The sequence below is a fragment of the Pan troglodytes genome, chromosome 14 (genome assembly GCF_028858775.2).
Source record: "Pan troglodytes isolate AG18354 chromosome 14, NHGRI_mPanTro3-v2.0_pri, whole genome shotgun sequence".
In the NCBI taxonomy this organism is placed as follows: Eukaryota; Metazoa; Chordata; class Mammalia; order Primates; family Hominidae; genus Pan; species Pan troglodytes.
The window spans coordinates 41,766,243-41,838,331 of NC_072412.2; the positions used below are offsets into that span (position 1 = coordinate 41,766,243).

At 39.1% G+C, this 72,089-nt stretch overlaps 1 long non-coding RNA gene across 1 annotated transcript; it reads right to left on the bottom strand.

Moving 5' to 3' along the window:
- Positions 1-24,848: 24,848 nt before the first annotated feature.
- LOC134808211 (uncharacterized) lies at positions 24,849-50,009 on the bottom strand. The gene is made up of 3 exons (XR_010150759.1): positions 49,310-50,009; positions 47,500-47,643; positions 24,849-24,993 (listed from the first exon to the last, which is right to left on the bottom strand). It is a non-coding gene; the product is annotated as an uncharacterized LOC134808211 (long non-coding RNA).
- Positions 50,010-72,089: the final 22,080 nt, after the last annotated feature.

Genomic DNA, 72,089 nt, shown 5'->3' on the forward strand with positions numbered 1-72,089 from the left:
TAAAGACAGGAAGGAAGTGGCACTGTCTGAGCCCATTATGATCTGGAACCCTGGGGAAAGGCTCTTCTGATGGGGGCTGTCATTGTGGAGGGATACAGCTACAGCCACAGATGTAACATCAAATCATGGGACACCCTGATCTCTATCCTCCTGCCCCTCAATCTTTAGCCACTGTCTCACTTCATCAGAACCCACCAGCAAGCCTGAGGTTAAGGGAGCATAGGGAATGCCATCTTCAGGGTCCTGGCCCCACCCCCAGCATGAGGAAGGTCGAGAAAGGCAGAGAATAGAGTGCAATCTCTAAATGGAGATTAAGCGGCACACTCTTCTTTACTTCTCTATTTATCACCTCCTCACAAAGGCCTTTCTTGACCATCCTGTCTGTGAAGATCACTTCCAGAACTTTGAACACCGTTCTTTCTCAGCTGTGACGATAGATGAGTCTAATTATTTATTTATTCAAATGCTCTTTCCTCCTAATAGATGCTAAGCAGCGTAAAGAAAGGGGCCTGCTGCTTTGCTCATCACTGGATAATTGGTGGCTGGCACATAGCAAATACTGAACACATCTGTGGAAAAGAAAGGGATGAAAAAAGAAAGAAGGAAAAGAGGAAAGAAGGAGAAAGGAAAGTTCCTTTAAAAAGGAGAAAGATTTGTGTGTGTGCCTGTGTGTGTAATTTCAAACTCTTCACCTATCACATTAAAAACAAAACAGAAATGTTAAAAAATAAAATAAAAACAAAAATGTAGCAATCAAGTTGGGGAAAAGTGATAAAAGAGTATGCATGGATTATTTATTTAGTACTGGTCACTCTTGCATGCTATGTCACTTAATTCCTGCGACAGTCCTGCAAGACAGGGAGCATTATTCCCATTTTATATATAAGTAAACTGAGTTTCAGAGCTGCTAAGTGGTTTGTTAATGTTGCTTAGGTCATAGGTGGTATTCAAGCCAGTTTAAATGAATTGAAAACCGGACCTCCCATGATTAACTCTTGGGTACTCTGGGTATTGTGTGGAAACATTCAGGGCCTTGTGTACCGTTTTTCCTTTTCAAAAAACTCAGCATTGTGTTCCTCAGGCTTTTATCTTAAAACATAATATCTATCTAAAAGTGGCTTTTGTGAAAAGTAATTTAGCAAGACGTTTTGTTTACTGGGGGAGAAGCAAAACCAACCATGCTATAAAGACGTTCCTCCTTGCGAATAAAAGTAGAAGAGTAATAGATTGGATGTTAATTGAGGCAGATGCCTGTGAGGATAATTTGAAGTAATCTGTGAGCAATAAAGCGAAGTGAGTACTCTTTCCCCTCCTCAAGCATCACCCACCCACCTGATACATGTTCTTTCTTATAGTTGCAAGATGAGAAAAAATCCACAATGCAAAGCTCTTTTCTCTGTCCAAAAAGAGATTCTTTCGAACCAACCAACTATTCAAAGTTCTTAAGGTTTACATGCCGTAAACAATGTACAAAATATACCTCACTTTATTGTCATTCAATTTTTTCAGTATGCATCAAATATCCACAGCATTCAGTGTGTTAGGAGCCTGGGGTGAACACATATTTAGTGTGAAACCAAGATTTAAAAATTCAAATTATATGTGTGTGTGTGTGTGTGTGTGTGTGTGTGTTTAGAGAGAGAGAGAGAGAATGACTACAAGTAATAACTTGGCATAAGTAGCATAAGGATATAAATACGGAAGAGAGAAATATGTTGGAGCATTGGAGTTTCTATTATCTTTTCCATTTCATTCTAAATCATTATTCATTATATTACACTAATTATTCATAACATTATTATTCTATTTCCACCATTTCAAAATGTTAGGGTAGTCTAATTTTGACAGAGAATTTTCTCAACATAATTTTTAATTTTGTTTTAAGCATAAGGTAACTTATACTTTTTATTTTTCTTTGTTAAACATTAAAAGTAAATGTTGGCCTATTGCTTTGCACTGAAAACTCACAGAGTGTAATACCAAGACTTGGGAAAGCTATACTGGTTTGATTTACTAACTGATGCTAATGAGATCATTTGAGCTTCCTAAAATTCTGCCTTTATTTACTTAAAAAAAACTCTCGCTGACTTTTTATATTGTCTCAAATTAGAATTCTTAGTGAAAAATTTACTTGCAAAATTTACCTATCAAAAAGTTATTTACCAATTTCTAAATAATAAGTAAATATTTGAAATGATTGACTCAAGTGCAAGGCTTGTGCCATATTGGACAATACATTTCAGCTCTATCGATTGCTATTTACCATTCTACTTGGTTTTTAGTTCTCTCCATAGATAAATAGGAAATCTTAAGAACAGGATTTTCTTCTAGTAAAGCTGTAACAGATTGTGTTTCCCAAAGATAGCTGCACCAATATGCATATGCACTTTTCCTCCCTCCAAGGGCCTGGGACTGTCTCTTTTTGTCACATTTGGTCAGAGCCCCGTGACTTTTCCAATCAACAGACCAATATGCCTGAAGGAATGCTATTTGACTTCTGAGTCTAGGTCATAACAGTGATACAGCCTTTGCATTGCTTCTTCTCTCTGTCCCTCTTTCTCTCTCTTTCTCTCAGTTGCTTGTTCTTGAAACCCAGCCACTTGGCTGTGAAGAAGCCTAAACTAGTTCATGTGGAGGAGCTACATGAAGAGGCCCACATGTAGAGGAACTGAGGTTCCCTGCCAACAGCCAGCATCAATCACCAGCCATGCGAGTGAACAAGCCTCTGGTTGCCCCCACTGCCTTTTCACTGCCCTGACCCATACCAAATGGGGTAGAAATGAACTATTTTCATTGAGCCCGGGCAGGCTGCAGATTCATAAGCAAAATAAACACTAGGATTGTTCTAAGCTAAGTTTTGTTGTGGTTTGTTGCACATAGTAACTGCTACAATAACATTACCCATTAGGGAGCTTATTCAAATTAATTGGCTAAAGGCCTATTCACATTTTTTTCTAAACGCAGGGATAACCAAGTATTTAACACTTGATAACTTTACCACTGCCCATTAGAATTCGTAAGCAAATAGGATTCACAGTTTAGGATCAGTATCCTAAGATGACCCAACTCAGGACTGTTTTCTAATAATGATAAGGAGATAATTTATGAGAGAGTAAGATTTTTTTTCAAAGAACCTCAAACATTTGGTCTAAAACATTGTAGTTCCCCTGCCAACTTCTTATTGATGGATGTATCTTATACTTTTAAAAAATGTATATATACTCTTAGCTGGAACATTTCTTAGATTAATATATTCTAAAAGAATAAATTGAAACTGTAAGTACTGGTTTTTGTGTTTGGGGATTTGGCTAACTAGTTCACATCGACCCTATCCATGTCAGTCTCTTTCTGGTCTCTTTTAGCCGTGTCCACTTGCATTTCCCATTTCTAAAGCCTAATCTGTTATTCCGTCCTTAAACAGTGTTTTATAAATCTCCTCATCTAATTAAACATCATCTCTGAACCCTTATAGCTCTGTCATGTTTTTTTTAAGATCCAATAACTGGAATTTTATAGAGTTTTCAATTCCCATTCAATTCCCTAACAAATACTTACACAATGGCAACCTTGTGTGAAGCACATTGTAGGAACACAGCAATTAACAAAAAAACAGACAACAAACAAGGTGTCTGGTCTCATAAAATTGACCATCTGGTTGGGGAAAAGATGAATTAGATAATAATATAAATATTTAATTTCAAACCTTGGTAAGAGCTATGAAGGAAAAACATAGACAGCTATGAGATGGTGTAACAGGTGGATTTTGTAGTTACTGCCCATTTATTCAACAGGTTGAACTCAGTAAAATGCAAGTAGAGAACAGCTTTTTTCTTTCTCTGCCCTATCCTTTTAAACCTGTGTTACTGAATTGTTCTTCTTTGACCATCAGTAAAATTTTGGGCAGACCCCAGACCTTTCTGAATCACTTTCAGATATTAAGTACTTAGAGTAGTCTAGTATCACAATCTTAATTTCTCCTTCATTTTAAGGCTTTTTCCCTTTTGTAGTTGACTTAACCTCAGAAGAAGCCTGGACCAGGGAAGTGGGCATGGGAATTTCCTTCTTGTTTCCTGTTCCACCTCCTCTCCCTTGGCTAGAGGACATTCTTATGCTCTCTGGGTTTAGATCTTGTTGGGAGAAAGTAGACTTCCTTTTTCTGTTTTCCCTTTTATTGCTGTTTCTGGTGATGTATACCACTTTGCGGGGCAGGGCTGTTGGAACAGGGCAAACAAATGTCCCCAGGAGGCAGTGGACAGGGCTACTAGACTCTTTCCTAATATGCATGGATTACAGTTCACATACTACCTTTGCTTCCATGTCCCTGGTTTTATGAAATCTTCACAACATTTCATTCCAGTTCATCTTTGTTGATGCAATATTTAGCTCTCAGTAAGGTCTAATATTGTTTGTAGTGATGGTAATATCTTGCTACTCCCTCATTTGGATAAGTTATAGATATGTTAAATAAAATGGATACTACTTCCTGTGTCTTGGGAAGCTCTATTCTTACATTATTACATCCAACTTTTTGTACTCTTAGCTTCTTCTCCAAATCAATCCTTCTCCAGAGAAAGCTTTTTTTTTTCTTTCAAATCAGTGATGATGGTTTTTGTTGTTGTTTTTGTTGTTGTTTTTGGTGGTTGTTGTTTTGACAGAGTTTCGCTCTTGTTGTCCAGGCTGGAGTGCAATGGCATGATCTCGGCTCACTGCAAGCTCCACCTCCCAGGTTCAAGCGATTCTCCTGCTCAGTCTCTGCCTCCCAGGTTCAAGCAATTCTCCCACTCAGCCTCCCAAGTAGCTGGGATTACAGGTGTGCACCACCGTGCCCAGTTAATTTTTTGTATTTTTAATAGAGAAGGGGTTTCACCATGTTAGCCAGGCTGGTCTTGAACTCCTGACCTCAGGTGATCCACCCACCTTGGCCTCCCAAAGTGTTGAGATTACAGGCGTGAGCCACGGCACCTGGCCGATGACTCTTTTTTAATTGCATTGGGGGTGAAAGATTCTCAACCTTTCTTTTTAGAATAAATAGTTTACATTCAGCAGTTAACACAATCCCCTTCCTTATTTATTCCTTCAGAAAAACCAAAGAATTAGTCAGACTTGCATTCTCCATCTAAAAACCACATCGTTTTTCTCTAGGTGCGTTCTCAATAATCCTAGTCTTTGCTATCAGTCTACCCATTTGCTAATATTGAAAAAACCCAACACTTAGGTACTCTAAAATCCTAGGGTCCCAACTATACCCTCTTCTATAAGCCAGTCATTGACAAACCACAATCCTGAGGCATTGGGATCATTTGAGGTGAAGGTTGTAAGTTTTGGCCAATGGTTGCATAATTTCACTATTAACTTTGTTCAAAACTTTCTTGGAGTAGTACCTCCTGAGTCCGTGTGGTGAGTGGAGAGGTTTTTGGTGAACAAACCTGGGTTCAGATGCTGGCTCTACCACTTGGACATATTGTATACTGTAGGCACTCAGTAATGGTAGCTGTTACTATTATTATTATTTTCTATACTAAGTTCATAACATAGCTCTAGAATATTCTGGATAATAATAATTGGAATGAGGAATATCAACTTTTCTGATTCAAATGTTAACCTGGGAGTGGACATTATTATGTTAACTTCACCCTTAGCAACTAATTAGCCTATTAGTTGCATTAACATTAATGCTTATTTAATGTTCCCAGGTTAATAAGCCTGGACTTGCTCTTAGGCTTACAAAAGTAAATAATAATAGTAACATCATCTGTAGGGAGACACCACTGTTAGAACCAAATCCTGAAAGGGAGGCTGCCGATCTGGGATCTCTATGCATGAATATGGAATTCTTCTTGTCCAGATATTTGTCTACAATAACATCTGGAAGAATTGAAGCTTTATGAACACCCTATGAAAGATAATCATGAATCTACTCCATAAAATGTATATTTTATGTATTCTAGCATATGATTAATTTAAGAATAATTTATAAAATGAAACAATATGACAGTGTTCTCATAATTTCCGATTTTCCATCCCTGCTGGTTGGAATCTACGCACATTTAAGAGACTTTCTCTTTGGTTTTGTTGGATTTCTCTTCTTCTTCAGTCATCCATGTTCTAGTAACCCTTTTCTGGCTAATGTGTTACACGTTTTTCAAGGCTGATGTAGTCACATAATAAATTTTTCAATGGAATTCTCAAATAAGATTTTTTTTCAATGTTATCTGTAAGGGAGTTTTGCATCTTCCAACATGCTCTGCAAATGGCTCCCACTAGTCACTTATCAGTCAGCCTAGGAATGTCACAGCCTTGCTGTCTACCCTGAGCAGCACTGTGTAATCAGCCTTCTGTCCCTATGTGTCCTGTCTAAACTGTGAAGAAGTGATGAGGCTCTTACCTACTTTCCAGCATGAAAAATATTTTTATGACTGATGCTCCAAACTGAAAATAGATTCCCCTTTGCACAGAAACATGGATGGTGCTATGCTTTCAGGTTAATTCCATTAAGGTTCTGGCCAGGCTGGTCAGTTCATCTTATACCCGCTCTAACATGACTCGCCTTTTAAGGTTCAGTGTGTCCCAGAAAATATCTCCTGAGATGCTTATTGAAAAATAATTCCAAGGTAAGGCACATTGGGCAGTACTGCATTGCATACCATTCCCTTGGAAATCCTTATTGCACATTAGGGACTTACAGGCTCTGGTATGCTCTCCAGTAAAGGCACTTGGCTTAACCTAAGCTTTCCCCAGCTTAATTTGAGCTGGCAATTGAATTCATTTATTTTATTTTTGCAAAATACCTATTAACCTTTTTGGAGACTTATCTCCTTTGGGACACATTGGGAATGCTGGTGTAGGATTTTAAGGTAAAATGCACTGTCACAAAAACACTCACCTAAACATCACAACATTCCTGAGATGTATTCACGGACAAGAATTTAATTTTACAGAAGAAATTGATTCTTGCAGTAGTTAAGTAATAAACCGTCAGCTTTCATGCTGGCAGCATCCGGTTAACTACTCTGCAGGCTGAAAGAAATGCTGATGTGGCATCATGTTTGTAAGAGATATGAATTGGTTTGTTGAAAAAGAAAATATCCCATCTGCTGAGACTCTGTGTGTGTGTGTTAGTGTGTGTATATGCACTTATTTCTGAGTGCATAAGCCTGAGTTGATCCCAACTAAGATTCTGAAAAGATGAGGATTGTTGAACTCAATGCATGGTCTGGCAGCATGGCCAAGTCCAGTCCCCCAGACCTGTGCTTTCAGAGCCTCCAACATCACAGAAGTCATTATGTTTTGTGGCCTAAGAAATAGGAGGTTACTGGTTTGAGCACAAGCCCAGAAACACAGACCCTCTTGGTACTAATCCAGTACTCACAGTACTTAAGAAAATTTAAAGATAGAACTTCTCTCAGTAATTTGGACACCAATCAGAGAAAACAAGCCATTGGTTTCTTTCTATTTTATTTTCCTTTGATGCATGAGAACGATGGTGCCACGTTGAATCTTACGTCTCTTACATAGGCAACCCCAGTTGTCAGATGCAACCAGACATCCATGGCAGAATTTCCCTTTGTTAAGAGTAACCCACCAAAGGGATGTGTGGTTTGAAAAGTTTTCCATGTCAGTCAGCAACCCAAGTGCCTGACTTCCCATTGCAGCTTATTAATAGGCAAAAGTCTTGTTAAGTTGGAAATTTCCTCCATACAGTCTTTCCAGAGCTTCTGCTGACGGAGCTTCAGCAATTCAACTGTTTTTTATGACTTTAAGTGATCCTTTAGCACAGCTTCGTTGCTTTCATAGCTAAAAGCTCTTTAGAATGAGGCTATTTTACCCAAATCTAAGTCTGATGAATATGCTTACATGCTTACTATATAGGAATTTTAGCAGGTAGAGTTCATGTTTTCATTATTTCTAAACTTATTCGAATAATTCAAGGAAATGGAGAACTGAAAACTTCTGGGACACTTATTTTTCTTTATTAGATGATATGTACATTTATAGATCTGGAGAACTGAGTTTAGAATCCAACTGGATCTCATAAAACATCAAGTTAAATCCTGATTTAGTTTGACACTTGTGTCCAGTTATCTAACATGAAGAAATGAAGTGTATTGTTAGGTTAACCTAGGATATTCTGACATCAAAGAGCTTGGCAGATAAAAAGACCTGACAGATATTTTTGAAAGCAAAGAGATTTTGTTTTGATTATGACACTAACAAAGCCTGTATGTTAATGCTGAAGTGGACCTGAGACTCGTAGACAAATAGCTCCTGAGCCCAGCGCCCCGGCCACTCACTGTTGTTCTTATTTAACAAATCCCTCCCTTCTTTTCCTTTACAACTGACCTCTTGAATAATTAGATATAAAATGTTATTTATATCTAAGTATAATTAGATGTAATATGTGCTACAAAGGTCTGGTGCTGTGTGGAGAGTCTTATCAAGGACACTGGCTTGTCAAAAGTCACATAGCTGTTAGATGGCAGAGCTAAAATAAACTCTCTTAATTCTCTTGTTTAGAATATTTCCCACTCTGCCACCCTGCCTTCCTATGCTGATGAAACCCAGAAAGTGAGGGGGTAAAGATGGGGGTGAGGAAAGGTGTATATAGCAGAAAGGAGATGACTGTGTGGCTTGCAAAATAGGTGGAGAATAAAGAATTGGAGGAGCTACCCATAATATCTAGATTAAAAACACAAACACATTAGGATGATTGGAGGATGCTAAGTTGCTTACATTAAGTGGACATTCAAATTAAATAAGTCTCCCCTTATCTGAGGGAGGATACATTCCAAGACCCCAGTGGATGCCTGAAACAGTGAATAGTACCAAACTCTCTATATACTGATTTTTTCTATGGTAAAGTTTAATTCATAAATTTATAAATTAGGCACAGTAAGAGATTAACAATAGTAACTAATACAGTGATGCATTGTTAATGATGGGGATATGTTCAGAGAAACCTGTCATTAGGCGACTTCATCATTTTGCAAACATTGTAGAGTATACTTACACAGATCTCAATGGTATAGCCTGCTACACATCTAGGCTATATGTGTAGCCTATTACTCATAGGCTACGAACCTGTACAGCATGTTACTGCACCGAATACTGTAGACAATTGTAACATAATGGTAAGTATTTTTGTAACTCAACGTAGAAAAGGTACAGCAAAAATAGCATATAAAAGATTAAAAATGATACACTTGTATAGGGCACTTACCATGAATGGAACTTGCAGGACTGGAAGTTGCTCTGGGTGAGTCAGTGAGTGAATGGTGAGTGAATGTAAAGGCCTAGGACATTACTGTACATGACTGTAGACTCTATAAATACTGTACACTTCGGCTACACTCAACTTATTTTTTAAATTTCTTCAATAATAAATTAACCTTTACCTTACTCTAACTTTCACTTTACAAACTTTAAATTTTTTTTAACATTTTGACCCTTGTAATAAATGCTTAAAACACAAGCACATTATATGGCTGTATGAAAATAATTTATTTCTTCATATCCTTATCCTATAAACAGTTTTGTTTTTAATTTTTTTTATTTTAAACTTGTTTGTTAAAAACTAAGGCACTAACACACACATTAGCCTAGATTTACACAGGGTATGGATTGTCAAAGCATCACTAGGTGGTAGAAGTTTTTCAGCTCCATTATAATCTTATGGGACCGCCATGATATATGTGGTCCATGACTTTATATTATTACAGTCATGTAATAATTATCATGACAGACAGTATTATTACAGACTGTAATAAAATAAAGCAATTACAGCAATATACTATAATAAAAGTTATGTAAATGTAATCTCTCTCAAAATATTTTATTGTACTGTATTTTCAGACTATGATTAACTATAAGAAACCAAAGCCAAAGAAAGCAAAACCCTGAAAAATGGGTAACTGGTGCATAATGATCCATATTTCCTTATCCACAAAACTATTAGATATAATCAAAGAGCCCTGAAAGTAAAAAAATTTTTGTTGATTTGCCTAAAAATCATTATCATTTATCAGTTTGATAACACCTGACCTGAACTGACACTAGAAAAGCTAATTATAGTCATATTTTTTTGTATGAATATTCTTATTTTTGCCGTGTGATATTAACATGCTTGATTTGGGGATGCTGGCCCAGACTCTCAAAGGATGTTCCATAAGCACCCTATTATTTTTCTAAAATTTGAAAAATTCTAACTTTGAAGTATATCTCGTCCCAAGGGTTTTGAATAAAGGATTATAGGCATGTCTTTTGTAAATTAATTGTTTTCACATAAAAAATTATATGTACTCATTATGACTAGTCAAGCAATATAGAAAAATTAAAGGAGGAAAGTAAAAAATTATTCCAAACCCTGCCACCCAGAAATAATAATTTCCTACATCTGGTGAATATTATCTGTGTTATTTTTCTATGCATTTATACAGAGATCAAGATAATTAGGTATAATTTTCTAAAATAAGATCCTATCACATAGTAGAAGAAAACATTTCTTCACCATGAGTGCTATGAGTTTCTAAAATATTTCTCCAAGTTTAAAGGAAGATAATGAAAAACAACATGAGTTTCGAATCATGATGTGAATGTGTATTTGGTTATGTGTTTCAATGTTGTAGGGAAAAGAAAGAGAGATCAGACTGTTACTGTGTCTATGTAGAAAGGGAAGACATAGGAGACTCCATTTTGAAAAAGACCTGTACTTTAAATAATTGCTTTGCTGAGATGTTGTTAATTTGTAGCTTTGCCCCAGCCACTTTGACCCAACCTGGAGCTCACAAAAACATGTGTTGTATGAAATCAAGGTTTAAGGGATCTAGGGCTGTGCAGGATATGCCTTGTTAACAAAATGTTTACAAGCAGTATACTTGGTAAAAGTCATCGCCATTCTCTAGTCTCAATAAACCAGGGGCACCATGCACTGCGGAAAGCTGCAGGGACCTCTGCCCTTGAAAGTGGGGTACTGTCCAAGGTTTCTCCCCATGTAATAGTCTGAAATATGGCCTCGTGGGATGAGAAAGACCTGACTGTCCCCCAGCCCAACACCTGTAAAGGGTCTGTGCTGAGGTGGATTAGTAAAAGAGGAAAGCCTCTTGCAGTTGAGATAGAGGAAGGCCACTGTGTCCTGCCTGCCCCTGGGAACTGAATGTCTCGGTATAAAACCCAATTGTACATTTGTTCAATTCTAAGATCAGAGAAAAACTGCCCTATGGTGGGAGGCGAGACATGTTTGCAGCAATGCTGCCTTGTTATTCTTTACTCCACTGAGATGTTTGGGTGGAGAGAAACATAAATCTGGCTTACGTGTACGTCCAGTCATAGTACCTTCCCTTGAACTTAATTATGACGTAGATTCTATTGCTCACATATTTGTTGCTGACCTTCTCCTTATTATCACCCTGCCCTCCTACTACATTCCTTTTTGCTGAAATAATGAAGATAATAATCAATAAAAACTGAGGGAACTCAGAGACCAGTGCCGGTGCAGGTCCTTGGTTTGCTGAGCGCCGGTCCCCTGGGCCCACTGTTGTTTCTCTATACTTTGTCTCTGTGTCTTATTTCCTTTCTCAGTCTCTCGTCCCACCCAACTAGAAATACTCACAGGTGTGGAGGGGCAGGCCACCCCTTCAAATGTTAGGCCATATCAATTGACTTCACACTATTAATATGAGAAAATTAAACCCCTTATACTTATCCTGCCTCCCCTTCTCTTAACTCTCCAGTTTTTACGTATATATTATGTTTTGTCCTCATAATTCCATCCATTTTATAGAATGTAATAAATAGATTATATGTTGACTGTCAGGTCTTTTACCATAGCTTCTTCATTTCTGATTTTTTTTCGATTCTGATTCACTTGTGGTTGAAAAGATACTGTCCTCCAGTCTTGAGTATTTTTCAAGTGAGGCTCATGGAGCATGCCTTCTCTCATGTTTGAGAATGTCTAGGTGATAGTACTTGTATTCCTGACCCAAAGGACAACTTAGCTATGGACAAAATTTCTTGGGTTTGTTACAAAGTTTTGTGCACTCTGGACATTAAATATAATTATGAACAAGTTTAAGAGAACATTATTTTCTAAAATTTTGTAAATACTTTGAGTTTTCCACAGAAATTTTCCATGGGATATATTCTTTATCCTTGAAATGCACTAACTTTTCAAATATTCAGGACTATTTTAAGAACATTTTGTAATAATGTACTAAATCCATGTACACTTTGTTCTATTATTATTTTTGGATATGTCACTGTATTTGTCCGTTTTCATGCTGCTGATAAAGACATACCTGAGACTGGGGAGAAAAAGAGGTTTAATTGGACTTACAGTTCCACAGGACTGGGGAGGCCTCAGAATAATGGCGGGATGTGAAAGGCACTTCTTACATGGCGGCAGCAAGAGAAAATGAAGGAGAAGCAAAAGCGGAAACCCCTGATAAACCCATCAGCTCTCATGAGACTTATTTGCTATCACAAAAATAGCATGAGAAAGAACGGCCCCCATGATCCAATTACCTCCCCCTGGGTCTGTCCCACAACATGTGGGAATTCTGGGAGATACAATTCAAGTTGAGATTTGGGTGGGGACACAGCCAAACCATATCAGTCACTTAGACAATGATGAAACTGCTTTGTCTTTAATATTTATAATCTTATTTTGAATCATTTTTCATATTTTTATATTATTTTATATGATTTTCTCTTGTTTTCCAATGTACTGCTGTTTTCAGCAATAATAATACTTACTTATAATTTAAATGTATATATGTGTCTTACTTATCTTTTTATTACCTATCTGCATTACTGAAATGTAAATTCCCAAGGGACTAATTATTGTCTATTTGTTCTCTGTTGTATTGCTGGTGCCTAAAAGAGCACCTAACACATCGCAGGTGCTCAATGGATATGTCTGAAATGAATGAATGACGGTGCTATGTACATAAATGTCATCAACCATCAGTGTGGCAACAGAGAGTGGTTGGAAAGCATTCTTACATCACACATCATGAAGGGCAAAATAGAAATAGATTTATTTTCAAGGCCTCTTTGAAACTGCCAAGCGGCTGCCATGTTTGCTCATGGATATCCTCCACCCCTCTCTGGAGATGAATCTTCCCTACAGGGCTCAATGGGAATATGGATATGGATCAAGGGATGAGTCCCTTTTTGCCCACAATAGTAAAGGAACTTTTCCTCGAAAAGAAGGGGAGTGAGTATGACAGAGACTTTTTTCTTTTCTCCATGACAGGCAATTACGTTTTCAGAAGGGATTCCCGGAGGAGGAGCCAAGATGGCCAAATAGGAACAGCTCCGGTCTACAGCTCCCAGCGTGAACGACGCAGAAGACCGTGATTTCTGCATTTCCATCTGAGGTACCGGGTTCATCTCACTAGGGAGTGCCAGACAGTGGGCGCAGGCCAGTGGGTGCGCGCACCGTACGCGAGCCGAAGCAGGGCGAGGCATTGCCTCACCTGGGAAGCGCAAGGGGTCAGGGAGTTCCCTTTCCGAGTCAAAGAAAGGGGTGACGGACGCACCTGGAAAACTCGGGTCACTCCCACCCGAATATTGCGCGTTTCAGACCGGCTTAAAAAACGGCGCACCACGAGACTATATCCCACACCTGGCTCGGAGGGTCCTACGCCCTCGGAATCTCGCTGATTGCTAGCACAGCAGTCTCAGATCAAACTGCAAGGCGGCAGCGAGGCTGGGGGAGGGGCGCCCACCATTGCCCAGGCTTGCTTAGGTAAACAAAGCAGCCGGGAAGCTCGAACTGGGTGGAGCCCACCACAGCTCAAGGAGGCCTGCCTGCCTCTGTAGGCTCCACCTCTGGGGGCAGGGCACAGACAAACAAAAAGACAGCAGTAACCTCTGCAGACTTAAATGCCCCTGTCTGACAGCTTTGAAGAGAGCAGTGGTTCTCCCAGCACGCAGCTGGAGATCTGAGAACGGGCAGACTGCCTCCTCAAGTGGGTCCCTGACCCCTGACCCCCGAGCAGCCTAACTGGGAGGCACCCCCCAGCAGGGGCACACTGACACCTCACACGGCAGGGTATTCCAACAGACCTGCAGCTGAGGGTCCTGTCTGTTAGAAGGAAAACTAACAAACAGAAAGGACATCCACACCGAAAACCCATCTGTACATCACCATCATCAAAGACCAAAAGTAGATAAAACCACAAAGATGGGGAAAAAACAGAACAGAAAAACGGGAAACTCTAAAATGCAGAGCGCCTCTCCTCCTCCAAAGGAACGCAGTTCCTCACCAGCAACGGAACAAAGCTGGATGGAGAATGATTTTGACGAGCTGAGAGAAGAAGGCTTCAGACGATCAAATTACTCTGAGCTACGGGAGGACATTCAAACCAAAGGCAAAGAAGTTGAAAACTTTGAAAAAAATTTAGAAGAATGTATAACTAGAATAACCAATACAGAGAAGTGCTTAAAGGAGCTGATGGAGCTGAAAACCAAGGCTCGAGAACTACGTGAAGAATGCAGAAGCCTCAGGAGCCGATGCGATCAACTGGAAGAAAGGGTATCAGCAATGGAAGATGAAATGAATGAAACGAAGCGAGAAGGGAAGTCTAGAGAAAAAAGAATAAAAAGAAATGAGCAAAGCCTCCAAGAAATATGGGACTATGTGAAAAGACCAAATCTACATCTGATTGGTGTACCTGAAAGTGATGCGGAGAATGAAACCAAGTTGGAAAACACTCTGCAGGATATTATCCAGGAGAACTTCCCCAATCTAGCAAGGCAGGCCAACGTTCAGATTCAGGAAATACAGAGAACGCCACAAAGATACTCCTCGAGAAGAGCAACTCCAAGACACATAATTGTCAGATTCACCAAAGTTGAAATGAAGGAAAAAATGTTAAGGGCAGCCAGACAATACTACAAACACCTCTATGCAAATAAACTAGAAAATCTAGAAGAAATGGATACATTCCTCGACACATACACTCTCCCAAGACTAAACCAGGAAGAAGTTGAATCTCTGAATAGACCAATAACAGGAGCTGAAATTGTGGCAATAATCAATAGTTTACCAACCAAAAAGAGTCCAGGACCAGATGGATTCACAGCCGAATTCTACCAGAGGTACAAGGAGGAACTGGTACCATTCCTTCTGAAACTATTCCAATCAATAGAAAAAGAGGGAATCCTCCCTAACTCATTTTATGAGGCCAGCATCATTCTGATACCAAAGCCTGGCAGAGACACAACCAAAAAAGAGAATTTTAGACCAATATCCTTGATGAACATTGATGCAAAAATCCTCAATAAAATACTGGCAAACCGAATCCAGCAGCACATCAAAAAGCTTATCCACCATGATCAAGTGGGCTTCATCCCTGGGATGCAAGGCTGGTTCAACATACGCAGATCAATAAATGTAATCCAGCATATAAACAGAGCCAAAGACAAAAACCACATGATTATCTCAATAGATGCAGAAAAAGCCTTTGACAAAATTCAACAACCCTTCATGCTAAAAACTCTCAATAAATTAGGTATTGATGGGACATATTTCAAAATAATAAGAGCTATCTATGACAAACCCACAGCCAATATCATACTGAATGGGCAAAAACTGGAAGCATTCCCTTTGAAAACTGGCACAAGACAGGGATGCCCTCTCTCACCGCTCCTATTCAACATAGTGTTGGAAGTTCTGGCCAGGGCAATCAGGCAGGAGAAGGAAATAAAGGGTATTCAATTAGGAAAAGAGGAAGTCAAATTGTCCCTGTTTGCAGACGACATGATTGTTTATCTAGAAAACCCCATTGTCTCAGCCCAAAATCTCCTTAAGCTGATAAGCAACTTCAGCAAAGTCTCAGGATACAAAATCAATGTACAAAAATCACAAGCATTCTTATACACCAACAACAGACAAACAGAGAGCCAAATCATGAGTGAACTCCCATTCACAATTGCTTCAAAGAGAATAAAATACCTAGGAATCCAACTTACAAGGGATGTGAAGCACCTCTTCAAGGAGAACTACAAACCACTGCTCAAGGAAATAAAAGAGGATACAAACAAATGGAAGAACATTCCTTGCTCATGGGTAGGAAGAATCAATATCGTGAAAATGGCCATACTGCCCAAGGTAATTTACAGATTCAATGCCATCCCCATCAAGCTACCAATGACTTTCTTCACAGAATTGGAAAAAACTACTTTAAAGTTCATATGGAACCAAAAGAGAGCCCGCATCGCCAAGTCAATCCTAAGCCAAAAGAACAAAGCTGGAGGCATCACACTACCTGACTTCAAACTATACTACAAGGCTACAGTAACCAAAACAGCATGGTACTGGTACCAAAACAGAAATATAGATCAATGGAACAGAACAGAGCCCTCAGAAATAACGCCGCTTACCTACAACTATCTGATCTTTGACAAACCTGAGAAAAACAAGCAATGGGGAAAGGATTCCCTATTTAATAAATGGTGCTGGGAAAACTGGCTAGCCATATGTAGAAAGCTGAAACTGGATCCCTTCCTTACACCTTATACAAAAATCAATTCAAGATGGATTAAAGATTTAAACGTTAGACCTAAAACCATAAAAACCCTAGAAGAAAACCTAGGCATTACCATTCAGGACATAGGCGTGGGCAAGGACTTCATGTCCAAAACACCAAAAGCAATGGCAACAAAAGCCAAAATTGACAAATGGGATCTAATTAAACTAATTAAACAAATGGGATCTAATTAAAGAGCTTCTGCACAGCAAAAGAAACTACCATCAGAGTGAATAGGCAACCTACAACATGGGAGAAAATTTTCACAACCTACTCATCTGACAAAGGGCTAATATCCAGAATCTACAGTGAACTCAAACAAATTTACAAGAAAAAAACAAACAACCCCATCAAAAAGTGGGCGAAGGACATGAACAGGCACTTCTCAAAAGAAGACATTTATGCAGCCAAAAAACACATGAAAAAATGCTCATCATCACTGGCCATCAGAGAAATGCAAATCAAAACCACTATGAGATATCATCTCACACCAGTTAGAATGGCAATCATTCAAAAGTCAGGAAACAACAGGTGCTGGAGAGGATGTGGAGAAATAGGAACACTTTTACACTGTTGGTGGGACTGTAAACTAGTTCAACCATTGTGGAAGTCAGTGTGGCGATTCCTCAGGGATCTAGAACTAGAAATACCATTTGACCCAGCCATCCCATTACTGGGTATATACCCAAATGACTATAAATCATGCTGCTATAAAGACACATGCACACGTATGTTTATTGCGGCATTATTCACAATAGCAAAGACTTGGAACCAACCCAAATGTCCAACAATGATAGACTGGATTAAGAAAATGTGGCACATATACACCATGGAATACTATGCAGCCATAAAAAATGATGAGTTCATATCCTTTGTAGGGACATGGATGAAATTGGAAACCATCATTCTCAGTAAACTATCGCAAGAACAAAAAACCAAACACCGCATATTCTCACTCATAGGTGGGAATTGAACAATGAGATCACATGGACACAGGAAGGGGAATATCATACTCTGGGGACTGTGGTGGGGAGGGGGAATGGGGGAGGGATAGCATTGGGAGATATACCTAATGCTAGATGACGAGTTAGTGGGTGCAGCACACCAGCATGGCACATGTATACATATGTAACTAACCTGCACAATGTGCACATGTACCCTAAAACTTAAAGTATAATAAAAAAAAAAAGAAGGGATTCCCATGCACGAAAACTAGGAGCTGTCTTCCCAAAGGAAGTGTAGTCACCCCCAGAATCCAGTCAATCATCTTCAGATATTGAGAGGACCTGTGATAGCAGTACACAGTTTGGCGTGCCTGGATGAGTAAGGGAAAGAAGCTGTTAGTGGTTATGTGTAATCTACTTTGGGATATCTCAAGGGCAGGATGAAGGAGAAGAAAACAAGATCAATTAGATAAAAAGAGGGTGAATTAGCCGTTTAATCAAGTACCTAAGCCATGAAGCACACAGTTTTTCTAAGAGACACCATTATCCTTAATGGAGTTCTTTAGAACATCTTCAATTTTTCTAATGAAGACAGAAAGCCCCATCTTTAGTAAAGTGCTTCTCTTTGCTCATTTGACCACAGCATTATCTATTTCATTTATTCCCCTAGGGAGCTGATGCTCTCCCATTTTTGTTCCTCATAGAATTATAAAGAGACAGAATCTGTCCAAATTATTTAATCAAATTATTCTTGATGAGGCCATATGAGTGCTTCAATATCCACACTTAGTATGCACCCTTCTAATGATGTTCACTTATCTAAAATTACCCCTTAATTGATAAGATATATGAGCAAAAATGCTATTAGGCAAAATGTTGAATGAACTCAAACCATTTAGAATGTTTTCATGCCAACACTTGAATTTACTTAATCTTCAATGAGCAGTCTAAAAAGGTAGGATTTAATCTTCACTGTAACTACCATGAAACAGCAAAGGGAAATAGGTTGAAGACGAGGTGGCAGACAAGGAGGGGGGAAATGTTTTTGTCTTTTGTGTCTTCACTGCACAAAACTGTATGATTTTTATTTGGTTCCTGCATTTCTCCATTTGAGAGAAGCATTGCAATACATTTGGAAATAGTGGTGCTATATATTTCATACAAGTTGGCTAAAATGGTGTTGAAGTCACTGACTAGTAAGAATCACAACTTATTTAAAGCCAGGTTTACAAGGTATAATTTAAATACAGTACCTATTGTGCTCAGTTTTATGAGTTTTGACAGATGCAAATGTTATGTTACCACCACCATTCCAGTAATGATATAACATATCCATCACCTTCCAAAATTCTCTGTTGTCTCTTTGAAGTCAAACTTTTCCTCCCACTTTCAGGCCCTGGCAACCATTGATCTGTTTCTTCTCTCTGTAGTATCACCTTTTCCAGAATGTTATACAAATGAAACCATATGCTAGGTAGACTTTTAAGTCTGGCTTCTTTCATTTACCATAATACATTTAAAATTCCCCGTGTTGTTGCATGTATCAGTAGTTGATCTTTTTATTACTGAAGAGAATTTTATTTAATGTGTATACCAAAGTTGTTCATTCAGCAATTGATGGACATTTGGTTAGTCAGTTTTTTCATATAGATTTTTCTGTATACATACATTTTCATTCCTCTTACCTCGAAGTGGAATTTCTGCATTGTATGTCATGCACATGTTTAACTTTGTAAGAAACTGCCAAACTGTTTTTCAAAGTGGGTGTACTATTATCCATTCCCACCAGCAACGTGTAAGTGTCCCAGTTACTTTGCATCCTCACTAGTACTTAGTATTGTCATTAAAGAAAAAAAAATTAGGACCGGGTGTGGTGGCTTATGCCTGTAATCCCAGCATTTTGGGAGGCCAAGGCGGTGAGGATTGCTTGAGGCCTGGTGTTTGAGTCCAGCCTGGGGAACAGAACAAGTCCTTGTCTCTATAAAATAATAATAATTGAGGCCGGGTACAGTGGCTCATACCTGTAATCCCAGCACTTCAGGAGGCCGAGGTGGGAGGATCATGAAGTCAAGAGATCATCCTGGCCAACATGGTAAAACCCTGTCTCTACTAAAAATACAAAAATTAGCTGGGCGTGGTGATGCGTGCCTGTAGTCCCAGCTACTAGGGAGGCTGAGGCAGGAGAATGGCTTGAACCCAGGATTTGGAGGTTGCAGTGAGCCGAGATTGCGCCACTGCACTCCAGCCTGGCGACAGAGTGAGACTCCATCTCAATAATAATAATAATAATAATAATAACTGATAATAAAATTAGCTGGTTGTGATGGTACACACTTGTAGTCCCAGCTACTCAAGAGGCTGAGGAGGGAGGATCCTTTGAGCTCAGGAATTCGAGGTTGCAGTGAGCTATGATTACACCACTGCACTCCAGCCTGGGTGACAGAGTGAGACCCTATTTCAAAAAATTTTTTTAGCTATCTACTAGGTGTGTAGTTATATCTTATTATGGTTTTCATTTGCATTTTCTTATTGATGAATTATATTGATCATCTTTTTATGTGATTATGTGCAATCTATGTGTCTTATTTTGTGAGGTGATTATTTAAATCTTTTGCCTATTTTTTATTAGATTTTTTTCTTATTATTGAATGACAAAAGTTCTTTATATATTCCAGATACCAGTTTTTCTGGTAACTTTGCAGAGATTAATGGTTCCTCCACCCAAAATCTGGTTGAGATGTTGAGACTGATGTTGTCATACATGCACTAAGAGGGTAGGAAAAGGTTTTTACTCACATAATGAGGCTTTCTGGGGACAGCAGGGCAGGCTCCCAAGCAGCTCCAAAAATAGCTTAAGAGAGCAAAGAAAGGAGCCTGGCCTGGGGTTCATGGTGTTAGCGAAAGAGCTGAGGTGAGGGTTCCCACACACAGGGATGAGAGCTTGCAGGTTTGACATTCCTGCCAGTGCCAAAGAGGAAGCACAGGGGCCCTCTCATCAGCTTCCACAGAGTGACAGAGAGGAGGGGAGGGCAGTGGAGCTCGGAGCTGTCAGCAGCAGACACCAAAAATGGAGTCAGGCCCTTTATTATACCAGACTTTCCTCAACAGGAGAGTCATATTAATCACATTTTTAAAAATGTATACATAGTTTCGCTTTTGTCACCCAGGTTGAAGTGCAATGGTGTGATCTTGGCTCACTGCAACCTTCGCCTCCTGGGTTCAAGCAATTCTCCTGCCGCAGCCTCCCAAGTGCTGGGATTACAGGAGCCCGCCACCACGCCCAGCTAATTTTTGTATTTTTAGTAGAGATAGGGTTTCACCGTGTTGGCCAGGCTGGTCTCGAACTCCTGACTTCAGGTGATATGCTCATCTCAGCCCCTCCCAATGTGCTGGGATTACTGGCGTGAGCCACTGCACCTGGCCCGACATTTTTAACATCAAAAGGAACACCCAGTAACATTTACTGTAAGTGGTTTATCAAGTATATAGATTATGTCTGTGCCTTAAAAATACTTCAACATCTTTTTAAAAAGATTATCAACAAATAATATTATTTGGATCTTTTCTAAGAGAAATGTCCATTCTAAATGGATTGGATTCAGGTCTTTTGAAAAAAGGGCTGTGAATATTAGCAATAAAACATGGGTAATTAAGAGAACTGTGAAATCTCCTTCCCTTGTGAGAACAAGGCTCAATCCAATTGACTAATGTAATCCCAACACCACTCATGCCCCGATGGGTGGCTTTGTCTATAGTTCTGCTTTTTGTTGAAGGTTTGGGGTCTGATTGGTTATATGGCTGACTATAAAGCCCTGGATCATATGGGAAAAGTCCCCTCAGGATGGTCATAATTCAATTGTAAAAGTATCACCCATACTCCCTTTAATTGACAAAAAATGAATTAATCACCTACTATGTGCCAGGCATATGCTAGAATCTGGAGAATTAAAGTTAAGTAAGATAGAGTCAGGGTTGTCCAGCAATTTGACGTTTATTGAATGTGAGAAACATAAAAAAAATGAGAATCAAATCATCAGTGAAATGCCTTCAGATTTAATTTGAAAGGACTATAAATAAAAGAGTGGGCTGCCTGGCCAATCATTCTTACAACTTCACTCCAAAATGAACAATTTTAATTGGGAAATGCAATGGAATATATTTGGACCTCTTTCTCAGAACTATGCAAGCTGGCATGGCATTTGGGAACCTTGTTTGTAACAGACATCACTAACCAGTATAATGAAGCATGCGCCATACGCTGATGAAATTCAACTTTTGAAACAGATAAAATATGTTTTTATATCTCACTAGGTTACTAAATTACAAAAGTAATATTTTTATCAAATGTTTTCTTATGTTTGTGCCTAAATTCCTTTTTTTCCCTGGGTGATGTGAAGGTAGCCATTTTAGGATCAATGCCATGTAGGGAATGTAGGAGAGAGGAAGAGAGGAAACCAGTGGCTTTATTATTTTATTAGTTGGTAGTCACGGCTGGATCCAGACATGCAGGTACTCTGAAAGAATTAGTAGTTAGGAATATCAAGAATGCTAATAACATGTCATTCATCAAACTGATTCTCTTTAAAAAATACGATGCGTAGGGTGGAGAAGTGGCAGAGTAGGACTGCTGGCATTGGCAGGATCGGCATCTTCTCAATGGTTTTCAAAGTATGTTCTCCACATCGACAACTTCATCCTCATCTGAGAAGCCCCTAGAAATTCAGATTCCTGGGCCTCAACCCAGAGCTACTGGATCAGAAACTCTGGAGGGAGGCCCAGCACTATGTGTTAACAAACCCTCTGGGAGATGCTGATGTGTACAGAAGTTTGAAAAGCATTAGTCTGCAACAATTCAGCTTCAGCCACGAAATCACATTTGCCATTCAGAAAACCCAAAGTCTTACCCTACAAAGCCCATCTACCTACAAATCTTAGAAGATGACATGGCAAGCATTTATTGTTACTCAAGCATGTGCTTTGGAGACCCCACACTTTACCCCTACCTTTGCCTCTGCTACCACTACTACCATTAACTCTCCCTGAAAGGAATCTTGTTAAATACAAAATCTTTTCTATTCTGTTCCATTTCCAGTGATATTTTAATGTCCATGAGGTATTGGTATCCTGACCCTGCTGGCCTTTTCTGGTTCTATGTGACAAAGTGGCAACTCTATTGGGCTGTTTGGAAATCTTCTAGAGTGGTAGTGGGGAGGATAGGGAGGAAGGTTTTTCTGCTTACACATCTGTTGGCTGGTTTGTTCACCACTATTTCCCTAAAAGTAGTTATAATTATAAATTTTGTAGTATAGTTACTGCTGTTTGGGGAAAACTGGAGACTTAGATCATAGAATGTGATATGGTTAAACGGTCAAGTTTTATGTAGATAATGTTTTCATTTTAGTTTATGCCAAAATAAAGATTTTAATAAATAAATAATAAAATAATAATTAAATAAGTAAAATAAATTCTTGACAGATTACATACTATACACTTGGAAGAAGAAGGAGGAGAAAGAAGAGGGCAAAAAAGGGAGAAAGAAGAGGAGATTACACATATAATGCTTTGGTTGGGCCAGGTACTATACTGAATACTTTACATCTATTGTCTCCTGTAATTCTCAAGACAAATTTCTAGGGTAGGGCTTATTATTCTCCCTATTTTACAGAGGAGAAAGTTGAGGTATTGAGAAATTAACAAACATGAGAAGTGTTCCATAGTCACATAATTACATAGCATTGAGGTGTGTGGTAGAGTAATGGGTGAGCTATAAGACCGGAATGATTAGTTGGGATCAGGTTGTAAGGAGAATTGACAGCTATGTAAGGAGTCTCTAGTTCAAATTATGAGAATGGTACACTGGAGAGACACCTTGGAGATACTTTGAAGATAAAATTGATCTGACTTAACAATCAGATGGTAAGAAATGGGGGGAGTCTTTAGCTGAAGCAACTGCGTCTGATGGTGTCACTCAAGGAACAAAGGAGGAACGAGTTTAAGGGCAGAAGGAGCCGATGTGTTTAGTTCAATTATATCAAGTTTTGGGTGCCTGTGGAACATATGCAGGTAGAAACTTCCAGTTGGAAATATAGCTGAGGCTCAGAAGCCAGGTTAAGTCAGGAAGTATAGACTTAACAACCATCAGCAGAGTGATTAAAAAGTCTGGCCCTCTGCAACGATGGAAGTGGTGCTATCACCAAAAGAAAATGTAGAACAGGAAGGGAAATGGATCTTGTGGGAAATGACTAAATGGAAGAGGTAGAGAAAGACAAAGCCATGAAAATCATTATAAAATAGTGGCTAGAAGGTAGTAAGAAAATGAAAAGATGATAAAACTGAACATCGAGTGAGGTGATAATTTCCAGTGCCCCATCAAACCTATGATTGTGCTGGGCTCATGGAACCTTGAGCAATGGAAGTGACACTGAAGTCCAGGCATCCATCTGTGACCAAAAACACCCTGCCTAATTCTGTAAATATTCTGAGGTCCTTTTACTACCTATATTGTTACTCTTCATCAGCAAGGTGCTGACCAAAGTAATATTGTAGAGCTACAAAATAATAATTATTAACATATTCATCCTAAATGAGCTAACAGATAGCTAATCCAAAATAATTCTGTAGTGAGAAACCTGAATTATGCAACCTTTAAATTCTATTCTATTATATCGTGCAGTGACAAAAAATGGTGGTTAATGGAAAATTGTCAAGTGAGACTTGCTGGAGAGGGCTGCTTTGGTGGACAAGAAAGCAAGAAATATCTTTGCTTTTGCAAACAGACACCACTAGAAGATGTAAAGAATTTTTAGGTGCAGATTAAAGAGCCTCTTTGCAATCTCATTTACAGTTTTTCTTTACTTAGGAAATTCTTTTCCAAGGATAATTCAAAGACTTTAGCCTCATTTTAAAAAACCATAATTTTTTGTTGGTTAGCCCAGATTGATGAAGTCATATGAAATTTTCTGCCTCATTGTGCCTGTATGACATTTTTCCTACTCATTCCTTTTTTTTCCCCCTTCCATAGCCTCCTCAATTCCTTCTTGCCACCCCTTCAGATTTAGACAGACCATCTCTTCAATTCTGATGGCAACATTTCACACTAAATAACTATATACCCTAGCGTTGCCTCTCACACGTCCGGGTGATTGGCAGATACTTGTTTAGAGGATTGGAAACAGCTAAAAGTGACATTCAAGGATTCAAAAGCAGCTTGGTTGGGAAATAAATCTTTGGCTGGGAAAAATGACTCTCTTTGCCAGACAATAGCCTTATAATTTATCATTTATTGGAAAAGAAGGATGCATTTTGAGAATTGCATCAGACTAAAACTGATTACAGATATTAAGCAATGTCTCTATGAGCCATTACTCACCGCGTATGTGAGAGCTGAGTGCCTCTGGAAGGCGGGAGCTGATGAGTCACTGAGTGTGCTATTGCACCATCATAATTGTTAGCATCATAAACAATGGTATATGACGGGGTAGAGCAGATTAAAGAGAATGAAGTGTCTTGTGCAGTTCCCTCTAGAAAGAAGAAACGAGACGTTATTTCACTGTGACGTTAACTATTGATTCAGGTTTTTGTTTGTAGCTCCTAATGGTTATGATAACTCAGAAGCAGTATTCATGGCTTATTCATTTCGAAAGCCACCACAAGTGATGGTTTAAGCTGTTCCAACTTTGTGTTGTTGTTTTTGAAATAAAAGAAAGGCTTTTTCTTTTCAGTGTTAGAAAAAGGGAAGACATTCAAGAGAGCTGAACCAAGCGCTAAGTATCCTGAAGATCTAAGATCTAAGGACCCTGAAGACCTTAGATCTGGCTAAAAATTATACCAAGAAGCAAGTGCTGTTATAATCAGAGGGATAGGGCAACGCTGAGCAGTGAACTCACAGAGCACTCATCCATTCCCTTCTGACATTTGTCATTTTTTATCTATGTTGTATTTATTTAAGATCGTGTTTTAGTTACATATTGTAACTAAAATATTTCAAAACAGAGATTGTGTATAGTATTTCTCAAAACAGAGATTGTGTACAGTATAGAAATACTATAAATATCTCAAAACAGAGATTGTGTCTTAAAAAGTTTTGCTCTCTCCTCAGAACCTAGCTCATTTAGTAACTTGTTATTGCTGAATAAAAACCAATTTATTGATAAATGAATGTCATGAGTCACTGTATTTATTACAGCTCATCTCCATTTCCTTAATTCCGTGAAGATACAAAAGCTAGATTAGCCAGTGCTGCATAGGAGTAAACTAGGATGGTTCTCGGAATGGGCACGCGTAATTGTTTATATTTCTTTCTACCAGTCTTTAATTTATATTATTTAAAGAAGTGCTGATACTTAATAGCAAACGTATCTTTTGGAAAGAGTTTTACTTTAGATGAAAAAAGTACACCTTCTGGAGAAAACATTTTAATGTCATGCCTTTCAGGCACCCACACCTTCCTCTTCAGAATATGAGGCAGTAATTATGACTACATAATTCCCTCTGGGGAAGCTAATTAAATGTGGATATTTGCTAAGGAAAAATAGAGAGCCTATGAGTATAAACTCTGCAAATGCAAATATATAAAGGATCACAAATTCACATTAGTGCATTCTGTTAGACAAACATTTCTGCAAACAGCAAGGCTAGCCCTTGAAAAAAACTGTGGAACAGCCAGAGGACAGCTTGAAGATCCCCTAAAATCTTCTTTCTGGACACCTCCTCACTACACCATAATCATCTCTGGTTATACTTATGTTCTTTCTTATCTTTTCCATATTAAAAACCTGCTATATTATTATATAGTATTAACTAGTATGACAGTGACTTTCAGTAACAGTGGTTAAACAATCAGAAATTTATTTCTAGTCCAAAAGCCAAAACTGGAGCTGCAGCTCTGCTCTGTGAAGCTGTCAGGAGCCCAGGCTCCTTCTACCTTGTTGCTGTGATATCCCTAGAGTGTTCTCATTATTGGTCTGTTGGTCTCATCAAAATGGCTCCCTACCCTATCGGCATTCCAGCTAGTGGGAAGGATGGAAAAGAGTTAGCAGAGGGAACTCGGAATTCTCCTTTTCTTTAAGAGCAGGACTTGCAAGCTTCACGCATCACTGACTTTCTTACTCCATTGGCTAGTCACATGATTTTCCTTAATAGAAATATCCTTTTAAATATAGATCTAAGCTCACAAAAATGGAAGGGAAATTCCTCATGGACAAGTTGAAAAATAAACTGTGCAAGCAGAGGGGTAATCAAAAGCAAAACTGTAAGAGCACTGTGGGCATTAGTGGATCTTGCTGTCAAGATACTTAAGAGCGACATGAAGGACAGGAGACAAGACCTAGGCCCATGCAATGTGAGTAGCTAGGAGTGACACTCCACATCCAGCTGGGAACCTGAAAGGGTTATAATCTTGATGAAGGCACGTACTAGAAAATGATCCACCTAGGTTCTAGATGCGGGGGGGTGGTGGGGAAGGCTTCATTGGATATTAGTAATAAAGGCTTTCTCTCAGATAGATCTGGGATTCAAATTCATATTACCTACAAGATCCCAAGCCAAGATACCTAGTTCAAGGGGTGCTGGGTTGATAGGACCTTGTGACCACTTTAACCCTTTCTGGAGAGACCCACCCTCTATGCAGGCTTCACAAAATCTTCATAGATAAATTAAATGATTGTCAACCAAATACTTACCATATTAAATTTTCATTCAGACATGAGTGCAAAATAAAGATATTTTTAAACAAAAAAGTACAAGTTACTTCCCGTAGACTTTTGCTAAATGGACATCTAAAAGACATATTTCAAGGAAAAGAAAACCACTCCCCCCACCCCCAAAGGCAGATGTAAGAGGAAATATTGAGAAAATAAATAGGTAAACATGTAGGTAAGTCAAGAAATGCTGACTATATAAAAATAAATAATACTGTCCAGTTTGTTGTACAAAGGTACAAAAAGTACAAAATTGCAAGGTAGAACAAAAACACTACACAAAAATAACATGCAAGATGTGGAAAAAGATGATTTGATTTAAAGTGTCCCAATTCCATGTATTGTCCTAGAAGAGGGTAGACAAATTGCTTAACTTGAAACTCTTAAAAAGTAAAATATACACATTAAAATTTAAAATTATTCCATTAAGAAAATAGACCTATATTGCGTAACTTGTGACCAGTGTAAAGAAGCGCAACAAAACCCTAATCAATCCAAAGAGGGAACAAAGGAAGAAAAAGTAAAGAAGAAGAAAATGGAGGAGCACAGACAATTCAGAGTACATAGCACAAGATAAAATGGTAGAAATTGGTCAAACAATCAGAAGCATACTAACCTCACCAGTTACACAATAGAGATTATCTGCTCGTAATTTCAAAAATCCATATGTAGCCCATCACTAGACAAACGCCTAAATAAGACACACAATGCTTGGATATAAACCAGGAATTAAGCAGACAAAAAGTTAGTAAAAATATTTTAAAAAAATATTTGACCTAATACATCACAGATTGGAATTTGAAATCCATAAATTGATCTTAAACATTCTTTCCGAATATATGTGGAAAAATTCTAAATATTATCCATATACTAGGTCATAAAGCAATTCTCATCAAATTTCAAAGAATTACAATCCTGATCATGATGATTTTTAATTAGATTTTAAAAATCAAGAGCAATGACAAAAACTTAAAACTTTATAATTTGGAAATTCTAAAACTTGCCATTGGGAGACAATTCTCTATGGGTCTCTTTTGTTTCTTTGTGTCTTGAGAGCATAGGCACTGACTGCCTTTCTTCTGGAATATCTTTTCATGGATATTTGCATAGTGAAAAACAGCCTTGGAAAATATAGTGTCTCCCTCCAGAGCAAAGGCCAAGTTGTTTATATTATGGCACAATAAAATAAGGAAAATGCCTTTCTTTGAGGCAAAGATTCAGCGGCCCAATACAAAATATTTGGGTTTTCTAATCTCAGGGTTCCACGGCTGTAATGTAACCCACTGCATGTGAAGGCATCACCTGGCCCTTTTTGTATTGGCCTAAGAGAATTGGGGTTCAGGGAACTGGCTCAATTGCAGATATTCTGGATACAATTACTGCTGTGAATAATAAGCCCTCCTTTGTCTCTGACCCAGACGTCTCATGGCTTTTGCCAGCATCTAGCATTCTAGCAGACCAGCTCATAAGCTTGTAAGTAGGATGAAATCTCAGACCCTTCACTGTTCTTGACAAACGCTTTTAAATAACCATGTGTATTAGGAAATGAAATTTGAAAATATTTATATCTAAATGATAGCAAAATCTTCCAGGAGGAAGCAAAAGTAATGTTTAAAGGAATACGTACAGACAATGCTGGTAGCAGAAAAGGAAAAGCAAACTAAATGAGCTAGGTGCTCATATCAAGAAGTCACGTTATAAAAGAATAAAACCAAAGGAAATAGAATAAAAATTATTTTCAAATAACAGCACAAATGATTTAAAACAGAAAACAAATGGAGATCAGCAAAACAAAAACATTTCTCTGGAAAGATTAATATAATAGCCGAATTTCTGATAAGACTGATCAAGAAAAATCAGAGACATAACAAATAAAAAGCGTAACTATTAGAAATGGAAAAGGGGACATACTATGCTGATATAAATCAAAGCAATGTCTTTGATGCTGGAACTTTAAGAACTGGTGATAGACTCCTTGGATCATAGAGAGAAGATTTCTTTCTGGCAGAAGTTTTTGCTTTCTGTCTCACTTCATAGCCAATGAATGATTGCCTATTCACAGGCCAAATGTCATTATACCAAATGACTAAAGCTGAGGAGTGTGTAAGATTAATTCTACAAAAAAGTTTATAAAAGGCAAGTTGGATCTTAATAAAGAATTAGCAAACGTGAAACTAAATATAAAACACAGTGCCATAAAAAGACATTACTTCCAACATCTTTCATCATCCTATCCATTATTCAAGGTCCTTTACAAAGGCCATCTACTTTATCCTGCTGTCTTTGATTCTTTTCTGTTAGATATAATCTTTTCCTTCTGTGATGATCTGTAGCATTTCATGCTTGGTTTATGAGTCTAAAGCAATATTTTCACCTTCATGCTTATAATATTCTAAGCTTTCTACAAGGATGGGCTGGGTCTTATTTACCTAAGTAATTCTAGTAAATAATAGTAATAGTAATAGCAAATAAACTACCAACAGCTAAGCATGGTCAAAACTTCACTTGGTAGGTGGTCAATAAGTACAATGGAATTGAGTCACTAAAACTAAACAGCACTAGCTCTTTTATAGGAACTCTGGGATCCCGGAAGTGAAAAAAGTGTTAGAGCAGGAGCAGTCTCTAAAGTATACTTTATTCTACTGTCTAAACAATGCAGAGAATCACATTGATACTATCTCTGATGTCAGAACCCTTTTTGGGAACTTACCGTGATGGGAACATACATGGCCATTTTAAGGTTGGTCGGCACATCCCATCTGAGGATATTCCTACTCGTGTTGGAATATCATTACCTATCCTCAAGTCATAATTCTGCTTTAAAAAAAAAACTGTACTCAAATGTCACTTCCTCTAAAATGCCTTCCACAACCAGGTCTGGTTTAGATGTCCTGCCATGTGCTTCTATAACAATTTAATATCTACTTACCACATTGTATTGTAATTGCATTACATTGTAATTTACTTGTCTGTCTATGCCAGTAGATGATACACTCTTGGGGTGCCTACATTATATATCATTCACTTTGTATTTCCAGCACCCAGCACCGTACCTGGACAAAATAACCATTCATAAAAAGTTCCTTGAATTGTAGAATGAATGATTTGGAAGTCTGCTGTGCTGAAAAGTTTTGGATTTATTCTTCGTGGGAATGTGGTTTCAGAAACTTCTAATCTAAACTGCTTCTTGTTTGTCTCTAAGAGTTTGATTTGTATGATTTGTCCTCTATATAAGGTTCTGATGTAGGCAAGGACTGTTTCTGATAATATAGATTTTCTATTTTGCTGTTGTGATATGAGCTGTGCATGGGTATTTTCACATACGGTAGTCCTGTGCAATGTACTCATCTTTAATTTGCTCCCTAGGTACTACATTCTAGGGTTTCTAGTGCCTCAAAACAGGCCTCCAGTCCGTGCAGAAGGGTTGGTATATTAGCTTCCTGTGGCTGCTACATCAAATGACCACAAACTGAGTGGCTTAAAGCAACAGACATGTATTCTCTCACAGTTCTGGAGGCTAGAAGTCCAAAATCAAGTCACTAGCAGGGCCACAGTCTCCAGAGACTCTAGGGGACAATCCTTTCTTGCCTCTTCCAGCTTCTGGTGACTGTCAGCCTTTCTTGGCTTGTGGCAGCATCACTCTCATCTCTGACTTTGTCTTCACACGGCCTTCTCTTCTCTCTGTATCTTCTTTCTTCTCTTATAAGGACACGTCGCATTGGCTTTAAGGCCCACTTGGATAATGTAGAAAGATCTCATCTGGAGATGATTAACTTAATTATGTCTGCAAAGACCACTGTTTCCAAATAAAGTACCATTTACAAGCTTGAAGTTTTAGATAATGTGCATATCTTTTGGAGGAGCCACCATTTAACCCATTGCAATTGATAACTATAGGTCTGATTTCCAAGTAGCATTGTCTACCAGCCTGGCAGTGCAGAAGTGCTGAATAGTATCGAACATCTTTTTATAAACTCATGATATAAGCAGTATTTTATCTAACTTTCATCTTCCCAGTATCTTCTAGTGATCTTTAAAAAATTATTTTTGGTTATTGAGACTGGAAAAATATAAATGGATTCTAAATTCCTGAGGGAAATGGTAATAAATTTGGGGGGATATAAGTCGTATTTCTGTTTTTAAACAATTATTTTAGAATTCTGGTATTCGATACAATTACTTTTCATTGTATTGACCCAAGAGCCTACAAATACATAGTGAGGTGATTTCCTTTTGCAAAGTCAGATATTGTGCTCTGAGTGCTTTGAGAAATCACCTGATTTTGATGAAATAATTTGATTTAAATGTTGTCATCAGGAATGAAGAATTTTCTCCATTTTTAAATAAGGGAATTGATGCTTTGGACATGACGTTTTACTTCCCGTAAGAGAACAATACCTATTGTTAGGTAGAAATGTTTTTGTTCTTTTTTTCCCCCCAGCAAAGAAATTGCTACTATACATTTTTAGAAACCAGGTCAATTTTTTTTTTCAACCTCAATGTTAAAGGACTGCGTAGGGAAAACAAAGTTAGAGTCATGAGTAATCTATGGATCAAGGAACACAACAGGCTAAAGTATACATTCAGTAAGATGTGACCTTCACTTTTAAAAATATATATACATTTTCCTAATTTAGAAGTCAAAGATGAGTTTGGGGAAAATTTTTAAAATGTAAAAAGCTATACAGCTTGGCTGGGCCAGGTGGCTCACATCCATAATCTCAGCACTTTGGGAGTCTGAAGCAGGAGGATTGCTTGAGGTCAGGAGTTTGAGACCAGCCTGGCCAACATGGGCAAACTCCGTCTCTACTATCTTAGCTGGGAGTGGTGGCGCGGGCCTGTAGTCCCACCTACTCATGAGGCTGAGGCAAGAGCATCGCTTGAACCAGGGAGGCAGAGGTTGCAGTGGGCTGAGATTGCGCTACTACACTCCAGCCTGGGTGACAGAGTGAGACTGTCTCAAAAAAAAAAAAAAAAAAAAAAGCTTTACAACTTAATGTAACATATAAAGTGAGATTTGATTATAGTGATTGGTATATGTCCCATTTCATATAGGTACATTTCTGATCAATTTTTATTAATAGATCCATTTTTTATTGAAACTGGTAACCTTAGTGAATGTGAGTATAGGTATGAAGGAATGCTTGAAAACATGTGTGTGAGATGAATTTATAGCTTGGCCTTAGTGTGTACACAATGGCCCTAGTCTGTGGCTATATCATGCCATCTTAAAGGGGTACTGCAGATTGTTGGCAACCTGATTAATTGCTGGTTGAATTGAATACTTGCTTCATCATGCAGCACATTACAAAAGTAATAACTATTTGCCTTTTCCCTGGAATGCCAACTTTTTCTTATTGCAGGGAGTCAACCTTCTGAGACTTTTTCCTCTTTTAGGGGTTAGTTCATATTTAGGTGAAAAATCACATTCAGAATTATCACATAAGATTGCCTTGGCCTCATCTCTATCTTCATCAAAATCTTGAAGTAATACAATTTGGGATAGAAGAATATTCGAGAGGACATTCTTACCTGTAGATCTCACCAGTCTCTTCTGAGATGTCCAAGTAATGTACCCACCCCAGCCTCTCTTCTGAGTGTCTCCTTTAATATGGGTCACCATGTTTTATTCTATGTCCTTGCTCCTTTAGCCTCAGCAGACTAGACCAGGGCTAGGTCTCTACCATCTGTGAGCTGGCTGAGGGGGACCCTCCGGGTGCCTGGCACAACAGCTTTGCACAACAACTTGCCATATGCATAAGAGCTAGCAGGCTTGGACAGGGTCTCTTCAGGGGAGTTTGAATGAAAGACCTATGAAGTCAGCAGGGTGCAGAGTGACTCAGGCTTGGAGAGACAAAACGTGAAGACAGTGTGCAGAGGCTGTGAAGCACCAGAGCCCTGAGAAAGCAGAAAGTATGAAGAGTAGGAAGCGTGAAGAGTAGAAGGGGAAGAGAAGAAGAAAGTTGATATAAAAGTAGCAAAAAGAAGCAGTTGAATAAAAAGCAGCTGCAGGAACTGAAACATAAGCTTGGCCCAGAAAAAAAAAAAAATCTGTTTATGCCCTTAAGCTATTGTCAAACTATCAGAGCTGGTGTTGTAGGCGGTATGCAATGAACAGTGTCGCAATTCTCTGTGACCCCTAGCTCTGTGCTTTGGAGAGAGCATCCTGTTTTTCATACTTTTCTTCGTATTCCCTTAACTAAAGGAACCGGCACCCGTTTCTATTTTTTGCATCTGAAAGAGCCTAACAAACACAATATCCTCAAGATGAAGCAAAGAACTGAGAAAAAATGAAAATTAAAATATAAAGTCATAATTTTGACATTGAAACATAATCATTTAATGGTATTTTCATTCAAAGCACTGTAAGGCAAGCAATGTGCTTTGATGTTTCACATAAGGGCAAAAGACATACTCTGGAAACGGCAGCTGTAAAAGCCAGAAAACTTATTTTAATTCTGGGTTTGAGTCACAAGTGGCTACTTCTGGAGTTGGAGTACCCAGAAGGTAATTAGATTGTTGGTCCATGTACCTTTCAGATGAACAGGATTGCTACCTTTAGAAGTAAAAGCAACAGAAGAGGGTTGTCCCCAGAACCTTACTTTGTTTCCTAAGGAGGACATTTACTTGCTGTATTATAAAATTAATATTATTTTGTCCCTGCTGGGTAGTCAAGAGCAATTTGTGGGTGATTGTCGGTCTGATGTCTCAGAATCAGCGTTTCTTATTACCTCAGATGTAATGGAGAAGAAGAAACGTTGTGTTGCTTTCCTAGTACGCTGTTTCCTCTCTTATGAATCTAACCTCTGATAGTGCCAATATTTGAACAATGTAAGTTCACATTTTGTGTTCCCATTTATATTTTTGTTTTCTTTTAATCAGGCTCTTTTCTTCTCAGGCAAAAAACATGGCTTTATGGTCTTGCTTAGTTGAGGTTTCCTTAGCAGTTGAAAGAAATTATTTGAATTTACTAACTAAATTTGGAACAAACTGCATTTCTGTGGCAATGAATGGGTTATCTATCCCTATTGGGGTGGAATATCTTCTCCATTAAGAATTATTCCATTTTTTGTGTGTGTGCTTTACTGCATTTTAGGGGTAAAACAACTGCACTGTTTTCTGTGGTGAGCCTAGAGCTAGCAAGTATTGATCCCTGGAACTTATCATAAAAACCAAGGCTAGAGAATGCTAACAGTCACAAATATTTATTCACAATTTAATCATTTTCAATGACAATTTCTGATAAGGATGTAAGATTTGAAATGAGAAGACATGGGCTGAACTTCCAGCACTATGATTTCCTGGAAATGTGGCCTTGTGCAGTCCCTGAACAGCTCAGCTCCCCTGTAGGGAGTTGGCAATACCTACCTTATCTCCCAGGGAGGCTAGCTGTGAAGCTCCAAGGACAGAACCTTATGGAAAGTGCTGTGCAAATGAAAATCCCTCTCTAAAAGCAAGGTATTAAGATGGTGAATGCTGTGACACGAAGGCAGGCTTCAGTTCTTTGTTCTTCGTAATAATTATTGTGGATGAGGGTGGTGGGAGCGAGGGATGTAGACATAATGAGAGGTGTTCAGAAAGAAACGCTCAAAATGCCCAAGAAACAAATATCAGCTCCTTCAGAACTCTATATTTACATAAATATTTCTCTTCATGAAGTTTCCAAATTGAATCTGGGGTGACCACTCAGCTTTGTTCATTCTATTCACACCTCTAAAGTATTGACAGACATGAGCTCAATTTCACAAAATGAAATAATAGCAATTTAGCCTAAGACTTGAAGACAATGTCAAGATGACAAATAAGGTTCATTTTCTGCTGCTTTTTTCTGTTTTTCACTCATTTATGTGAATAATTCATGTACTTTACATTTTGAAAGAAATAATTATAGTAATCAGAATTTGACTTTTTATGAGCTATAAATTTTGAGAAGCTGCTTATTCTCACCGGCATCAATATAATTTTAATTAATAAATATCTTTAATCTACCAATTACATAACATACATATAATGACACAGAGCTACACGATTCTGTGTTTAATCATTATTGAATGTGCAGGAGTTGGTAATATAGACACTACCCCAGATCCCCAGATCTGAGTGAGTTATACATAAAAATATGTGGGAAAAGATAAATTTTAAAGAGCACTCCTTTTGGAAATAAAAGATAAAACAGAAATGAAAATGAGATGTTTTATTTTTCCTGAGCATTTTGTTCTTTTCAATTATGTGACAGTTTTGGGGACTAGTTTCTCTGTTTAGGATATAGACAAATGCTGGATTGCCAACCCAACAAAATTGTTCCAAAGATCTAGGACCTGAACTTGGGAGTGGGGGGCACCGAGGTGTAGAGGTTATTCCTGTCTCTGGTCAAAGACATAGTTTGATGTTTGAATCCTATTACCCACCTATAAAGCTATTTTTTCCATACTATTCCATGTCATTTATTTGAAATACAAAAATGTTTACTTTAAAAACCATTTTAAATATCCTACTCCTCTCTAAGAAAAATTTTAGAGTGTGCATTCATGGTTAAAAAGAGATATATTAACCTAATAAATGATACATTTTCTGTGCATTGTGATTCTGATTATTCCTCAGTAAAAGATGAAACATTTCATAGGTAGCACAGAGTGTGAATGAAGAAGGAAAAAGGAGATTCTTTATACCAAGGAGGAAATAAGTTTCCTGAGGCAGACTCCAGGAGCCTAAGGACCCTGAGCAGTGGTTTAACATCCTCTTTCAATTGCCAAGAAGGCAGTCTAAGACTTATTTTCCGTAAACTGAAAGTCTTAGGTGATCTCTAAAGCCCTATCTAGCTCTAAATTTGTAGGATTCTGAATGTTCCTGAATTTCAGTCTTTGCTTTACTTAGCCCAGGCACGTGTGGATTTGATCCACCTGATCTTTCCTCCAACTACTTTTTCTCTTCCTCTGAAATCACAGTATGACTAGTTGGCTTTAGCTGACTGCCAGAAAAATGATCCTTCTTAGAAATGGGCAACAGAGATAGCTAAGTGTTGTTGACAAGGGGGAGAAAAGCAAAATAAAAAAATTCTGTAAAATATTTAAAGAGGTTTATTCTGAGCCAATGTGAGTGACTATGGCCTGGGGAATAGTCTCAAGAGGTACTGAGAAAGTGTGCCTGAGGTAGTCAGGTTACAGGCTGGTTTTATACATTTTAGGGGACAGGAATTGTAGGTAACATCATAAACCAATACATGAAAGGTATACATTGGTTCAGCCTAAAGAAGTGGGATATTTTGAAGCAGGTGGAGCTCCCAGATCATAGGCAGATTCAAAGATTTTCTGATTAGTAATTGGCTGAAAGAGTTAAACTTTGTTTGAAGACTTGAAGTCAATACAAAGAAATGCTTGAGTTAAGATGAGGAGGGATTGTGGAAGCCAAGATTCTTGTTATGTAGATGAAGCCTCCAGGTAACAGCCTTCAGAAAGAATAAATGGTAAATACTTACTTTTCAGTGGTAAAAGGTGCCAGACTCTTAGCAAATCTCTCCCAGGTCTGGGAAAGCCTTGACTATATTAATGAAGATTCTCTACAGATGCAAATTTCCCCCACAAAGGATGGCTTTACAGGGCCATTTCAAAATATGTCAAAGAAATATATATGGGGTAAGATATTTTGATTTCCTTCAGGGCCTACTGTCTGTCATGTGGTGCTCTACCATAGTCAGGTTGGAATTTGGTATCTTATTGCCACAAAGAGTCTGTTTTGCCAGTCTTATAATCTCTATTTTAATGTTAGTGCTGGTCAGTTCTTCCTAAACTCCAAAAGGAAGAGGGCATAACAGGGCATGTCTAACCTCCCTTCCCATCATGATCAGGAATTCCATTTCTCAGGTTTCTCTGGGGTCCCCTTGGCCAAGAGGGTGTCCATTTGATCAGTTGGGGAGGGCTTAGGATTTTATTTTTGGTTTACTGTCTTCACTCTGGGAATGCTGGACATTGGAATCTATAGAGGTTGCACCCTTTGGTTGGTTTCTTTTGACTGGGCTATTTTTGAGCTCTGTTGAGGTGGAATTAAGTTGTAGAAAATGAGAGAAGTGTATGTAATTCTTATTCTTAGCAATGTAAATGGATTTTATCTGGTAAGGATATACATGATTTCTGGCCTGTGGAAAGATTACGCCAAATATTACATTTTATTGCCTTTGAGCGTATTAACCAGCTTTGTGTTTATTAGCAAATACATTTAAATATCTCTGATTGCTCGGTCTTTGAATTCTTCAAACTCTCCATTAACATCTTATTGGTTTACCCTTTAAATAAAGAAATAAACAAAATTTTTGACTTGTGTTCAATTGCTATGAGTCATGATTTTCATCATTTTGAAAATTATACTTGAGAGCAATTTAGCTAGTGAAAGGGGTGTGTGTGTGTGTGTGTGTGTGTGTATGAAAAAGAGAAAGAGCAGTTACTAAAGCCTTCTTTGCTCATTTGTTAACATTTATAACCAAATATGATCAGCCACCCCCACTAGGCTTTAGCTATATTCACATTAAATCAGTATATTGTGTCTAATTTAGAAAGTTCATCATGGCCTAGGTGGATTGCTTTACAGCTTTATGGGGTTCAAGAGAGATCACAGAAGCTGGCATTTAATGTAATTATAGAATAATGATTACCATGTATAAAAAATTTCTCAGTATAAAGAAGTCAGAACAAAACCTGTCTTCAAACTAGAGGGAGGTTATAAAAGGGCTAATTGGTTCAATTGTTATTTCCTCCCACTCAAGGTGTTCAGTCCTTGAACCTTTTCCTTCCCTGGATGAGAAGTCTGTTTAATATACTCTCAATGGGGAAAGAGTTGGTGAGAGACACTGAGATAAAATAGATTGTGTTATCTGAACTTGAGAAATCTGAGAAAAAAGAACTGTAGCCCCACATGGAAATTTTGCTGCTCACACCAGAGTGTTGTAGTAAATAATGTAATTCTAATTCAATATTAGTCTTTCATGAAATGTGTAAGGCTTTAACCTCTGCTTTTGCTGTAGGTTTTCAAATAAATGGGTATGAGGTTAATTACCACTTGTATTTTGGAATCAGGGACATTAGACTAGCTAATCTAATAGCAATCTGAGGAAAGGGTAATAATCCCAGCCTGAGAGAGGCATAGCTGAATCCCTGTTAATTCAATGCAATCTGCATTTCTGCTTAAAATGTATTAATACTGTGTGTGCCCTCTATAATCTTTATTCATACCTTCCTGCATTATCAGGAGACATGAATTACAAATTAACCTCCCAAACCACAATTCACTTTAGGCTAACAGGTTCTTGATTCACATACTTAAAATTGAGCCAACTCTTGCTGAAAGAAAACCTCATAAAAAATTTTTCCAGTGTGGAAAGGATGATGAAGTGAGGAGACAGGCAAGAGACAGAGTCTATTTTCCTTTGCAGTGATTACAATAGGATATTAAAATTGTAAAATGCAAAATCCCAAATAAATTGAATTTGTGGAATCAATTTTTTTTTATAAAGCAGAGATACTTTTTCTTTCACATCTTGTTTTAAGATCCTAGAACATGATATTTATTGTGTTTATCTATTTTCTACCTGAATAAAGTAGAAAATAGGGAATAGGTCTTACTCACGTTTGATCACTGAGATCTTACAGTGGTTTTGATTATTATCCTGATATGGTTTGGTTGTATCCCCACCCAAATCTCATCTTGAATTGTAGCTCCCATAATTCCTGTGTGTTGTGGGAGGGACCCAGTGGGAGATAATTGAATCATGGGGGTGATTTCCCCCATACTGTTCTCATGGTAGTGAATAAGTCTAACGAGATATGATGGTTTTATAAGGAGAAACCCTTTTTGCTTGGTTCTCATTCTCTCTCTTACCTCCTGCCACATAAGACATGCCTTTTGCCTTCCGCCATGATTGTGAGGCCTCCCCAACGATGTGAAACTGTAAGTCCATTAAACCTCTTTTTATTTATAAATTACCCAGTCTTGAGTATGTCTTTACCAGCAGCGTGAGAATGGACTAACACATATCCTAACCTGTTGAGATGGAATTAAGCAATCACAGGGGAGGCAGAAGAATAGGAGTCTGAGAAGAATCCAGGGCCATAATAAAACAGCAGGTCCCCTAGAATTGTGCAGTGCATAACCTGTTCAACTGTATCTTTCAGTCTTGAATGTTGCTAAGTTTAGCAGTGAGAACTGGACTTCAAGCAGAATGGAAGTGTGATCCTATTTGGGGTGGCCAGACCTCAGAGACTCCTGGATTGACTACTTCAATACAGTTTGTATCCTTTACCCAGCAATGAGCAGGACTGACTCATACTAGCTCTTAAGCAGATGAAAGAAGCATATAATTATCCCTAGGGCAAAATGCATTCTTATTCTCATACAGTCGAATAATAGTTTGCTCTGTGTAGCAAACTATTAAGTCCACCAGAAGCAGTGGACTCATAGCAAAAATTTCTACTTCCCTCTCTTGAAACTGTAAAGAAGTGCCGCACAGGTAAAAAGACACCTCCCCCAAGCCTGCTTCCCCCGCGAACCTAGGAAGACCCAGATGCAGTCTGGAAGGACACTGAGCAAATGGTCAGCCTCATGTGGTGGTATCCTCTGCCGTTCATTCCCTGGTATGGGAAATGTGGGGCTAAGGAGACCACGTCTTCAAACATCAGCTTGCTGCCGGACCTCCTGCCCTGTGCTCCACTCTTATTGCGGCAAAGTTCTTGCTTGAATCCTTTAAAGGAAAGGAATGTGTATTCTTTGTCTGTGTCTGTTGGCAACTTTGTCAGTCACTATCCCCCTAAGACAGCCACCCATCAGCACATCCCCAGAATTCAAACAGCATCAACAACATCGTCTACATCCCTTTCGAGAAGTTTTGTTATCCTTTGTTTTTTTTGTTTTGCGTGTGTGTGTGTGTGTGTTTCGTTCTAAGAATAGAGACTAGAAAATGAAGAGAAGATGAGAAAGGGAGTTTTATTTTACTGTATAATTAGTTAGATTCCTGTTAATGGAAGTTTTACATATTCTGTCTTTTTCTTTTCTTTTTTGACATCTCTGCAAGATTGATTCTGGCTGTTGCAGATCATAATTATAGGTCTATCCTCAGTGTATAAGATATTGATTTGACTTCCTCAAGTAGTAAATTTTAGTGACAGGAATTATATTTTGCCAATTTCTTTTGTACAATGCCCAGCTAGACATATAAAATAATTTTGGATTTTTTTTTATTTTAAGGTGATTTAGAACAAATTACTTTTCAGTTTTGCTGTCTATGATAAAGAAAGCATAAATGGTGAGTTAAATGTTTTAAGAAACTCATAGCAGAAGGGTTTTATTGTATTAATTTATGCAGGCTGATTAGCACATAGTGCCTGGCTGATAGGAGGTAATCAATAAAGAGTAGTTGTAATTATTAGTATTATTATTAATGTAAGTTGAAAATGAAAGGATTAACCTTAAGAGATGGTAGATAGGCCTAGGGCTGTGTGCTGATCTATGGATGAGGAGATCCTGATAGGGGAATCTGAGACCCGGACCTATGTCCTGGGGAAGAAAGAAGCAACTTGGATTTGGAATAATAATAAAAGTGAATGGCTTTGATTTATTAGGTATCTAATATATATTCTTTACCTTTGTCTCATGTAATCTTCATAATAACACTACACAGTGGTTATTTTCCCTACTTTTTGGTTAGTAAGCTGTAGCCCAATGACTTGCCCAAGGTTCCACAGCTCATAAGCGATGGGGATGATCAACATTAAGTCAGGTCTGTCTACCTGACTGTTTTTACTTTTCAACTTACTTAATGAAAAGAGGCCCATGCAAGCCTTCTTTACTAAAGGTTCCAAAATAAATATAAAATGACGATAAGTCTGCATATTTATTTACGCCTGTTGCTACTTTCCAACTTTCACATTTACTCTCCACTGTCAAGACTGATGTTGTTTGAGCTGAACAACAGAAGGCTGTAGCAGGAGCCATGCCGTAAACAGAGGAGGAAAGACATCTTACAGTGTGAAGATGGAGAAAAACTGCAATAGCAAGATAGTCCTCCAGATAAGCCAAATCCCATCCATCTGTCCATATCAGCTGTCCCTACCAGAATAGGTTATTTTCCATTATTCCAGTCTCCACACTCTCCCTGTTGTGAAATTTCTGCAGCACTAAGACCCATACTCCAACACTCTTAAAACTATACCGTCTTGTATTATTTGCTAATTAGAATTTTAAAATAAAGTTAGAGGTGGTCATAGATCACGTGCCTAAATGGAACCTTTTACAGATAGAACAATAGTGCTTCTTGTGTGGCCTGTCTTCCTAATTAGATTGGAGGGTAGAGACTATGCCCTGCTCTCCTTTATAGACCCCCTTTCTCACACTCTAACACAGCGTGTAGTACATGGTGGGTACTCAAAATATACTAGGTGATTAGATCACTAGCATATTTTACCAGGAAAACAACATATGTAAAAAGAAGAGTTTTGTGGGCTTTTTTTTCTTTCTCTTTAAGTTTACAGGTTGTTTTACTACCTTTCTCTGGGAAGTATGTATGTTTCACTTCAGACACATCAAAAGCCAATGTAGAATGTTTTAGGGTCTCCAAAATGTCCTTCTCTCTTTGTTCAGCAGGCACACTGGGGTCCTCTTATTTCTTAATAATTATCTGTAGTTGAAATAATATTGTAGCTTTTCATTGATAATAAACTGGCAATAATGTAAACGCATAATGTAAGCTTCCACTTTTTAAAATATTATTTTTTAAAAAGTAGTGCGTGCACACAAATTAAAATGTTAAGTGCGCAAAGTGTTTTTTAAAGTCCTAGTTTCCTTCCTAAAGAGCAATTACTGTTACCTACTCTATCATTCCAGAAGATGTATGTTGTCTTAGTCTACTCTGGTTGCTATGACAGAATACCTTAGACTGGGTAATTTATAAACCACAGAAATTTATTTCTCACAATTCCAGAGTCTGAAAAGTCCAACATCAAAGTGCCGGCAGCTATAGTGTCCGGTAAAGGCTTGCTCTCTCCTTCCAAGAGGGTGTCTCCCTTCTGTGTCCCCATATGGTAGAAGGGCAAAAAGGGTGAACTCTCTCCCTCAATCACTTTCATAGGCACACTAATCTTTAATAAGTCATCTCCTAAAGGACCCACCTCTTAATAGTGTTGCACTGGGGACTTCCAGCATGAATTTGGAGAGTCACAAACATCAAACCATAGTACACATATATGAACAAATATATATTCTCTGTCTCTCCCCTCACTCTTTACTCTCCAACAAATATGATGCCATATTAGCCATATTCTTTTGCAAAGATTCTTTTTATTTTTCCACTCAACAATATATGTTGGTGATCATTTATTAGCACAGACAGACCTACCTCAATATTTTAATGGTTGCATAACGTATCATTCCATTATCCTTCCAAAGACCCAGACATGACCTCTCTCTTGCTTTAGGCTAGTTAGGGTATTTCCAATCTTTTGGAATTATAAAATGCTGCAATTAACATCATTTTATATGTATAATTTCAAACATATAGGAGAAGTTCCCACAGAATCAAAGGGTATTTGATGTGAAATTTTGAAAGATATTGACAAATTATTATTGAAAATGGCTGTGTCCTTTCATTTCTCCATTAGCACTATTTGAGAGTGTCTTGGTAAGAGAGTGTGTTATCAATTTTTTCTATTTGTCAATCCAATGGGTTAAAAATGGTTTCTTTGTGTATTTTGTAAGTTGAGTGCTTTTTCAAATGTTTAGAGTTAATATAGTTTTTTTTTTCTATGAATTATCAAGATACTATGGCCATTATCCTACAGAGATAGACCATGAAAGAAAGAAAAAAGCTTTCCCCCTGCTTTTGGAACAAAGGGATCCCACATTTTCATTTTGCCCCGAGCCTAAAAATTATATAGTCAGCCTTGGCTATTCTCAACCATATGCAGTATACTTTTGTTATTTTTTGATCTTTATATAAACCATATTATGTGTATCCTGCATCTTGCTTTTTCATTAATTTTTTGTTTGCGGGCTTCAACCGTGTTAATGGTTGTAATAGTAGCTAAGCACACATAATGGTTTTATGAATATACTTGTACATATCTCTGGGTGCCCCTGTTCAAGGGTATTTTTAGGGATTGTGTGTACACATAAGCGTGTGCATTTTGTGTGTGTGTGTGTGTGTGTGTGATTTCCTGGTCATAGGATATGCATATTTTTACTTTACTATGACCAAATTGTTATCCAGAGTGGTTGTAGAAAGCTACATAGCATACATATATATATATACAGTTTGTTTTGCAATGATCTCCATCCTTACCAAAATTTTAGTATAAAACTTTAACTCATTGTGGTTTTATCTTGCAACATCTTCATTATTTAAAAGGTTGAACATTTTTCATTTATTTAATAGCTATTTGGGCTGACTCTTCTGTGAAGTGTTTATTCCTATGTTTTACCACTGCTTTTGGGGAGGCGGGCTTTTCCTTTTTGCTTATCTTTGCATTTAGGAATCTTTTGATTAAGAAGTGTTATTAATTTTAACTCAGTTAACTTTCTTTTCATTTATATTTGTGCTTTTTGGGTCTTGTTTTCATCATTTTTTTCCTGCTCGAAGATCATAGAAATATTCTATATTTTTCCCCAAAGTCTTAAGTTTGTGGTTTCCATATCTAAATCTTTTTCCCTTTTATTTATTTTTGTGTATTCTTTTTTGTGTTGTTGTTGTCCATATAGAAAACAAATGATCATAGCATCATTTATTGAGCAACCCATTCTTACTGATCTGCAGTGACATTCCAGTTATATACTAGATTTCATTTTATGTGTGGGCTTGTTTCTACACGCTCTGTGCTGATCCACTGGTCTGTCCTATGTTCCTGTGCCATATTATGCTCTCTTAATTAATCAAAGCTTTATTATATACACAGGGCAATGAAAACTGGCAAAACAGCTCGCCTCATCCTGTTCATCCTCTACAGGAGTGTTTCAGCTATTCTTGTGCTTCATTTTTCCATAAAAATTTTAGAATCTGCTTATCAAGTTCTGCAAACAGCTCTGGATTGAATTTGAAAGGAATTGCATTTTATTTATAGAGCAATTTGAAGAGAATGACCAAACTTTTAATATATTGTGTCCTTCTATCACAAATATTATATGTACACAAAATAAATATAAGGCCAGGTGTGGTGGCTCATGCTTGTAATCCCAGCATTTTGGGAGGCCAAGGTGAACAGATCACTTGAGCCCAGGAGTTCGAGACCAACCTGGGCAACATAGTGAGACCTCATCTCAAAAAAAAAAATAATAATAATAAATAAATAAATAGATAAATAATATATGCATTTATTTACGTTTACTTTAATGTATTTTAATAACATATATAATTTCAAAGAAGTCTTGCACAAATTTTGTTAGATTTATTCCTGGATGTATTATGATTTTGTTGGTATTTTAGGTGCTCTGTTTTGTTAAATTATGTCCATATTCTTGAGGAGTTTCTATATAAACAATCATATTACCTGCAAATAACCAAAGCTTAGTGTTTCCTTTTATAATTCCTACATTTTATTTTTCCTTATCTTACTGCACAATGTTGAATCAAAGGCATCACTGTTGTTTTTTATTTTAAAGGGAGTAAGGTTAATTTTTTATTAGTAAGTATGGTTTGCGCTACAAATTTTTGGTAGGTCTCTTTTTAAAATAGCAATCTTCACAGAGTAAGTTATATAGTGATAGCAAACAACATCCAGATCATGGGGGCTTACTGCAACAAAGATGTCTATTTGGTTTTATAACATGGAAACTGAGCTGGCCTCTACTCTATTCCATTTCTGCTCCACATGCTTTTTTATTCTGGGATGGAAGTTGAAAAAGTAACATTTATTTAGGAGTGAGACCCTTGAGGAGGGGATGTGGGAGAAGAGTGTATTAGCTCTTAAAGCCTCTTTCAAGACTTAGTAGACATCATTTCTGCTTTCCTGCTACTCCTGGCAGAGCAAGTCACATGGCCCAGGCTGGATGTCAGCCAACCAGGAAGTACACTTCTCTTATAGGGAGGAGGTGTGTACAAACATCTGGGAACAATAATTCCTTGCTCCTTCTATTAAGAAGAACTATTATTTTAGTGTGAGGTCTTTGGAGAGCTAGGAGACCACATATGTTTAAAGTTTATCTAATAGTATTGAAATAATTATTTAATTTGTTAATTTCATGAACTAAACTAGATTTTTTAATACAAAATATATTTTGCATTATAGGATGATGCAAATTTATCATGGTGTGTTATATTTTTCATATATCCTTGGATTCAGTTTGCCAATATTTTTATAGGATTTTTGCATTTATGTTCATGAGTAAATCATTTTTTCTGTCTCGAATTATCTCTATGTGAATTTCATATTGTGTTTATATTTATCTCACATATTTGCTAAGGAGTTTTTCTTTTCTTTTTTTATTATCTCAAAGAATTTGTATAAGATTTGAATAAACTATTAACTATTCCTTGAATGTTTGGTGTAATTCTTATAAAACTATCCAAGCCTGGGCTTTTCTTTGTAAAAATATTTTTAACTACTGACCTAATTTTTTAGCGGCTACTGAGACTGCTGGCTGGCTGGATACATCAAGATGTCATTTCTGACTTGGCCCTTTCCAGAGTATCTTCTTGTAAATAGACATATCTCAGAGACAACTACGGAATGATGTGGACAGGAAGGAAGAAGTTTTCAGACATGTGGTAGAACTGGGCAAGTCCTGAGCTCAGTTCTGGACAAAGCACAAGCAGGTACCAGGTCCTAGAGCAATGCCTCATCTATAATGGTCTCCTGATTAATCTGGACACCTGTGTATTGCAAAAAAAACATGATAATACATAGATTGAAAAATAACAAGATGTGATTAGGAAATCACTTTTAAATACCTAAATTGGGAGATGCTATGAGGATAAAATATGCATATTCTATGCAAAGCAGAAAACCCAAAATGCCCTGGTTCACTAATTCAACTATTTTTCTACTTTCTCATCCCTTTCCTTTCTAACTGTGGGGTGACTCCTGGCAAGATCTGCCCTCCACTGCTGGCTTCTGCACAAAGTTGAGAAATCAATATTATAATCATGCACTGTTTCCATAGCAAGTGCTCCTGCAGCTCTGAGCAAAACAGCACTTTCTAGACCCTGCCAGAGTATATGTGGCAAAGAAAGATTAATTAGCCACTCACTAATTGACAGTATTTCCCTCTACATCTGCTTGGGCCTGATGTGAGTTTAAATGTCTCTATTAAGTGCCTGAAGCCGATTGCACATGTATAAAATTTAATGTCCCTTCTCAAACCTCAGAGATGTCTGAGACCTCGGTTCTCTCTCTAAACAGTAGAGATGTGGGCAAAAGGCTTAGCGTGGACGGCAATTCTGGAGAGGCAACAGAGAACAGTTCGGTTAGGGGTTGGGGTCAGGCAGAAGTGCAGTAGGGTGGAGCGGGAGAGCTGAGGTGTAGCTCTAGTTCTTCAATAACCTGCCACGTGGCTGGCAAACCACGCTGCTTCTGTGGACTTCTCTTCTTGTTCAGGTGTTAGATTCGACCAGTGCTTTTCTAACTGTGTTTCCCAGAGCCCAAGAGAATCCAGGGTCCCCTTAAGGAAATTCTAGACTCCAAAGTGAGGCTGTTCAACAGAACTTCTGTCCAACAGAGCTTTCTGCAATGATGGAAACGTTCGATATCCACGCTGCCTGATGGGTAACCACTCATCACTTATGGCTATTGGGTCCTAGAATTGTGTATAATGTGTGTGAGAAACTGAATTTAAAAGATTTTTAACTCACATAGAGCTATCTTACTTTAAATTAATTAAAATTAAATAAAATATAAAACAAGAGTGGCTACCATATTGGACTGTGTGGCTCTGGAGGGTCTGGGCTCAGGCCTAAGTGAACAGGGTCCAGGGCTTAACTGAAAGCTGCAGTGATGTTATTTTAAAGAAAATCCTAAAGAGGAAGCAGAATCATTCATGAGGCTACTCCCACCCACCTCTTTAGCTTGTGAGTATCTCTATCTCCAAAGCCTACTGCTGCTTCAACCAGACACATCTGCCTTTGCTTGCAAAAATGTGCTTCTGAAATAGTTTTCCCTGAGCAAAAGGACATTTGCAGCTAAAGGACAGCTAAAAGACATTTGCAAACCACTGGATTAAATAATCTCCAAAGTTCTTGAACATTGAAAGATTCAAATCCCCTAGTCCTAATCTCCCTTTGTATACAGCAGGGCCCAAACACACATTCCTGGGTGTGGCATGGGAGAGGGCGGCCTTCCCTGTGGTCCCACCCCACTTTACCTAGCATGGGGGAGATGCCAGTGTCACTGATGTAGTGTCCAAGCTGAAGAGGATCCCGGCTTCTCCGACAGGGCAGAGGCCTTCCATGATGCTCGCAGCTGTTCCCCCGGAACTGCTCATGGCTCTTCATAGTTTCTGCTCACTCTACACACTCAGACCATAGAAAGAAAACAGACCACATGCCAGAAAAAATCTGAATGCATTTCTCAGCCCAAGTCTCTTTTCCCATACAGGTGAGAAGGAGAGACCAAGGATCAACAAAGGAGTGATGTTCAGGGCTCTGCCACAGCTGCCTGGTGACGCGGGGAGGCTCTGAGGCCAAGGGCCCCACCACCATGGCCCTTTAGGGACAGTTGCTCCAGAGGTTGAGGCAGGGATGGTGATGAAGTGTAGGGGAGGGTGGTCAAAGCAGGCAGCATGAGTTGCTCCTTTCCTTGCATTGAGATATCAATACCATCTATGAGATAGAAATCTCACCTAGAAAAATACTTTTGGAAAATGATGGGGAAATGAGGTTTAGAGCATTTCACATCTCAGAACCACTTACACAATCTACAAACTACATGATGGAAAGCCTGTCTTGTAGGAAGTGCCAATCTCTGTCTGTGACTGTTGGAGAGAAGGGAGGGAAAGATTTTACAGCTCTTAGAGGCGTCTTGCAGGTGAGGGGTTGTAGGGAAAGCATGGATAACTTCTCAGACAGGCCAATGCTCACATGGTTCCTTCCATTACACTTCCTCAGTCTCCCTTCAAAGGGCCACCCCCAAAGGTAAGTAACCCTCAGCAGCCCTCCAGAAAGCTTTTGTAAAAGGAAATGGCTTTGATTTTTCATCTTTCTCAACCACACTGAAACAAACAGTGTGGCCTGTTGAAGTTTAAGACAATATTTTAACCAAAGAATACAACTGAGAGAACCATACTATTGTATAAATTTTCCCAACCTCTCATTCTCACTTGCAGCTGAAATTGTTGACAGGAGTTTTGTCTTTTGCCATGTGCTTTGGAGGGGATTTGAGGAAAACAGTGTGGCATTATGGGGAGGACTTGTCACAAGAGTATCATTTGCTATAGTTTTTCTTGGCTTTATCACATTTCTGGTTGTCTCTTCTTATGGCTCGAACATGTTAAGTCACTTTCACCAAGCAAAATAATTAACAAAATACGAATCTTAAGACACTAAATTGCAATAGTGAGCATGGACACTTCCTTCTCTCCTGCCCTCTGGGCCTCTCTCATGTAACACAGCCACCATCTACATCTCTGTTACACACACACAAAGCAAACAGCCACCCTTCTCATTCCTCTTGTTCCACCAATATGAATATTCTTTACAACCAGTTAAGCAGAAACAGAAGGTCTGAGACATGCAGCTACCCTGTTGTTTGGTTAGAAAGACCATCTGGCTGGGCACGGTGACTCACACCTGTAATCCTAGCACTTTGGGAGGCCGAGGCGGGGGGATCACTTGAGGTCAGGAGTTTGAGACCAGCCTGGCCAACATGAAGAAGTCTCATTTCTACTAAAAATACAAACATGAGATGGGCATGGTGGTGGGCACCTATAGTCCCAGCTACTCAGGAGGCTGAGGCAGGAGAATCACTTAAACCTGGGAGGCAGAGGTTGCAGTCAGCCTGAATTGCAGCACTGCACTCCAGCCTGGGCAACAGAGTGAGACTCCGTCAAAAAAAAGAAAAGAAAAGAAAGAAAGAGAGAGCGAGAGACAGAGAAAGAAAGAAAAGAAAGAAAGAAAGAGAAAAAAAGAGAGAAGAAATAAGGAAAAGAAAGAGAGAAAGACTATCCGCAGTCTTACCAACTTGCTTTCCACCTCTTTATCCATCCACCAGCCACTGAGGACGGTAGTGAGTTTCCTCAGGGTTTTCCTTCGGAAACAAAAGTTGATCAGATGGCTCCCCCTCAATCACTGATGCCAGGCACTATCGCTGCAGAGGTCTCTGTCAAGACTCTCCCAAGAGCAGCTGCCTTCAGTTGAGCACCATTTCCCTCCCCAACTTTTGGGGCAAGTTTTGCTGGCATGTCATCTGTTCAGTGTGTGTCTCCACTCAGCTTGAGTCTGCAGGGTAACAATAACATTTCCTCTTTCAGTTAGCCAGTTACCTCCAGAAATGGAAGTAACTGAAACTGGAACTGGAACTGCAGTGATGTTATTTAAAGAAATTCCTGGGCCGGGTGCTGTGGCTCATTCCTGTAATCCCAACACTTTGGGAGGCTGAGGCGGGCAGATCACGAGGTCAGGAGATCGAGATCATCCTGGCCAACATGATGAAACCTTGTCTCTACTAAAAATCCAAAAAATTCGCTGGGCGCGATGGCAGGCAGCTGTAGTCCCAGCTACTCGGAAGGCTGAGGCAGGAGAATCACTTGAACCTGGGAGGCAGAGATTGCAGTGAGCCGAGATCGCGCCATTGTGCTCTAGCCTGGGCGAGAGAACAAGATTCCGACAAAAATAAAATAAAATAAAATAAAATCCTAAAGAGGAAGTAGAATCAATCATGAGCCTACTCCCACCCACCTCTTCAGCCTGTGAGTATCTCTATCTCTAAAGCCTAGCACAGGCTCTGATTCATGGCGAATGAATGAATGAATGAATGCTCTAAGCTGTACACAGCTGGAAAGTAAGGCAATATTTTCAAATTAGATGCTGAAAACATATTGGCATAGCTCCTTTCTTTCCCCTTATTTTTAGTTTTTGGCCTAGGTCATAATTAAGTTAAAGATTTCTTCCCGGGGTGACTTCTCAAGTACAATAAAATAGGCAGACTTTGTCTACAGTGCCCCATCCTTGCATTCAGCAGCTCCATGGTTGTTCATACAGGACTGGGAGATGCTATTTTCTGCCTAAAAGATTGGGATGGGAAAGGACAGGTTGTGAAGGGAGGCATCTCCACAGTGAGAACTCCTGCAGGCTCCTGTGCTCAGTAACTGTGCTGGCTGCTTTGGGGGCTGCTCCTGTTGGTGGCTCAGTATGAGAGGCCTGGTTCCTGATGGCAATGTGCAAGGTTAGGCTGTTGAGCTCATCAGTTAATAGCTACGTGCCCTGTAGAAGCTGCACCCTCAGCATGTCCATCCTGCTGCTGTTTGAAGTCCCATATGCCAAAGCAAGGGCAGTGTCCATCTTGTTTCCAAGCTCATTATTCCTAAAAGATGCAGGATAATTGCCCAGTCTACCAAGCAATGATTTCAGATGATTGCAAGTCAAAATCTCCGCCAGAACCTTCAAACATCCTGCAATAATAATTACATGTCAACTCCGGGGTTACCCTCTAAAGATTCTCCTTTTGTAGTGTGAATATCTCTTTATTATGGGCTGGAACCGATAATAAATTCATCATATGGAGCTAGGTCACAACTAAGTAAGAGCAGTTTAGAACTGAAGAGTCCACACGGCTCATTGCCTTCCCCTGTGCCGTTGACTGCTGGTTTAATAAATCCAACTCATCAGGTAGGTCTTATTTCTGAGAAAAGACTGTGAACACTTCCCACTGGACTAGGGACACCTCTTTATGCCCCCTACTCACTAGAGCACTCTTACTCTACTGACTATATAAACCCCTCAGAATCATTTCCTGTGATTGATTGAGAAGATAAAATCAAAAGTTATTGAGATTTTAAAAGGAATAAAGAAATCTCACATTAGAAAAATGGAAAACTTATTTTGCTCACATTCCATAAAATTACTTATATTCTCGCAGGACTCAGCAGAGGATTTTGCCTGATACCTGCCTGGAGTCACATGGGATTCACTTTCCCAGTTGTTCACAAGGAGGTGATTAATGATGAGCCTGAAAGTCACCACTCAGGAAGGATGTTCTTTATGACTTTGGCCTACTTTTCTAAAAATGGACTCAAAGGAGTGAGTCTTATTTAAATGCCTGGAAGAGAAAGTAACCTACCTGATTATTGCAGCCCAAAGGACTCGGGAGAGGGAGACTTCATGAGCAGAGGCTGAAGTAGAAGTTTGGATTAAAAACAATGAAAAAGTAGACAAGCAGTGGAACATAAAATTAAAAACACAAAACAAACACAACAAGCATTTGTAAGGAGAACCAGTTAGCAATACACTCTGATGGTAGATGGGCAATGATGTAAATACAAGCTGAATAACCTCCTCACTATGCATCTGTGAGACACAATTAGGAGAGAGGCTCACAATTGAGTAAGGGAAAGAGCTATAGCAACTTGTAATTAAGCAAAAACAAGCTGCTCAGGAGGCGTCACTAGGCTACGGTTTGTTGTTCTAACACTCACCACCACATAGCATATGCTTTTCTATTTTGCAGAATGCCATTCCATTGACAAGATGTATATAGTTTGTTTTCACAGAGGTCTGTCCTTGCCCTTTCCATGGAAGCAATACTTCTTCTATGATTACTTAGCTGCTTGGGACATGTGCAAATGTAAACAAAACTACCACAACACTTCCAAAGGCGTGGCTGACTCACTGGGCAGCCTACTTGTTGCAGGACGTTCCCTGCACCACCCCTCCCATGTAGATGGCTCTCCTGGTGAACTCCTGCCCCCTCCTTCCCACTACTTCATGCCACAGTGTGGGTGTAAGCAACTACAAAATATGCCTATGCAGACCCCATGTTCTTTAGTCCAACTTTGGCTCCATGTGAGGAAGGGCAGATATGGCAGCCCTTACCCTCCTGCGGCACAAGGACAGCTGGGGAGACAGAGGGAATCTACATGGGACTCCCTAAATTTGCACAGAGCATAATGAAATCCAGAGTGTTGCAGCCAGAAGGAGATATAACAATTCAAAGGAAGAGGAAGTCGATAAGAATGAAAATGACCAAGAAATGCTTTGTGGATTAAATGGAGGCAGCATGGCATAGTGAGTATGTGTGTGGCTTTCAGAGCCAGCCAGATGACACTCAATGAGTTCATCAGTGTCTCTGAGCTTTGATGCTCTTACCCATTTTTTTTTCAAATAGAAAATATAATACCCATCCCACCACTCCTAAGTATGAAAGGAAATAACTTATGTAATGCACTCAGCAGTGTTTAGCACATTGTAATTACTCAACAAAGGGAACGATTACTCTTACAGAATTTTGGCTGGACCTAGAAATCTAAGATTAGGGTAGATGGATGGTGAAGAGGGTCATATTCCACGCTGGAAATGAAAGTATAATACACAGTTTTTGCACATACATGTGTTCATTCTTACACGTGTGTACACTCAAGAAACACCTTTCTAATGACCAATGATTGGAGGCAGCAAGAAGGGGACCATGAGCCTGTGATGCTGAAGGAATCCTTGAGTAAACTTTCGACAAGGACTCATGAGTAAGGTCAAGGTTAGGAGGTGTTGGGGAAAAAAAGGTCAATAATAAAACACATTCACTATGTTACCCTACTCTATGCACCTTAAATCAGCACAGTAACCTATGAAATTGACATTATAGGGTAAAAACTCAGGTTGTTTTCCCAATCCATGGAACCCCAGAGATAATTGGCCTCTTTGATCTTGTTACCTGAAGTATCCAATATGACAAAATCAGGAAGAATCATACATAGATTGTGTTTTATTTCTGGGGAAAAAAAATCTTAAGGTTTCTTGAGAAAGCTAACTGGTCTTGTTAAATCATTTCTTTATTCATTCTTTTAATAAGTACTTTATGGATTATCTACTGTATAACAAACATGTGCCAGAAACTGAATAGTGAGAAGCAAACTCTGATCTCTTCCCTTGTGTATTTTAGAGCCTAACTGGCTGCAGACATCAATTAAATGATAATGTAAATATGAATTTATGAATTGTGAAAAGGGCCATGAAGGACATGTTACATAGAGAGCTAAGAATATGCATGGGATCTGATCTGGTCAAGGAAATGAGGATGAACATCTATAAGGAAGAGACTTGTGGGCAGAGATCTGAACAATTCAGGGAATTAAATGGGGGATGGGGAAAGTGGTTTAGACTCAGGGAAACATGAGTGGCCTAAGAGAGAAGGGAGCAAGTGTGGTCTGAGAAACTAAAAGACGGCTATGGCTAAGGTGTTATTAGGTTGACGCAAAAGCAATTGTGGTTTTTGTCATTACTTTCAATGCAAAAACTGCAATTGCTTTTGCACCAACTTAACGGAAGCCCAGTGAACAGAGGCAGAAAAAAGCTGAAGGTATGTGCAAGGACCTGGACCGTAAGGGTATGTTAGAAATTTGGGACTTTTTTAAGAGCAATAGGAAGCCATTGAAGTATTTTAAGGTCTCCCAGACTTGCTGGGGAGAATAAATGGAAGAGGAACAAGACTGAAAATGTGAAGACCAAAATGTCAAGAGTCGTGGGGAGTGATGATGGTGGCTACAAAGAGGGTGATGATGCTGAACATAATCAGAAGTGAATAGACTTGAGAGATAGTTAGGATTTGAAATCAGAGAGACATGGGGATAGATTGGTTATTTGGAGGTGCACAAGAAGGTACCAAGATAGAAAACTAGGACAGGCAAGATCAGTGATCTGAGAGGCTGGACAGTCAGAGGAAATCTTGAGGAAACAGGGGACCCAAGATGCTTCCTTGGGTCAGCAGAGATAAGCAAGGCCGGGTGGTGGGGGCTCTCCCTTGCAAGGTTAGGCTGTTGTGCAAGGTTAGGCTGTTGATTCCATCAGTTAATAGCTACATGCCCTGTAGAAGCTAGACCATCAGCATGTCCATCCTGCTGCTGTTTACAATCCCATATGCCAAAGCAAGGGCAGTGTCCCTCTTGTTTCCAAGCTCATTAGTCCTAAAAGATGCAGGAGAATTGCCCAGTCTACCAAGCAATGATTCCAGACGATTGCAAGTCAAAATCTCTGCCAGAGCTTTCAAACATCTTGTGATAATAATTACATGCCTGGGGTTACCCTCTAAAGATTCTCCTTTTATAGTGTGAATATCTCTTTCTCATGGGCTCCAGATCTAAAGGGAATGTATTGGCTTCTTCTGCCAAGAGGTGGGTGCTTAGGAAGTGCTACCTGGGAGCCCAAAAAAGAGCCTAGCAGTGAGAATATCTGGGCATGTCCCCCAGTGGGAGCAGAGAGAGCTGTTTGGAAGTTCTGAGAAGTGGTGTGGCACCCAGCAGAGCAGCTCCTATGCATCTAAGAGTTGTTCACTGGAAACACTCAGTGAAGACAGCACAAGGCAGAGGAAGGTCCCAGGCTGGTATGTGCCTCTCAGAACAGAAAAGTGCCTTTTTCTACCCAGGGTCTGTACCTTACCAGGCCTTCTTTTCATCAGCTTTGGTTCTTCAAGAGGGGAGGAGTCACTGAATGCTCCTTGATACCTGCTAGCAGTGATAATTAAAATATATATATATATACAGAGAGAGTTGTATTTGTAAGTTTTCTAAAGCACTGAGTTGGAAAAACTTGCAAGTGGCTGAGGGTTTCCCCAGGTCACTAAGAGCATCTTCAGGACAAGAGCATATTTTCTATACCACTGCATTCAGAGTGTCGAGCATGACTGAATGAATAAATGCAGTCCTGCTTCCAGGTTACAGTAACAAGTGCATTTCAGAAGACCTCAGGCAAGGAATCAATCAACAGATGAGCTTGGCAAAATTGAAAATATATTTCATTACTGTTTGTGTGTGGGTGTGTGGGAGCGACACTCTAGAGGTCTTGTAAAATAGAATCTTGAAGGCTAATTTTAGCCCCGTTTCCACATCTTGCCTACTTATTTTCCTCTGACGTGGAATAAAGCCATGAAGAAGTGCCAAGGACTAACACCCAGGGTTTTTATGCTCCTTCATTGGCAGAGGTTGTTTTGCCCTTTGTTGTTGTCAGCTGCCAGAGGAATTGCATCATCAAGTTGATGGCAGTCTTGCCCTGCTGCTCTATTCCTTCCATGACCATGAGAGTAGGGGGCACAGCACCTCAGACATGGGCTGTTGGAACTGATCCCCCACCACGTAGGGAGTGGGGCCAGGCTTGAAATGTTCGGAGGCGTGTGGCAGACCATCCTGTAAAGAAGAGGCTCATTTCCCTTGTTTGTCCTCCAACTTAAACTTCCTTTCCAAGCATTGAATCTTGGCTGCCTCAAATTCCCAGACAACCCAATATACAATGCTGCCTATAATTTTGAGTTCAGGTCTCTAGAGGAACAGTTTATATGCTTATAAAGTGTCATTCTTCCAAGCCCTGTCTCCCCCATCAGCTGCATATTTTATAACTCTGCCATCCTTCATTCTGGGTATTTTTGTTCACTTATCAGTCTTCTCTTTCCATGGTCAGCAGGACCATGTGACCCACATAAGTAAACCTTTATTAAAAATTCACATGATTAGAAATGCAAATTAAAATGACACTGTATTTTTTTGCCAGTCAAGTTGGCAAAGTTTTAAAAATGTCAATACTTAATGTTGTCAAGTTGCCAAGAAAATGGGAACTGTCTTACACTCTTGTCAAGGATATAAATAGCTCAACCCTTCTGGAAGGTAATAGAGCAATTTTATCCTATGTCTTGAAAATAATACATGTCCTTTGACCCAGCATTTACACATTGAGGGTGTTTGCTAAGTCTCTCAATTTAACTCTCGCAATAATTTCATGAAGTAGTTACTATATTATTGGTACTCACTTACTAATAAGAAAACCGAAACTCAGAAAGGGTAATTTGTTCCAGGTTACACAGTAAATATATGGCCAGAAAGGGACCCAAATACAGACCTCAAATGTGAGACTAAAATCTCAAATGATGCTAACGTCTGTGCTCTTATACTTACTGCAAGAATTATCAATGATTTACTTATCTAATAGGGAATATTGAAAACAACCTGAATATCCAATAATAGTGAGTTGATTTTTTAAATTATAGTGTAACTATACAGATATATATATACAAAAAAGAACATATATTATTTTTAAATGATATTGTAGAAGAATATTTAATGACATAGAAATATGTTCATAATAGATAAGTAAAAAGACAAGGTCATACAACAGAATGTACAATATAATCTCAACTTTATAAAAATATTGGTATACATACGCATAGGAAAAAGACCAGAAGAATAGGCATCAGAATGTTAATAGTGTTCATCTCTTACTTCTGGAGTTATGAGACTCTCCACTGTCTTCATCCTTATCTGCATTTTCTGCATTTTGTATAACATATGCATATTTTCTGTAAGGAAAGTAAATTACTAAACATGATTTAGGGCCAGACCCAGGGGCTCAAGCCTAAAATCCCAGCACTTTAGGAGGCCGAGGTTGGAGGATCACGTTAGCCCAGGAGTTCAAGGCTGCTGTGAGCACTCCAGCCTGGGTGACAGGATGAAACCCTGTCTCTAAAATATAAAAATTTTAAAAATGATTTAAAAGTCTTGAAAATCCACATCTACCCCTCCACCCACATTCCCACCCTTTAGCCTGGATGGACTCCAGACCCATAATAGTAGCCTCCATTTACTACACATTTGCTACTTGCCTGGCCAGTAGGCTTTTAGGGGACAATTTATGTACTTCTCACTATCAACAATTTTAGGCCTATGTCACAAATAAGAAAGCTGAGGGCTCCATGACATTATACAACTTGTCAAAGGTGGCACAGTTCATAAGTGGCAGAGCTGGGACTCCAGCCCTATCATCTGATTCCAGAGCCTATAGAGCGGTTGTTGAGAGCAAGGGCCCTGTAGCAAGTGGGCTTGGGCTCAGATTCTGACTGAGTCACTTGCTAGCTATGAGGAGTTCTTTCCTCTTGGTACTTCAATTGCTTCTTTTGTAAATTTGGAAAATAATGGTGTTTCTCATGTAACAATGAGAATTAAATTAGTTAATTATGTAAGGTGCTTAGAACAGCATATGGTATGTAGTACCTGAAGGGCTATTATCAGTAAAAGGGCCCTACTAGTTAATGCTGGGAGGCAGGATAAAGGGGCTGAGGAAACAGGGAGCCAAGTACATCTGGAACTGCAATCAGTGTTGGCCACTTAACTGGGTGACCTTGAGCAAGTTACCTGATCTCTCTGTGCCTCTATTTCATTATCTTTTGTGTCAAATGCCTGGTTCCTGGTAATTGCTGATGATAAGTATTGTCCTAATCATTCTTTTTTTTTTTTTTTTTTCCTGCACAGTGTGATGCAGTTGCTGGTTAGGAAGCCACCTCTTTGCTCAGGCTGAGCTCTACCCCTGGACCACACTGAAGAGCTATTGCTAAGATCCATATGGGAAAGCTGAAGTACAGTGATAGATGTACTGTGCTCTTGATCTTTTTCAGGAGAGGGATACGTTCTGATTCTGAAGCAGGAAAAGAAGTTCGCCAATTCAACACCTTTCTCCTTTACTTATTTAACGACAACAATAACAAAATCTTCAGCTCTGCCAGAAACAAGAAGCCCTAAAATGTTTTGCTTCTTTTAATAGTACAAAAAAAAAACAACCCATCTGCTTGCCATTTACCTCCGGAGCCTGGAAGCACAGCAATTCTCAGAGCAGCGGCAGAGAGAGCAGCTTAATGGCTTTAAGGGTTTTTGACTGTATACAGCCTGGGAAAATAAACACCAGCCGCCATTAAGGTGTCTGCATGTTCCCCTGGGAGGAGAAGGGAAGAGGGAGAAATGATGTCAGCATCTCAGAGAGTGGCAGGACTCATGTTGTTTTCTTCTTTTAAAATTATAAGACTAACGCTTGCTGCATTCCCGCCCACCGCTCCCTGTGCAATCTCTCCCAACTGTGCCAAGACACATAATCCTTGTTCCCTTGGACCACCCAGAAGGTCTGATTTGGAATGGCACTAAACAAATGACACCTCATCCAGACTCCTGGGAGCACCAGCCATGGGAGAATGACTCCAGGTGGCAGTGGCTTTGGGGATGTAATCTAGTCCGATATCATCCCTCCCTGGGATGACTCCGGAGGGGCCACCTCAACTCCACACTTTTGATTTATTTGGGGTTAGCACCAGCAGTCTAGCTCAGCATGCACTACACTACTGGTCTTGGGAGTAGAGTAGCCAGAATCTCCTCCCATCAAGGTTGATCTGAGCCGTAGTCAGTTGTCCTGCTGGGGAAGGTAGACCCTGGCTGAAGGGACACATACAGGCCTCCTTAGGTCAGATCCAATGTCCCAGCTGAGCCATTTCCTCAAGATAAAGCTTTAAGGGAAACCAATGGCCTGAGGAGTGTAGGAGATCACGTGGGGGCCTCAGAAAGAAAAGGCTGCTGAATTAAAGATGGATTCTTCAGCAAAATGTGTCCTCAGTAAGAGCAAACCAGAGATGTTCTAGAGCAGGGGTCTGCAAACTGAGGCCTGTGGTTCACACACAACCCACTGCCAGCTTTTATGCAGCTGGTGAGCTAAGATTAGTTTTCACATTTTTTAATGGTTGGGGGGAAAAAGCAAAAGAATAACAATATTTTGTAACACATGAAAATTATATGAAATTCAAATATTAATGCTCATAAGTAATATTTTTATTAGAACACAGCTCTCTGTGGCTGTTCTCATACAACAGAGTTGAAGAGTTGCAACAGAGGCCATGTAGCTCACACAGCCTAAAATAGTTACTATGTGGCCCTCTAAAGAAAGGGTTTGCTGACCCCTGTTCTAAGGCAGTGGTGTTCAAACTTCAGTGTGCATCGGCAATCACCTGCAGGGCTTGTTAAAACAGATTGCAAGCCCCATTCTGAGTTTCTGCTTCAGTAGGTCTGAAGTAGAGTCCGAAATCTGCATTACTAATAAATTCCCAGGTGATGTGGATGCTGCTGGTCCAGTGGCCCCACTTTGCGAACCAGTGTTCAAGAGAGCCAGGAACTGTGATGACCCACTGGACAGAGAGAGCAAAAGGAAAATGAGAGAAGACACTGAGGGGAAGGGATTTCTGAGGAATAGTAAAGCTGGAAAGGTAGGTAAAGAAATGTTCAAGGGAATAAACATGTGTTTGAGTGTACTTCTCAGCAAACATGCACATAGAAACAGCAGACAGAGAGAAAAATGAAAGATTTGGAGCTTTAATGGGAAGGAGACACTTCTTTGATTAAAATATGTGGGCTGAAAAACAACAAATTCCATTGAAGTTCACTACTCAAGTTCACTTGGCTTTTAACCATCTCACTCCCTCTAAGTGGGACTTGAAAGAGTTGCTTATGAAAGTACTAGGTTGAAAATGAAGAAGTTAGTTCTTAACCCTTTGGGGTAAGGGTGTTTTAATTCAAACTTTATTACTTCTCTCTCTTAGGCAAAGGAGCCAGTTATTTGTTTGGGTTATCTATTGCTACATATCAAACTATTGCAAACTTTGTGGCTTAAGACACAATAACTGTTTGTTGTTGTTGTTGTTGTTGTTGTTCAGGATTCTGTAGCTGGACTGGGTTCACCTGGGTAGCAGCCCTGCTGCTCTTGTCAGAGGCCATTGGTGTGGCTACATTTAGCCACTGGGTTAGGAGGGATGCTTGCATATCCGGGATCTCAGGGTCTCCCCCTCATTATGGGGCCTCTCCACGTGTCTTTCCAACAGGACAGCCAGACTTTTTACATAATGGTTTAGGGTTCCCAGATGCACAAAAGCAGAAGCTGACAGGCCTTTTTAAGATTTAGGGACAGAACTGGCACAGTAACACTTCTGGGGCTTAAACTGGTTGGCCAATCCAGATTCCGGGGGACATGACCCCACAGGTATAAACACTGAGAGGCAAGGCTCCAATGTAACAGACTAGAGAGGGGTTTGTCTGGGAAGGATTTCCAGAAAACGAAAGGAAGACATGGCAAGAAGAGAGATCCCCCAGGGAATGAATAGATGGCTTCACAGGGACAAAACTAAGATTTATGGTAATTTTTTGAGTGGCACCGTAGGACTGAAAGCACTGGAAGCTTTTCAAGAACATTAATGATTTTTCCTTTTTTATTTTTTAATTGTGCCTACACAAGTTCTAGAACAGCAAATACTTCCTAATTTGACTAAGCTCACCTAGTTACTGGCAATTACCTTAATTGTACATTCATGAAAAACTCACCAGAGGTGAAATAAGATTACCTTTAAGGGACGTAATTGGTGGGTTTTGTATGTTTTTTTTTTTTTGCTGTTGTTTTCTTTTTGTTATAATACAAGCACACCAGTAGGTCCCCTTTTGAATGTTCTACAGGTATCTGCAAATTAGAGCTTGCATTTGGGGAGAAAAAATGGAACAACCACTTTCCTCCCAGTCATTCCTTCATTCTTTTTTCCATATTTATCCATTTATTTGTTTGTTTTCAATTATAAATGGAGCTTGTTCAATACACATTTTAATGTGCCTCACATTTTCACTTAACACTCTGACCATATGAGCATATACAACTCTCTATTATTCTTTTTGATGGTTCCATAGTGTTTTATTACATTATTTAGCTAATCTCTAATTGTAAGAGAATTAAAAACATATGCTCACACAAAAACTCGTATATGAATATTCATGACAGCATTATTCATAAGAGCCGAACAGCAGAAACAACACTAATAACCATCAACTGATGAATGGATAAATAAAATGTGGTATGTCTATACGATGCAGTATTGTTTGCCAATAAAAAGAAATGAAGTACGAACGGTCCCTGACTCACGATGATTTGACTTAAGATTTTTTGACTCTACGGAGGTGCAAAAATGATATGCATTCAGTGGGAACCATACTTCAAGTACCTATACAACTACTCTGCTTTTCACTCTCAGTACAGTATTCAATGGCTTGACTTACATGAGATATTCCACACTTTATTATAAAAACAGGCTTTGCGTTAGATGGTTTTGCCCAACTGTAGACCAATGTAAGTGTTCTGAACACATTTAAGGTAGGCTAGGCTAAGCTATGATGTTCAGTAGGCTAGGTGTTTTAAAGCATTTTTGACTCAATAATATTTTCAATTTATGATGGTTTCCTTGGGACATAACCCTGTCATAAATCAAGGATTATCTGCACTGATACATACCGCAACATGAATGAACCTATGCTAAGAAAAGAAGCCGGACACAGAAAGCCACATATTTTATGATCCATTTATATGAAATGCAAATCCATAGAGACAGAAAGTGGACTTGCATTCCTTCATTCTTGAAATGCTCTCTGTGTTAGTCCATTTTCACACGACTATAAAGAACTACCTGAGGCTGGGTAATTTATGAAGAAAAGAGGTTTAATTGACTCACAGTTCCGCATGGCTGGGGAGGCCTCAGGAAACAGAATCATGGTGGAAGGTGAAGGGGAAGCAAGGCATGTCTTACAGGGTGGCAGGAGAGAGAAAGAGAGAGAGAGAAGGGAACTACCACACACTTTTAAACCATCAGACCTCATGAGAATTCACTCATTCTCATGAGAACAGCATGGGGAAAACCACCCTCATGATCTAATCACCTCCCACCAGGTCCCTGCCTCAACATGTGGGGATTACTATTTGAGATGAGATTTGGGTGGGGACACAAGGCCAGACCATATCACTCTCCTTCCTGGGCTTCTGCAGTGAGTCTCTTCTGGGTCTCCTTACTAGCTTTCTGATGAGTTCTGCTTCAGGTGTGTCCCCCTCCATGTGCTCTTTCAGCACCATGGTCCTTGGTGGCCCTCATCTTCTCTCATTCCACATGCTCCTTCCTACAGAACTCACAACCACTGTGACAAATTTGCTGACACTATGACTTTTGAGCATATTCCTCCAACCTTCTTCCTAAAGCCCTCATGATCTACTTGGTTTAGATAATTACCTGTCTGCCTTCTATGTTCCCAAGTACTGTACATATATTTTTTTGCATATTAATCACATAGTATTTAATTATTTTGTCTGGAGGCTGCCATCTTATCTTTCCTTTTAAGTTTAATTTAATTTTCTTTTTTAGAGATAGAGTCTTACTCTGCTGCCCAGGCTGGAGTGCAGTGGTGTGATCATAGCGGCCTCTAACTCCTGGGGCTCAAGCAATCTTCCTGTCTTGGCCTCTCAAAGCACTGGGATTACAGGCACGAGCCACCGTGCCTGGACTTGCCTTGCTTTTTAAAATATCCAGTGCTTAATACAGTTGTAGACAATGAGTGTTCATTATTGAATGGGAGAGGAAAATAGTAATAACAGCTAATACTTTTCTTGTGTTTACTGAATACCAGGCACTGTTTTGAGTTTTTTATTTGTATTAACTCACTCAACCACCACATAAACCCTTAAAGGCAGGAATGTTATCATGCCAATTTGAATGGAGAAACTGAGATTAAAAAAAAAAAATGTAAGTAACTTTTTAAAGATCACATACATACCAAATGGCAGAGATAGAATTAGAACCCAAACATTGTGGCCACAAAGTCTGTGTTCTCAACCACTATGGTATATTGACATTGAGAGACTTGGATATTCCATTTTCCTCTTTCAAGCCCTCAAAATTCCAGTATGGCCAAATGAATACAATAGACTTTCTCTTTGACTCTGGCCATAGGAAATGATTTTTTCAGGGTCATTGTTCATAGTTTGTTTTCAGGGTCATTGTTCACAGTTTGACTAATATTTGTCAAAGTGTTAGTCAATCGATTGTATTGCCTAAGCCAAACTTTCTACACAGATAAGCATTACTGTGAATTCATTTGAAAACATTTATTGAGCACCTCATATGCACCATGCACAGTCATGGGCATTGAAGATAGACTGGTGATCCAGAAATGAACCTGTCCTTTTGAGGCAGAACTTGGGAATAAAGACGTTTTCTGCTTCCTACATATACTTGTAAATAGTTGCCCCAAAGTCTGTCTGCCAATTAACTTCTGATTAAACAAGAGTTGAGATAAATCTGTGACGCTGCCTGTATTAGTCAGGGTTCTCTAGAGAAACGGAACCAATAGGATAGGAGAGAGAGTGGGGTGGGTAGGAAGGGGAAGGAATATTTTATGGAACTGGCTCACACAATTGTGGGGGCTGGCAGGTTTGAAATTTTTAGGGAAGGCTGGCAGGCTAGAAACTCGGCTAAGAGTTAATGTTGCAGCCTTGAGTCCCAAATCCACAGGGCAGGCCAGCAGGCTGAAAATTTAGGAAAGATTGTAATGCAAAATTCCTTCATCTTCAGGAAACTTGAGGCAAAATTCTTCCTTCCTTGGGAAACCTTGGTCTTTGCTATTAAGACCTTCAACCAAGGTCCACCCACATTATGGAGGGTAATCTGATTTACTTAAGGTACACTGATTATAAATGTTAGTCACATCTAAAAACTACCCTTATAACAACATCTAGACTAGTGTTTGACCAAACAACTGGGCATCCTAGTCTAGCCAAGTTGACACATAAAATCAACCATCACACTGCCCATTAGCCACAGGTGCACAAAGTTGGGGAGGAAACATTTTAGAAGCTGTGAATACAAATGTTATCTCCAACTGAGGAAAAATGTTGTTAACTTAGAGGCTACTTTTTAATGCACTGTCTAAATTTATGAAGAATGCGCTTAAATATGCCTTTTTAAATTTTGTCTTCTAATTTGCAAATAACCCATACCACCTCCCTCCTTTGTACCCAAATACTCCCTTCTCTGAACAAATGATTGCATCTGCCATTTCACCTTCTGGAATGCCCTTCCTCTTCCTCATGAAAGGCATTAATCAAGACACTTGTCCTCCACTACATTTTCCATGATGCCTCTCGTCTAGCTGCAGGCTACCTAGATGCTCCACAACTCATAGAGCTATAGAACTTTAGAATTTGAAGGGAGGATACTTAGTAGCCAACATAGTCAAATTTCCTCTTTTTACCTCTAAGGAAACTGGAGGCAGTGACTCTCCTGAATTTGAGGTGAAAGCAGGCCTAGAATTCAGGTCTATTCTCTGCTAGCCTCAGGCTTTTATAGATAGGGTAGGCAGGGGAGAACCATTGCATATTGGAAATAAAACTAGCCTGATGGAATAGATGAGATTCTGCCCTGGATATAACTAGTAGACCTTGACCAAGATTTTTAATCTCCTGGAATGCCAGTTTCTTAATTTGTTAAATGGCTTAAATCAGTGCTTCTCAAACATAGATAGGCATATGGATCGCCTGGGATCTTGTCAAAACAGACTCTATTTCAACAGGTATGGGTTGAGGCCTGAGGTTCTGCATTTCTTTTTTTTTTTTTTTTTGAGATGGAGTTTCGCTCCTATTGCCCAGGCTAGAGTGCAATGGTGCAATCTCGGCTCACCGCAACCTCTGCCTCCCGGATTTAAGCAATTATCGTACCTCAGCCTCCCGAGTAGCTGGGATTACAGGCATGTGTCAACACGCCCGGCTAATTTTTGTATTATTAGTAGAGATGGGGTTTCTCCATGTTGGTCAGTCTGGTCTCGAACTCCCGACCTCAGGTGATCTGCCTGCCTCGGCCTCCCAAAGTGCTGGGATTACAGGCGTGAGTCACTGCACCCAGCTGAGGTTCTGCATTTCTAACCAGCTTTCAGTTGCTTGCCTACACTACTGAGTGCCTGGATTTTCTTTTGAGTAGATGGGCATAGATGATCTCTAAGGCCACTTTGAGCTTTACAACTCTGCGATGTGGTGATTCTATGATTGGAGATGGCAGTGTCAAAGGCATATAAAATGGGCTGTAGGGAAAAAAAATACTAAATTTTACCTACACTTCTCTGTACACTTTTGCCTATAGTATTTTCTTCTACATAGGATCACCATATATTCTAATTTGCCTGAGAAAGTCTTGGCTTACGCCTGTTTCCCATTCTGATTAATCGTAGAGACCCTTTCACTATCAAAAAATGATATGGTCACTTATCTTCTAAGTTACTTTTTCTCCTTATCTGTGTCCACAGAATACAGAATGCATTAGATTCCCACCATTTGCCTATTTCAAGCCAAGGAAAAAAGTGTGTTCCAGATAGTTTTTTTACACAGTACGTCAGAACCCCATGATTTGTGAATTGCTGTTTTGTTTCCCTACTAACAGCATAGTCAGTTCAGGAATTTTTGGCAAGGGCCTTTTGCGTCCAGCCCGCCCAAGATGTGGGACCCTGGGAAAAACTGCTTGCTGTTTGTTTTGTGGTGACTGACAGCAAAGCTCACTTGAAAAATTAAAAGCTACATGGAAAATACCTCACGGGTGATTTTTCCATTCCCTATTCTCACAGAATCCTTGTCTGAGTGTACAGTTCCCAAGTTCAGGGGCAGCTTCAGGCAGTGAACTTCGATGCCCACCTATCTCAAGGCGTTCCTCAAAGCACTGCATGAAGGGTGGGGTTCAGCCCCAAACCGTAAACCCCTCACCTACTGTTTCTTTGTCTACTTTCTTTTTTTTTTTTTTGAGATGGAGTCTCGCACTGTCGCCCGGGCTGGAGTGCAGTGGCACAATCTCAACTCACTTCAACCTCCGCCTCCTGGCTTCAAGTGATTCTCCTGCCTCAGCCTCCCAAGCAGTTGGGATTACAGGCGCCCACCACCACACCAAGCTAATTTTTCGTATTTTTAGTAGAGACGGAGTTCCACTATGTTGGCCAGGCTAGTCTCAAACTCCTGACCTCGTGATCCTCCTGCCTCGGCCTCCCAAAGTGCCGGGATTACAGGCATGAGCCACCGCGCCCAGCCTCTTTGTCTACTTTCTGTCTTGCATTGTATTTCTCCAAAGAATCCCAATCAAGGGATTATATTCCCAGAAGCTTTAATATCAATTATTATTTATCTTTTATTATTAGCTAGTGAGAGTCAATAATAGCTAGTGGCCTTTATTCATTTTTCTATTCATTTAATAACTATATGCTAAGTGCCTACAGTGTGCTAAGAGAAGATTATTTGACAGCTGAAATTAAGAACTGGACACAGGTTTAGTCTGTGGATCTTAGTCCCTAACTGAAAGAAGATGGGAAAGAGAGAGGGTTGTTAGTGGAAAATTGAAGGGGTAATAAACGTGACAGCCTCTTGTTTTCTACAATTGATTCAGAACATAAGTGCCTATGCATAAAAAGGAGAAAGAGACATGTAATTAATATCGGTCACAAAGGATTAGCCCACTGCTGGGCCACCCAGGAGACCTTGACCACCTGTTTAAACCTGCAACTCAGCCCCTAACTCGGAACTCCAAATCTCTGTGATCCTCTATTTTTTCCACTGTGCTTGCCTTATAATATATAATATAACTCACCTTTTTATGGTGTTTATTGTCTATCTTTCTCCATTGGAATGTGTGCTCCATAAACTGGTTGAGTAAGTGGCTCAGACCTGTAAAATGATGTCAGACACGCAACATTCCAGAATGAGCTGAAACTTGAAAACAATGTCAGAACAACAGAAAGGGATTTTTTTTTAAACTGTGAAAAGTAAGAAGAAACAGATAAACACACAGAGGGTTGAGGAATGTTGAATACACTTTAACAAATGACAGAGAGCAGAATCACTCAACTCCTATTTTGCTTCTGTCTTCTCCAGGAAGAAAAACAAAATGGGAACTTGAAAGCACCAGGCAGAGTAAATAATATAAAGAAGGAATTGCAATTCAGAGCATACACTTTGCATGTATTCACATCTCCACACCAGCTGAATGGCATCTCAGGTAGTAAGTTTGATCAACATCAAAACCACCGTAGGCACTCTTGAACAACAGCAAGTGTGTGAGAGATTTTTCAAGTATCCCAATTTTCTAGAGGGAGTAAGAATATACTATTATATATGATTCATGCACAGTACATTGCAATTTTTTTGATGCAAAAGTTGAACAAGACAAGGTCCAGTGCTGAATTGCCGTATGCTCCTATACAGACATCATCTAGTTTGGTCTGAAGTCATTCATCAGTATTTTTTTAGTAGAGATGTTGAATAAGCTTTCTCCTAGCACACACCATCCTCAAGATTATAGTTCACATTCTTATTCCCAACAACATAATCAGAGATTTTGTTAAGTACAGTTTGTGCGTAGCATTCCTGTAACTGAGTAATGACCCTACTGAAAAGGAAATGAGGTAAGCATGACATAACTTGGTCTTGGTGAGTCATCACTCTAAGTGATGACTGTTTTTCAAGTGATAACTGTTTGCCATGAAAGTCTAGATTTTTTCTAAAAATCAACATTTCATATATAAGATTTTCAGATCATGCAAAACATTTGGAAGTAACTAATATAAAAGATAACATAATCCATAATCAAAATTATTAGGGTTGGTGCAAAAGTAATTGTGGTTTTTGCCATTAGTGGTATTTGCCACTAGCGGTTTTTGCCATTAAAAATAATTTTTTATTTAAAATTAAAATTATTTTTAATGGCAAAAACCGCAACTACTTTTGCACCAACCAAATACTTTGACAGTGTTGAATGCAAGTGTAAAATCAAGAAGATAAAATTTAGTAAGGCAAAATGTAACAAAATATCTGTTTTACCATTACAGGATGAGGTGATCATCCCTGGAAGATTTTCTTGTGATGCTTTAGTTGATCATAAATTTAATATAATTTAACTTGGCTTATCCAGATGTGGCTTCTAAGAGAGCCAACATGGTCAAAGACAGTATAAAAAGGAGTACAATAGGCTGGGCACAGTGGCTCACGCCTGTAATCCCAACACTTTGGGAGGCCGAGGTGGGTGGATCAGCTGAGGTCAGGAATTCAAGACCAGCCTGGCCAACATGGCGAAATCCCATCTGTACTAAAAATACAAAAATTACCCAGGCATGGTGGTGCATGCCTGTAATTCCAGCTACTCAGGAGGCTGTGGCAGGAGAATCGCTTGAACATGGGAGGCGGAGCTTGCAGTGAACTTAGATCCCGCCACTGTACTCCAGCCTGGTTGACAGAGCAAGACTCCGTCTCAAAAAAATAAATAAATGAAAATTAAAAAATAAAAATAAAGTACAATATCCAAGTCATAGGAAGTGACTGGGCTCATAAGAGTCTGGTCTGGTCACTCATGTGGTGTGTAGCTATGGGTGACATGTTTTGAAAGGCTGCTGACAATCTAAGGCAGTCTCTCAGAGCACAGTGAGATTTAGGAGTTTAGAAACCACATGGAGACTGGCTCTAATTGCCTCAAACAAGAAACGTGTTGTCAGTTTATGCCTTGTCAGGTTCTAAAGCTAGATTAGAGGCATGGAATGGCATAAGAAGTTCCTAGCGAGGTGGCAGTAAGAAGGAGAGCTGGGCTTGAGTGACAAGACCGAAGGAAGAGGCTATAAATTTACCTCCTGCACAGGAAAGGTGAAAGGGGAGCATAAGTCAGTGGTAAAAGAAAGGAGGAAGAATGACCTCGTGCCGAAAAGGAACCTTCAATCTTTCTTCTTTTTTCCCTTTTCTGAGATCATGTAGGGAGGGACAGTAACATCAACAGTAAGAGCTACCAATATAGAGGCAGCCTAGTGTAGCGGTCAGCAGGGCATACTCTCGAACCAGCCTGCCTGCGTTTAAACCCTGGGGTTACCACTTAGCTCCACAACTTTGAGTATGTCATTAAACCCAATTGTGCTACAGATTTTTCACCTATCAAATAGGACTAACAGTACTTAGCTCATGGGGTTGACGTGAGGCTTAAACATGATATATGTAAAGTTATTAGACTCATGCTTGACACATAAGCACTGTGCAAGTTTACCACAGATTAAGCACTTGCTGTAGCCTTACATTATCACATCTAATGCTCAGAACAAGCCTGATATAAATGGGAATTGTTGAAATAATCTTCTTACAGATGAGGAAGCTAAAACCATTTGAGAGGTTAAGAAATCTGCCAAAAGGTATTCAGATAAAATAATATGGACTCGGGTTGTTCTGATTCAAACATCTGAGATCTTAATCTCTAGGCTTTACTGTCTCTAACTTGATGTCAGAATAACTAGGGAGCCAAGCTTGCGACTACGGACAAACTGCCAAACCAGAGATAGTATAATTGCCTATAGATTTTGGAAGGGCTGAAGATGATACCCATAAGGTCTAATCTCCAACATTAGATGGAGTGGAAGGCTGGAGTTTTGAAACTTGTGCCATTAGTTAAGGAGCAGAGTTCTAGGTATTACATCAAGGGATAACTATTAGGGGTAACATCATAAAATGTTTTCAGGTCAGCTTCACCAAGGTGAGCTATTTGCAACTGGAGCACTAGAACCAAATGCAGTAAAATGCGAAGGATATGCCAGTATGAAAAGCCATTTCTCATTATCTGCAAGGAAAATAAAGCTGTGTCTCATTAGGCTACTCTTCTCTGGGTTTCATATTGTATATTGAATAATCAATAAATGGTTTAAAAACCAAAACAAAGGATACAAAAGCAGAAGATCCAGCAAAACTGGAAAAAAAAAAAAAAAAGGAAAATAAGCAACAAGCCTGATGGGGAATTCAACCACAGAAGATTTCAATCTACTACATCTGCAATTTGGGCTGCCAGGGACTTTCCTTAGATCATTAACGGCAATTCCAGGAAGCATATTTTAGTGGAAGTTCTCTGAATCAATATTTTTGGTGTGGAATCTCCTGATTAATTAATGGTGGTCTCAGTTATTTTGTGTACTTACCAAGATGGGGGTGCTCCCAAACCTGTTTATGTTATTGCACTTGTTATTGTAAATACATACTTTAATTAAATACTATATAAACACTTTAAATACTATAAAAACTACTGATTACAAGAATAGTTTCTACAAAAACTAACTTGAAAGACTAGGAAGAATTAATAAATGAGTCACGAAAAAAGTGCTTTCCAGTAAGATGTGGATACTTGCAAAAGAAGGAAAAAATAATTAAAAGCTAGGATGATCCTGTATCCCATTTGTTTCACGAATGTCTTACAATATCTCCTTCCATTCTAAAGAAACAAAACCGGAAATCATGGATGATGCATTAAGAGTGTGTTTTATGTTAGTTAATGTGAAATCCCATTAGCCAAACAATCCAAGTCTTCTCAATGAGAGCCCTATTGACATTATAGATAAGTTGGTTCATTTAGCAGGACTGTTCAGAATTGAGACATTTAGCCTCTTTGGTCCATGCCCACTAAACACTATGGTAGTGTAGCCTCCAGCCATTGGGACAATCAAAGATCCCTCTTGGCACAGTTCCAAATGCTCCTTGTAATTAACACAGTAGTTTTAGTACACCCTGCCAAATATGAGTGCTGCTTGTGCTCAAATAAAAAGCCCTGGCCCTAACTCAAAGAATACAAAATGAATGTATTAATATCTGTTTTAAATTAAAATAATACGTTTAAAACATATAAGCATTATTATCATTATTATTATTATTATTGTTTTTAACAACAGAATCTCCCTCTGTCTGGAATGCAGTGGTGCCATCATAGCTCACTTCGGTCTTGATGTCCTAGGCTCAAGTGATCCTCCTGCTTCAGCCTTCCTAGTAGCTGGAACTTCAAGCACGCAGCAATGCACCCAACTAATTTTTTATTTCTGTGTTTTATAGAGACATTGTTGTCCGGGCTGTTCTCAAACTCCTGGTCTCAAGCAATCCTACTCCCTGGGCCTCTCAAGGTGCTGGGATCACAGGCTTATGCCAACATGGCCAGCCATTATTTTTAAAATAATTCCTGCTTCAATTGCCTTCCTGTGATTACCCAGCCAGCTACTAGTCTTGATTGTTTTGGTTAAGGGTTCTTCTTCTACATCTGACTACACAGAGACTTTCTAAAAAATGTCAATATCACAGAAGTTACACACATGATACAAGGGATTGTTGAAGGAACTATTTTTCACCTTAAGAGGCAATAACTTAGAGAATATTACTGATTTCACGTATAGAAGGAACTATCCTGTATGAGGGGAATTAAGTTTCTTCTATGAGAATCCACATAGAATGTTCTAGAAATAACTGTTAAATTGAACAAAATGCAATAAAGACAACATGGTATAATAGAAAGAATAAAAGCCTTAGTGCCAACAAACCTGGGATAAATCCTGGCTCTATTTTGTATGATATATATACATTGTCAAGTTACTTCTCAAAGTCTCCATTAGTTTTCTTTCATAAAAACTATAAAAATAATATTTATCTCAAAGGGTTACGAAGAATAAATAAAATAGCCTATTTTAAGTTTCTAGCACAGTTTCTGGCACATACTAGGCGCATAATAAATGGTAGTTCTCTTCCTCATCTTCTTCCCTAGTGCAAAGCAGAAAAAGAAAATTATTTGCTTAAACACACTGCATGTTAGTGCTTTTGTATTTAAAAATGTGGATAAAACTATAAAAATTCCTTCTTGATCACAACTCCACCTTATAGCAGACACTATTAACACTGTTCCTTGCCTATCTAAAAGCCATTTACCTCTTTCTTCCTTGTTAGCAGCTGTGTTAGTCCATTTTGCATTGTTATAAAGAAATACCCCAAGACTGGGTAATTTATAAAGAAAAGAGGTTTAGTTTGGCTCATGGTTCTGCAGACTGTTCAAGAAGCACAGTGCTGGCATCTGCTTCTGGTGAAGCCTCAGGAAGCTTACAATCATCATGGAAGGTGAAGGGGAAGCGGGCATGTCACATGACAAGAAAGGGAGCAAGAGAGATGCCAGGCTCTTTTAAACAATCAGCTCTCATGTGAATTAATAGAGTGAGAACTCACTCATTACTGTGGGAAGGGCACCAAGCCATTGATAAGGGATCCATCCCCATGACCAAAACACCTCCCACCAGGCCCCACCTCCAATACTGGGGATCACAGTTCAACATGAGATTTGGAGGGGACAAATATCCAAACT